At 36.4% G+C, this 72,089-nt stretch overlaps 2 protein-coding genes and 1 long non-coding RNA gene across 10 annotated transcripts; all 3 read left to right on the top strand.

Moving 5' to 3' along the window:
* The first annotated feature begins 2,448 nt into the window (after window positions 1–2,448).
* On the top strand, window positions 2,449–4,885 carry LOC137012733 (ly6/PLAUR domain-containing protein 8-like). Of its 2 annotated transcripts, none has more exons than XM_067376149.1 (5): window positions 2,449–2,528; window positions 2,611–2,730; window positions 3,021–3,152; window positions 3,348–3,419; window positions 4,246–4,885. In XM_067376149.1, exons 1-5 carry the CDS (start codon window positions 2,480–2,482, stop codon window positions 4,434–4,436), a joined length of 564 nt encoding a protein of 187 aa, XP_067232250.1. In that variant the 5' UTR covers window positions 2,449–2,479; the 3' UTR covers window positions 4,437–4,885. The 2 variants fall into 2 exon arrangements, with proteins under 2 accessions (XP_067232250.1, XP_067232249.1); XM_067376148.1 differs by having other exon boundaries at window positions 3,348–3,449; window positions 4,246–4,883.
* A 22,072-nt stretch (window positions 4,886–26,957) lies between these two features.
* On the top strand, window positions 26,958–35,329 carry LOC137013061 (CD59 glycoprotein-like). Of its 6 annotated transcripts, none has more exons than XM_067376647.1 (7): window positions 26,958–27,724; window positions 30,620–30,695; window positions 30,819–30,940; window positions 31,031–31,138; window positions 31,421–31,534; window positions 33,741–33,842; window positions 34,802–35,329. In XM_067376647.1, exons 3-7 carry the CDS (start codon window positions 30,892–30,894, stop codon window positions 34,936–34,938), a joined length of 510 nt encoding a protein of 169 aa, XP_067232748.1. In that variant the 5' UTR covers window positions 26,958–27,724; window positions 30,620–30,695; window positions 30,819–30,891; the 3' UTR covers window positions 34,939–35,329. The 6 variants fall into 6 exon arrangements, with proteins under 6 accessions (XP_067232748.1, XP_067232744.1, XP_067232745.1 ...); XM_067376643.1 differs by having other exon boundaries at window positions 26,958–27,840; XM_067376646.1 differs by lacking the exon at window positions 26,958–27,724 and adding an exon at window positions 29,537–29,836.
* A 12,779-nt stretch (window positions 35,330–48,108) lies between these two features.
* Window positions 48,109–53,208, top strand: LOC137012619 (uncharacterized). Of its 2 annotated transcripts, XR_010893585.1 has the most exons (6): window positions 48,109–48,184; window positions 48,263–48,382; window positions 48,641–48,772; window positions 48,974–49,081; window positions 49,182–49,735; window positions 50,745–53,208. It is a non-coding gene; the product is annotated as an uncharacterized lncRNA (long non-coding RNA). The 2 variants fall into 2 exon arrangements; XR_010893584.1 differs by having other exon boundaries at window positions 49,182–53,208.
* Window positions 53,209–72,089: the final 18,881 nt, after the last annotated feature.

The following is a 72,089-nucleotide window of genomic DNA, read 5'->3' as shown; positions in this document are numbered from 1 at the left end:
ATAAAAAACTTTCCTATGAGTTTTCTTTTAATTCCAGACAGCAAGACATGACACACTCCTCTTGAACAGTGGATCTTCCAAGTGCATGAGTTACAGTAGTATCAACAACTGGTAAGTCCAGCAGTGGGAATATATATATATAGAATATATTAAAATGAATGAGATTTTATGATTGCAAGCATAGAATTTTCTATACAGATTTCTGATACTTTTTCTCTCAGATTTTTATGTAAATAAAATAATGTGTAATGAAAAATGTTTAAAATGTATTCAATTTACTCAATTTCAAGCATTTTCACAAGTGGCTTTCAGCCTTAAGTGATAATTTGATATGGCAAATTTTGTCTTTTCTTATGTTTTGCCACTGTGATTAGAAAGACAAACTCTTTTTGTTTTAAATAAATTCACGCAGTCATCAATCTTGTATCATTCATGTTTTTTAGGAGACAATACTACTGAACAGAAGATTAAAAGTTGTGTTCCATCAAATTCCTGTCTATATACCATCAAAACTTCAGGCATCTCTGTTTTCTGCTGTAACACTGACCTTTGTAATGCCAAAGATGCAGATATTGTTATTAAAGTATATTTTTAATAGAATTCTTTTTCACCTGGGTGTACCAGAAGTCCAGAGTTTTGTGATCTTAAAGAGCTTGAAGGATTGTACGGCAATAGAAGATCGGTTAAGTACACAGGAGCTAAACCATTTAGAGCCTTATGGATCAGTAGCAATACTTTATAATCAATACAGAACTTAATAGGTAACCAGTGTAGAGGTGTTGTGATCATATTTTCTTGACCTAGTAAGAACTAGCAGCTGCATTTTGTACTAATTGTAGCTTGTTTGTTGAGGATGCAGGACAAGCAGCTAGTAATGCATTACAGTAATCTAGTCTAGACATCATGATTGCATGAACACATTTTTTTGCATCAGAAATAGATAACATTCCGTAGCTTACTGAATGTTCTCTTGAATTTGGAAGCTTTCTCTTCTAAAATGAATACATAAAACAGTTTAGATGACGAGTTTTTCAATTGGCTCTACTGTGTATGACTGACTAACATTCCCCGCTAGAAATTTTACTTTCCCAGAATGTTATCAAAACGTCCCCACTGGTGTTAAGAACATTGTCTAGTAACGTTCCCAGTATGTAACGAGACGGTCACAATGTGGAGTTCTTTTAAGGGTTGGGGGACATTATTTGGCAGACCTTCAGGGAACATTCAGGACGTTCTTGGAATGTTTAGGGGACTATTACTATAGGACAGGGGTGTCCAATCCTGCTCCTGGAGGGCCACTGTCCTGGAGAGTTTAGCTCCAACCCCAATTAAACACACCTGAAGCAGCTAATCAAGGTTTTTAGGCATACTGGAAACTTCCAGGCAGGTGAGTTGTGGTTAGTTGGAGCTAAACTCTGCAGGACAGTGGCCCTCCAGGACCGAGTTTGGACACCCCTGCTATAGGACGTTCTGTTAACTTCCCAAATGTCCTCTTTGTAATGTTCTTGCAAGACAATAAAATACCCATAATAGAACGTCCCCCTAAAGTCATTTTGGGAACGTTATTAAATGACCAACAAAGTACCATGTGGGAACGTTCTTTTAACATCCCAAATATCCTCTTTGTAACACTCTTATGTGACCATGAAATAACCAAAATGGAACATCCCCCTAAAGTCATATAAGGAACCTTGAACTGCAGCACTTTCATTGCCAAAAGAGGATGTTTTAGGAACGTCCCGAATGATCTGTAAAGGTTCAGAATTTTCGTCACCTTTAGAAAAGTTTTAGGGAACATTGCACAAGGTCACAAGAATGACGCCTTCTACGTGGGAATATAGAGCTGAAAACATTCAACTGTCAAAAGGATTTTTTTCTCATGCAAAACAAGTAGCAATAAAAAAGGAACCATCACAACACTTCCTTTATGTCAGTTTGTCTATTGATTTATTTCTGGTTAATTAATTATATTTTCTATGGCCTATAACCCAAGCCCTACCACTAAGCATGAACTTCACAGAAATGTGCAAAACACTAGACTTAAATAAAATAAAATAAAATAAATAAATAAAAACATGTTTTGGTCAATTTATAAGTCTTTTTTTTAACACATTTGGTCCTCACAAATATACCAAAACCTGTACACAAAAACACACAGACACATTTTTCAAAAAACCTTCTTTTGTGTTTAAAAGAAGAAAGAATTTCATACTGCTTTTGAATGACATGAGGGTGAATAAAAGATTTTTTGGACAACTATCACTTTTAGAAGGTTGGTTTAAGATGATGTACAGTATTCATTCTTTATAGTTTCCTTATTAAACCTTCATTTATCATTAACTGGCAAGTAAACTAAGCTGAAGGTTCTGTTTCAATAAATGTCTACTTCTGTTAAACTTTAATTTTCTCATAAAGACCCTCCCCTTTTGATAAGATATAAAGAAACAGACACTTTATTTCATTCTCCTCCTGTTCAAAGATGGATCTGCAAATTTCAGTTTTTCTTCTCTTCATTCTTTTCACTGCAGGTACAAAGACAAATAATGTTTGTGATGTTACTGAGAATAATAATAGATCACTGATGCCTTTTTCTCTGTTTTATTACTAAAGGACACTCTCTCAGATGTTATGAGTGTATGAGTCTGACAGGTTCTTGTGCAGATCAGAAGTTAAAAACATGTCCTAGTGGATCTTCTCAGTGCATGAGTTTAACAACTGTGGCACAATTTGGTAAGTCCAATATGATTGAAATTGACTGTTTTGACTGATTGGAGATGCTGCTATTATTGCCAGAACAGCTTCTTGTTTTTCTGGCAAAATGTACAATTTCAATCACAGAATATTGTACATTTATGTCTGATATTTACATTTGTTTTCCCTCAGATTGTTATGATTTTATATTTAAAAAATTGTTTAAAATGAGAAAAATGCAAAATTTCATAAATTAATATTTATAAATACATTTTCCATCAAAATATTGTGCAGCTGAACTGGTGTTTCCTCTATTATTATTGTTTTAGGTGACAATAGTGTAAAAGTGAAAATTAAAGATTGTGTTCCTGCCTGTCTAAGTGGGTCCATGAACTTCGGCATTATAAAGGTGACTATTTCCTGCTGTAACTCAGACCAGTGTAACCTCCAAGATGCTCCAGGTATTGTACTTCAATAATCATGTGCAAATTACCTTCGATCTTCTTTAAAGTCAACACTCATTTTATTTACAAATAACATTCAATCAGAAAATAAAACAAGGTGCATCTTGTCTGTCATGAACTGATTGAAACGAGCCTCTAAAGGAGTTTTATTTGTACAGAAAATAAAATAAAATACTTGTTTTCCCTCTGTAGATCCCAACCCCAATGGAAAGAAATGTTACTATTGCGATGGGAAGAGCTGCTCAAAAACAGTGAGCTGTTCAGGTAACGAAGACCACTGTATTAAAGCAACAGGTGAGAAACTGAAAAAGGAAGAAGATTAAAGTCATTGGGCCCTATTTTAATCTAAGCTCATGGTCTAAAGCGCATGGCGCAAGTGCACTTAGGGCGTGTCTGAATCCACTTTTGCTAGTTTAACAACAGGAAAAATGGTCTGTGCACCCGGCACATGGTCTAAAAGGGTTGTCTCTATTCTCTTAATAAGTAACGGGTGTGTTTTGGGCATAACGTGCAATAAACCAATCAGAGTGTCATCTCCCATTCCCTTTAAAAGCCAGTTGCGCTCGCGCCATGTTGGATTCGCTATTTACATGGCGGAATTTGCAAGCAGAAACTGAACGCTGCGGAAACGGATCTGCTCATGTGCGAGGTTAAAGTGCGCGTGCTGCTACTCTGTTTGTGTAATAAGCAGAGTGTACACGCCTTGTGCACCCGCATATAGGCGCGTATTACTAACGTGCTTTTTAAATAACAAAAAAAATATTGTGCCATTAACTTTAGACCAGGTTTCAGTTGGTCAAAGGCGCAGTTGTTTTCAGTTGTCTCAAAATAGTAACACGCCAACAATGTGACTAAACACACCTCGTTTTCAGACAAGCACGCCTATGGGCACACAAATGGGTGCAAATTCATTTGCTATTTAAACAACGTGGTGCAGGACAAGAAAATAATAGCCTGGCGCCGCATTGCACTGGGTGTATGATGGGGCCCATTATCTTTTAAACTCACTTAGGTTTATACATATAACACCGATCATATACCAAAGTCAAGCTTATACTGAATCAACCTTTGTTCACTTTCTTCTCATCAGAGACTTCTGGAGGCCAGTCAGCGGTGGGAAAAGGCTGTGCCTCTAAATCCATGTGTGATGCCACAGCATCGGTTCCTGGTGTTGCGAGAATCTCATGTTGTGAGGGGAACCTGTGTAACGGTGCTCAGAGTGTCTCCCAGAGCTTCCTGTTCCTCTGCTGTTCTCTGCTCTCCTACTTCCTGCTGCACTGAATCCAGCAGCTCTTCACATCCTACAATCAGACACACTGTACACTGTCAGAAATAGGGGTACAGTAGGAGTCCATTTCTGTCCCCCAAGGTACAATCTACACTAACGTACCCCATAGGGCTTATTATTGGACCTCAAGGTACATGTTTGTATACATATATGTTCCCAAGCATTAAAAGGTACATATATGTACCGTTTCTTTTAAAGATTAAGGTACAATATCAAGAGACAGCCTCTGCTAAGCCTTTTTTTTTTTTTGTAAAAGTTGTTTTTTAAAGACTTTAATGATATATAAATGATATATATCATTAAAGATTTTAATGATATATAAAGTTGTTGTTTAAAGATTTTAATGATATATCATTAAAATCTTCAAACAACAACTTTTACAAAAAAAAAAAAAATGGCTTAGCAGAGGCTGTCCATCTTACCGGGTGTTAAAAATGAACACTGGAGCAGTGCTAAAGTTAATGAGATAATTGATTGATGATTGAGTGATGATTGACAATTAGTGGAGACACCTGATGATAATAAGCAGAATCACTGAAGGAAAGAGAGAAAAAAGGATTTAATTAATGTTTTATGGAATGTTTCATTTCAAGTCACCATGAAAGAGGGCAGCGTTTGCTTTAGTTGGGCTCTTGACTCTTTACCTTTTATTATTAATTTTTCTCTGGCTGCTCCAACTTTGTGTTTGTAAAGCACATTTGTTATGGTCAGAGAAAATAGGATCTGGTAACAATATACTTTGATGATGATATAATCATCATGTGATGGCCTGATGTTGTTTAGAGTCTAAATCTCTGAGCCTGTGTTTGATGTGTAGCTTTAGTATTAATGATTGTAGTCCTGTGATTTTACAGCTTGAGATCCAACAGCAGTATGACTTTTTTTTTTTAAATAATAGATTGTGAATTGAAGCTTCAGTGTTTAAACACACACAGACATCAAGAATCAGCATCTGATTCTCAAGAACGGTGACGATAAATAAATACAAAATACTGACAAACAGATCAACTCTGAACATCACAAAACAAGCTAATGTCACAACAAAACAACAGAAAAATAAAAGCATGAACAATCTACGAAAATTACAGGACAATTCAGCTGATCATAGTTTCTCTGGCCATAACAAATGTACTTTACAAACACAAAGTTGAAACAGCCAGAGATAAATTAATGTTAATAGAGTCAAGAGCCCAACTAAAGGAAATGCTTTTCACCATCATGGTGACTTCAAACTAAACTTTCATTAAAACATTAACATCTAAACATCTGTTAATTCTCAGTAAGAACTTTTGTTGATGTATGACAGAAATCAAATCAAACTGGTTAATAATAAGTGTAATAATGTTTAATAGCTGGAAGTCAGTTAGTTGTTGTGTCTCTCTCTTTTTCTCTTGTTGTTCCTTCAGTGATTCTGCTTATTATCATCAGGTGTCTCCACTAATTGTCAATCATCACTCAATCGTCAATCAATTATCTCATTAACTTTAACACTGCTTCAGTGTTAATTTTTAACACCCAGCAAGATGGACTCTTATGGAATGTTTAAAAATGTGTTTCAAATGAAATGTTGTAAAATGTGAAAATGAAAAGGATTTAATAAATTCTGATTTTAATTCAGCGTGTGTGTGTAAAATATATACATCTCATTATAGTCAACGATTGTACGCTGTCAAAGCCAATTTTGTAAAAATTTTGTTAAATAAAGGTACAAAATTGTCACCAAAGGTACAAAACTGGTCTCTTAAGGTACAAATCATAAGGGTACAAAAGTGTACCCTTGAGGGTACAGCCCCAGTGACAAGCCATTGTACCCGTTAAGGTACAATTATGTACTTTATTTTCTGAGAGTGTTAATTAAAATAAAAACCGCATGCATGATAAGTCTAAAACAAGTAGACAAATGTTAAGTAGATTAAACAGAGCATGTGACTGACTCTGAAGGTGATTGACCCCTAATGTATTTCTACAGATTTTGATATTATAATAATAATAATTATTATTATTAACAGTTAAGTTCTTTTTGAGAATTAACAGAGGTTTGATTGAAAATATGTGGTTGCCATTATGGTGATCAGTGCTTCCTTTAGTTGGGCAGTTGCTCTTGGTCTCTATGTTAAGTTTATGTTAAGATTATGTTAAACACTTTGTAACTGTATTTACAAAAACATATACATTTATGCAAATAAGACATCAGATAAGAGCAGTCTGGTGATAGAGTTTATACCATAAATAATAAAATCTAATCCCATCACTGACTGAAAGTGGTTGTTCGTTCATTATTAAGTTATTTTAACAACAGTACTTTCATGCAACAGATCAGGCATTTTGAATTAAAATCTTAAACACACGGAGAAAAGAAACATTTTGCCAATTTTGTCCCCTTTTTGAAGGGTAAATTTTTGTACTGTTAAATAAAGGTACAAAATTGTCACCACAGGTACAAAACTGGTCTCTTAAGGTACAAATCACAAGGGTACAAATTTGTACCCTATGCTAAGGGTACAAAAACTGTACCCTTGAGGGTACAGCCCCAGTGACAAGCCATTGTACCCCTAAAGGTACAATTATGTACTTTATTTTCTGAGAGTGTACTGAATATAAAGCTTGTATTTTCTCTGAACTATCTTTGGTGGTCTTATGTGATGAACTGAAAAGTATACTGGAAATCGCAGGAAACGGTACATCATCAGCTTGTTTCTGGTTTATATTTAATAAAGCTTGTCAAGTTGTAAAGATATCTGATATACTGCAATAAAAATAAATATTATATTAGAACATTATTTAATTCTGCACTTGCAACATCCTTTTTTTCCTTTTGGAACTGTTAAAAAATGTAACAGTTATTTCAATAAAGTGTCAAACTGCATTTAGCATCATTTATCAGCAGGTGGCAGCAGATGATATTTTGGACCAAAATAACACTCTTGCATTCAGCTCAATGCATTTTTTTAATTGTGCTGTATTGATATGCTGTCATTGTATTAATAATGTAATAACTATATTTTTATGTAAAAAGAGTGTTTTAAAAGTGTACTTAAAAGTCGGCATGAAATGAAAGTTATGATAGTCTTTTCTTCATTATTGTGACATATATCCATGTGAAACGTCTTCTGGAACAAGAAAAAAAAGTAGGGTGGGACTTGATTTTGTCCATGGGGAATTGATTGGATGGATGTGGATTGCTATTGGTGGATCTAAAGTGAGTGACAGGTTGTTCACAAAAGTAAACAGGTCATCAGAGAAGAGATGTTGCTGCAAAAGAGAAATTATTTTGACTAAAGATTATGAGATTATTTCATTTCATGGTGACTTTTAAGTGTTAATAAACAGAGTTTTATGAAGCTTAGTATCTTCAATGCATGAATTAGTGATGGATTTATTTTTTGTCATGGTTGTTCACAGGATGCTGGGACCTCAAATGATCCAGAATGCAGCAGCACAATCAGTTTTCAATGAGCAAAGAGAGTGTACTTCTGCTTCTGTTGTCTGTCTTGTTACTGTTTTTGAACTACAAATGCACCAAATCCTCAATGCATGAAAGTGCCCTTGTGAAAAACAAGTGTACTTAAATGTATTCAACGTGTACTTATAGTTTACTTCAAATCAACTGTAGGCTACTTGCAGATAATGATAATATAATATTAATTAAATAAAAGGCAACTTAAGTGTAATAATTTAATATTAGTGAGAATAAACATTATGACTGTTTCTTAAAAGATTAGTTCACTTCAGAATTAAAATGTCCTGATAATTTGTCACTTTCTACATAACATTCAATGCTTTTAAAATCAAGATGCTCTAGGTCACCTAAGCACACGTTTGGGAGACATGCTGTGCATTACTGCTTACTAAGCAAAATCTGATTGAAAATGTGACTGTCGGATATGAAAGTAAATCAGTAGCAAAACTCGAGAGGTTTTGCTGATTTGAATGTGAGAGCTTGTCGTATTAATATTTGTATTTGTAAATTGAAATTTACACTCACAGCCCTGATGTGAAAAGCTGAATGTTTCGATTTGCACACGCAGACAACAATCAAAACACCCGTGTTACGAAGTTGTAGTTGCAGATGCAGATTAATAAGTCGGCGCTTATAACCTCTCAGATCTGGCAGTACAAGTTCAATTCCTGGCGCTTTGACTTTTGCTACTCTTTTTGCGATATTCTTGCCTGGCAAGGCCAGACTGATATATCTTCTACAAGATATATCAGTCTGGTCAGTCCGCCCTCCGTCGCGATTCGAGTCAACTCCAAACCGTACCGACGAATCAGATTTGTTTATTTCAGTGATGCAAACAGCGTCACTCTAGTGCGGCGAAAGTCCCTTCAATATCAACAAAGATTGCGCACGGGAGAACCGAGAGTTTGTTCTATTCAGCCGTGAATTCAGTTTTAAATGACCAAAAACACATTAATTATTTACTTTTCGCTGTTGACTCTCTTGCCGCTTTGCTAACGTCATATCCGCCCTTCTCTGATTGGTTTACTCCACTTCCTGTTTGCTCGGATTTGCTCCGCCCTAGAAATCGAATTGATTCAGTGGCCGACCAGACTCATCCGCTGGTACAGTGGTGAGGCTGGATTTTCCAGGCAAGCGATATTCCTGGTGCAAAACTGACTTGAGCACTTGAAAGCAGACGTGAGAGAGCAGAACGGGGATGGGGGGGTGAAGCCGTTTTATTGGTCGATGCCTGACCAATGAACAACACCAGTGTACACACTGTTCGTATACCATGAGAGGGCGCTTTATCAGCACATACCCATCAGCACTCAATGTTTTTTTTTTCTCCACATTTGTTTCTGCTATAACAAATGCTAGCAAAAATAGTTTAAGTAGCCAAAGAAAAAACAAAAACTAATGTATAAAAAGTCATGGGTCAAGAGTTCAACTAAAGCAAACACTGATCTCCTCAGTGGTGACATCAAACCAAACATTTTTGATAAAACATCAACATATAAACTTCTGTTAATTCTCAATAAGATCTTGTGTAGAAATAAAGTTAAACTGGTCAGTAATAAGTATATTAATGTGTAATGGCTGGAAGACAGTTGTAGTTCTTGTGTTTATGTTCTTTTTTCCATTCTTGTTCCTCTTTTCAGTGGTTCTGCTTGTTAACAGCAGGTGTTCATCATTAATGCTCAATCATCACTTACATATTAACTTAATTATCTCACTGCAACACAGCATCAATGTTAATTTTACTCTGTAGTGTGGACACTCGAGGATGTTCCTGTGGGGTTGAAAGAGTTAAAGGTGTAAGATAAAAAGACACACCCACAAAATGTATTTTTAACAGTTACAAACTGCAAGTTAAAAAACAGTTATATACTGGCAACAATGTTGCCAGTAGTTTGCTGTAAAATTGAGTTTTGCGGGTCACCATTGTGCTGAAGAGTAGAGCCTGTGCTTAGGTTCAGGAGAAGATCCAGAGACGTTGGTGATATGCTGCCTGATGTTTTATTAAACAGTTGGTGATTGTGTAGCTGCTGATGCAGTTAAAGTCTCTTTATTTGTTACGTTTTTAGTGGATTAATAAAAAAAAAAGTTTATAGTAATAATATGTTCACATTATTATCATATAATAATTATTAGTTTGTAAATTTAAATGGCAGTTGGTCAATTTGAGGCAGTCAGTTCCTGCAAATGAAATGAGGTAACACGAGTTTGAATTTAGTGCATGGTATCTTTACTACGGAAGAGGATTAGGACCAAGCAATAATAAAAAAATAAAACCATCTCGAGATTAAAGTTGTTAAATTTCGAGAAAAAACTCATTAAATTTAGAGAAAAAAGTTGAGATAAAATGTTGAGAATAAAGTCATTAAATTACAAGAAAAAAGTCGTTAAATTATGAGGACAAATTCGTAACGAATTTGTTCTTGTAATTTAACTGCTTTTTTCTCGTAATTTAATGACTTTATTCTCAACATTTTATCTCAACTCAGAATTGTTCATTTTGATTGTATGCTGACTTTAAATGTTCAGAACCATGAGTGGTAATAGGGAGTTGATCTTTGTTGTTATAACAGCTTCCGCTCTTCTAAGGTTTTCCCATAGATGTTATAGAGCTGACGTCACTGAGGTTCAGGTCTGGGTTTGGTCAGTCAGTCAAGTTCTTCCTCAAAAGTCTGTATGATGTAACATTATGAACTGCTTTCATGCCAAATCCATCAGTGAGAAGGAGGTTTCCACATACTTTTGGCCATTCCAGGCACGACTGCATCAAACAGCCAGCTGTTAATTTCTATTTCCTGAAATACCTACTTTTTTATTTCAGTCTAATGTTTTAAACCTTGTGTTTTTGTACATTTCAGTAATAAGATGTTGGTAATCAATAATAATAGTAAAAAGGTTATTATAAATATTTTTGTATAAGCAAAGTTTCAAGGAGCCGATAAAAGAGCATCAGACTAAAGAGAAATTTGGAAGATTTTTGAAACATAAATAATGTGACAAACTGTGATATGTATATACATAGAAAGCAGAACATAAAAACGTATAAAACAATCTATTACTGAACAAGAACAGGACAATCATGCAAGTAACATCCATGACAAATTAATTTAACATTAAAACAAAGAATGCTGGGAAACGTCGTCACTCCTGCCTTGAATTTTCCTGAAGATTCTCAATCAAGCCAATTTAATGCTACTTCCTGTTTCTGTTTTTATATAGATCTCTGTTTAATTTTTTTTATAATTAAATAATAATTTAATTTAATAATTAAATAAATAATTAAAATAATGCGAACTCACTGGCCCATATTTCCTCAAAAGCATCATGTTGAGAAAAAAGTCATCAGAATGATATTTGGTAAAAATAAAAAATCACTGTGCTTGACATGCACAATAAGTCTAAAAGTTGGCATAAAAAACTTTCCCATGAGCTTTCTTTTAATTCCAGACAGCAAGATATGACACGCTCCTCTTGAACATACAAAAATAATGCACAAGTTCAAGTAAAAGGAGTGGCTCATCTTACCCCACCCTCCCTACAGTACACACTTGCATACTGATTTCAGGGTGAGGAAACTTCCTTCTATCCCTAATCCGAAGGGAAGCTGTGGTGTTGCACAGCTGTAAATTTTCGAGAAGTACACGTTTCCATATCCATTTCATGTTGTTCCCCCAAGTGTTTGCTAACATATGCACTTAATATCCAGATACAGCCTCCCAAATTAACTTGCATCTGATCTGGACTGGATGGACACTTTCTAAAGCATTTTATGACCCTCCCTGCATCCCAATGTGCATACTATCCACCCCATCCGCCCTAAATAGTATTGAATATTACTAGTGTCACATACTATTTAGGATGGATATGCACATTAAGACGCAAGCTTTGTGTTATTTCATTGCTTGAGAACTACAGCAAACTACGGCGACTCAAATAGCTCAAAATACACAGTTTTGAAACCATGATTTGCACTGACACACTGAGTAAGATCTAATGTCTGTGTTTTTTTCTCCTGCCAGCTTTAATTTTACATTTTTGACATTCAAAATGGACATTTAAAAGATTTTTGAAATGAAAGGTATCTTATTTTTGTGAGTGCGAGACATGTTTTCATATACAAAGTAATTCAATAGATTTACACTCAAAAACAAAGTAGCTAGCGACAAAAGAGCACGATACAAACAGATTTATGGATTTGATTTTCTCATTGCTTTAGCAATGCAGAAATGTTTTCTGAAAACACATGTAATTGCTGATAAAGAAGCAACTCTACAATAGTCAGGGGTCAAGCGCTCAACTAAAGCAACCACCAACCTCCATGATAACCTCAAACGAAACATCTAAACTTCTGTTAATTCTCAGTAAGAGCTTCTGTAGACGTGTGACAGAAATAAAGTCAGTCTGGTTAGTAATAAGTGAAGCTGGTAATGCTGTTTGTGGAGTTGTTTAATCAGAAATTCAGAGATTTTATGTCTTTTATCTTCAGTTCATCTAAGGCTGTGGCTGAAGAAAGTTAGTTTGTGTTTTTATTTCTCTTTCTTTCAGTGTTTGTTCACAGCAGGTGTTTGAATGATTAAAAGAATGTTTCAGGAACATTATACAAACCTTTAAATAACATTCTACTAACATTAAGGAAACTGGACATTTTATGTTCTTGGAATGTTACAAATCAACATTCCTACAATGTTGAATTTTAAATAAAAATTAAGTTGAAAAAACATTTGAGGAACATTATACTGTACCTTATAAAAACTTTCTTGTGACGTCAAGAAAACTGGACGTTTTTAATATTCCCAGAACCAACAATGAATTTTTAGAGAACATTCTTATAACAAAATTCTGTTAGCTGGGTATAACTACAGTTTCCATCATGTCATTTATTGAGTAATGGACTACAATATAAGTAATCTACCCAGCACTGACTCATATAGTTACTGTTGTATTAATGTGGAATGAGAATTCTGTACAGTGTGTGTATTGCAGAGGTGTCCAATCCGTCCAGCCCAAACACACCTGCCTGGAAGCTTCCAGTAATCCTGAAGACCTTGACTAGCTGGTTCAGGTGTGTTAAATTAGGGTTGGAGCTCAACTCTGTGGGACAGTGGCCTTCAGGAGCAGGAGTGAACACCCCTAGTATATTGCATGTTACAGATGTATGTGTGGCTTTTATTCATAAATAAAAGTGGTTTTAGGAAACTCTACAGAAAGAGGAAGTACCTCTAAGTTTTAGTGTGTCTGGTCCTTTTGTAATTCATCACATTTAAAGAGCAGACTCAGTGTGATAAATTCTGTCATTTCTAATGTCTTGTCATTATTGTTAACAGACTGACACTGTTAGTAGACATCTTGTACATATTACTTAAAATATTAATTTCCTGATTCCTAATTTCTATTTCCTGAAATACCTACTTTTTTATTTCCTTCTGCTAACCTGTCATTATCTCATGAAGGTCCACCCCCTTCTCTAGGATATAAAATGGGCACTGAAACATTAATTCATTCACCTCCTGGTCAAAGATGGATCGTCAACTCTCAGTTTTTCTTCTGTTCATTCTATTCACTGGAGGTACAAAGACAAATTATGTTTTTTTTTTTATTATTGCATACAAATGCAGATCATTGAATCTCTCTCACTGTCTCTGTTTTATTACTACAGGACACTCTCTCAGCTGTTATGAGTGCATCAGTGTGACGGGTTCTTGTGCAGATAAAACAGTAAAAACATGTCCCAGTGGATATTCTCATTGCATGAGTTCAACAGTAGTATCACCAATTGGTAAGTCCAGCAGTGGAGTATATTTAAATGTATTTACAAGATTTATGATTGCAAGCATAGAATTTTATATACAGATATATACTATTTAATTAATTTTTCACTCAAATTTTTATGTAAATAATATAATTTGTAATGAAAAATGTTTAAAATTAGAAAAATGCTCAGTTTTAAGCATTTTCACAAGTGGTCTTAGACTTTCAGCCCGATCATTTTATATGGCAAATTTTGTCTTTTCTTATGTTTTGCCGCTGAGATTAGAAAGACTTAGAAACACTTTCTGTTTTAAATAAATTCACCGCGTGCAGTCATTCCTTTATCATTCATGTTTTTAGGAGACAATATTACTGAAGCAAAGGTTAAAGGTTGTGCTCCATCATTTTCCTGTCTATACCCAAGCTTCAGCAGTGCAGACGTCTCTGTTTTCTGCTGTAATACAGACCTTTGTAATGCCAAAGATGCAGGTATTGTACTTTACTGAACAAATGCAAAGAACTATCTTCTATAAAGTCAACACTCATTTTACATCCATAGGACATTCAGTCAGGGGAAAATGATTGAATAGAGTGGTTTAAGCGTTGTTGTTTCATAGATGTTTTATTTTGTACAGAGCTTTCTGGAGATTCCAGTTCTAATGATGTCAATGTCCCCAATATCCCTAATTTCCCCAATTTCCCCAACTTCCCCAATGTCCCCAACTTCCCCAATGTCCCCAATGTCTCCAATGTCCCAAATGGAAAGAAATGTTACTATTGTTCTGGGAACAGCTGCTCAAACATAATGGACTGTTCAGGGATTGAAGACCGCTGCTTTACAGCAACAGGTAAGAATCTGGAAAAAGAAAATGATTAAAGTCATTATTTTTGTCTCTTCATCATTGGTGGGTCTTATTTTTGAGCACTTGATACAGATCACATATACCAATGTCCAGCTTAGACTGACTCAACTTCTGTTCTCTTTCTTTTCATCAGTGGCTTATGGAGGCCAGTCAGTTGTTGCAAAAAGCTGTCTCTCTAAAGCAGTTTGTGATGCCGCAACATCGAATCCTAATGTTGCGAGCGTCTCATGTTGTGAGGGGAACCTGTGTAACGGTGCTCAGAGTGTCTCCCAGAGCTTCCTGTTCCTCTGCTGTTCTCTGCTCTCCTACTTCCTGCTGCACTGAATCCAGCAGCTCTTCATCCTACAATCAGACACACTGTACTGAATATAAAGCTTGTATTTTCTCTGAACTATCTTTGGTGTTCTGATGTGATGAACTGAAAAGTATACTGGAAATCACAGGAAACGGTACATCATCAGCTTGTTTCTCGTTTATATTTAATAAAGCTTGTCAAGTTGTAAAGATATCTGATATACTGCAATAAAAGTAAATATTATTTTAGAACATTATTTAATTCTGCACTATCAACATCCTTTTTTCCTTTTGGAACTGTTAAAAAATTTAACAGTTATTTCAATAAAGTGTCGAACTGCATTTAGCATCATTTATCAGCAGGTGGCAGCAGATGATATTTTGGACCAAAATAACACCCTTTCTTTCAGCTCACTGCATTTTTTTTTAGATTGTGCTGTATTGATATGCTGTCATATGAAATGAAAGTTATGATAGTCTTTTCTTCATTATTGTGACATATATCCATGTGAAACGTCTTCTGGAATAAGAAAAAAAGTAGGGTGGGACTTGATTTTGTCCATGGGGAATTGATTGGATGGTTGTGGATTGCTATTGGTGGATCTAAAGTGAGTGACAGGTTGTTCACAAAAGTAAACAGGCCATCAGAGAAGAGATGTTGCTGCAAAAGAGAAATTATTTTCACTAAAGATTATGAGTACACATTAATTGAAAAAAAAAAAAATAATGATGTGCACAAATAAATCAGTTAAACACTGCAAATTTCTATTAAAAAAAAGAATGGCCAATTTTCATTTCATGGTGACTTTTAAGTGTTAATAAACAGAGTTTTATGAAGCTTAGTATCTTCAATGCATGAATTAGTGATGGATTTATTTTTTGTCATGGCTGTTCACAGGATGCTGGGACCTCAAATGATCCAGAATGCAGCAGAACAATCAGTTTTCAATGAGCAAAGAGAGTGTACTTCTGCTTCTGTTGTCTGTCTTGTTACGGTTTTTGAACTACAAATGCACCAAATCCTCAATGCATGAAAGTGCTTAAATGTATTCAACGTGTACTTATAGTTTACTTCAAATATGTTGTGTTAGGATGGCTATTTTATTGTTATTGTGTGCTGAAGTAAGCCAGGTCTAAACCGACGTCGTGTGATACCTTTTTATTTTTCTCCCCTCACTCCTCCACTAGGGGGCGATATTCAACCATATCACTACATCCCCCTTTCTGAGATTTGTGCTTTACATCACATCAGACATATATGAGAATGTAAATATAGAATCCTTTTACAATTTACTACAATATCACAAAATCTGTTATCTCTATAACCATTATTTATAACAATTTAACAAATTCTCTCTTTTCCTGTTCCCCCCCACAAGTTCCATACATAACAAATTTGCAGAAATAGAACACAGATTATTACTTCTTTTTTTTTATTCTTTTTTTTTTTCTCTAAGAAGGGTGGGGTAGACTGCCCACACCTTCTACTGAGTGTGGGGGTTTATTCTGCCCCGTAGCAAATCACTCAGTTCTCCCAATAGTACCTGCTAACAATGCACAAAGTCCTCCAGGTACTTTGGAGGTCTCCTGTCTCTGGAAGGATATCTTTTCTCAGGAGTGCTGAGAAGCACTGGAGCATTTGCTGAATCCACAGTGTCTGGCACAACACTAGAATATTTGTTTACCAGTACCGGTGTTCTATTAGGACTCAATGTTTCTACTGGCAGTGCTACTGGGGTTGACACTAGGTGACTTCGATTCCGACGAAGAATACCTTTAGGTGAATCCACCAGGTAGGATCTTGGAGTCTCCGCTTTCATAATCACAGTCCCTTCATCTTTAGTGTCACTAATCCACACTGGCTCACCTGGATGTAACTGTGGTAAGTCATGTGCTCTGTGTCTATTATTAAACTGTTTAACTTGTTTATTTCTCTTTACATTTTCCTCTGCTTTCAGGCGATCCAAGTCCATCCAGCCAGGATTCAACATTGATGGAACAACTGGTATTGTTGTGCGAAGCTTTCGGCCCATCAGCAGTTCTGCTGGACTATATCCATTAGCTAATGGTGTTGCCCGATATTCCATAAGAGCAAGATATGGATCTGCTGCTTTAGCAAGTAAATCTTTCACCGTTCTTACTGCCCTTTCAGCTTCCCCATTGGCTTGTGGATATCTGGGACTGGATGTCGTATGAGAGAAACCCCACTCCTTAGCGAATTTCTTGAAACATTCTGCACTGAATTGTGGTCCATTGTCTGACATCACCTCAGTAGGAATTCCGTGACGAGCAAACATACTTTTGAGATGGGTTACCACACTTGCAGCAGTTGTTGAAGACAGTTTTGCTATTTCCACAAACCGGGAAAAATAGTCGATAACCAGCAAGTATTGATCCTCTTTCCACTGAAACAGATCTGCACCGACTTTTGTCCAAGGCCTTTCAGGGAATTCAGTGGGAATCAATGTCTCTTTAAAATGTTTTCTTTGGCTTGCACATACGTCACACTTTTCCACCTTTGATTGCAGCTGTGCGCTCAGACCTGGCCACCAAACCGATTGCTTAGCACGTTCTCTGCATTTAGCAATGCCCTGGTGTGCACCATGCAGTTTCTCCAGGATATCACTCTGTAGTGACTTTGGAATTACCAGACGACAGCCTTTTAGCAACAGTCCATTCTCTACTGTTATCTCCCCAGCAAACTGGAAATACGGCTGCACCATGGCTTCCACTCTGTTTTTAGACGGCCAACCTTCACGAGAGTACTCCTTCACCAGCTGTAAAACTGGATCAGCTTCCTGATGTTGCTGAATTTCGTGAAGTCTCTTTTCAGTAGCAGGTAAGCTGGTGACAACTGAGGTCACATACAGGTTCATCTCTTCTTCATTTTGCTGTCTGTCATGTTCTCCTTCTTCACTAGGTGCTCTAGAGAGGACATCAGCAGTCGCAATGCTTTTCCCTGGGACATGCGAAATAGTGTAAGTGAATTTCATGAGTCTCATGCGCAATCTTTGGATACGCGGTGGTAGTTCGTCTAGGTTCTTTGAACTCAAAAGGGGTACCAAAGGTTTGTGGTCTGTTTCTACATGAAAAGAAAGACCCACGAGAAAGTCTGAGAAGCGCTCACAAGCCCAGGTGACAGCTAAGGCCTCCTTTTCAATTTGCGCATATCTCCTTTCCGTGTTTGTGAGTGCTCTTGATGCGTAGGCTACAGGTTTAAGCTGCTTGTCCCCTTGCATCTGTAGCAATACAGCTCCAATCCCGTAAGATGATGCATCAGCTGAAACAACTGTGGTCGCTTTTGGATCATAAAGAGTCAGTCCAGGTGGTGTGCTTAGATCTCTTTTAATGTTCTCAAAAGCTCTCTTTTGTTGCTCTCCCCATACCCACATATTCTTTTTCTGCAGTAGATCCCTTAAAGGCTGCGTTTTCTCTGCTAGGTTAGGTAAAAACTTCCCTAGGTGATTTATCATGCCCATGAATCTCCTCACTTCACTTACATTTGTTGGCTCACTCATATGAGTGACTGCACGCACCTTTTCAGGATCTGCGTGAACTCCTGACTCATCCAATATCTGCCCCAGGAATTTCAAACTCTTCTTTGAGAATTCACATTTATCATTGAGAGTCACACCTTCCTTTTGCAGTTTTTGCAGCACAGCAAAGAGACGTTGATCATGTTCAGTCTGGGATGCTCCGAACACTAAAATATCGTCCATGTGGCACAAAACGCCCTCTAGACCTTCCAGCATCTGTGACATCCTTTTTTGAAAATGTTCTGGAGCAGAAGATATCCCAAAACAAAGTCGGTTGAAGCAAAACCTTCCAAAAGGAGTAATAAAGGTGGTGAGGAGGGCTGAATTCTCTGACAAAGGAATCTGCCAAAATCCTGAGTTGGCATCGAGTTTTGAGAAGACCTTGGCTCCTTCAAGTTGACCCAGAGAATGTTCTACAGAAGGAAGAATGTATCTTTCCCTGTTTACTGCGCTGTTGAGCTTTGTAAGGTCCACACATATGCGCACTGCACCATTTGGTTTCGGAACAAAGACCATGCCTGCGCACCAATCAGTCAGTTGTTCAACTCTGGAAATCACACCTTGATTCTCCATGCGTTCCAATTCCTGTTTCACTTTTGTCATGAGGGGCAATGGAATACGACGGGGTGTTGACAGCGAAAAGGGCTTGGCGTCAGGCTTCAGAGATATCTCATACTCTCCCTGCAGTTTTCCCAGACCCTCGAATAATCCAGGAAACTGTCTTTTCACTGACTCCATACTATCAAGATTCACTGTATCGATTCTCGCTACGATACCTAAAGCATGGATTGCTGGCCGCCCGAGTAGCGCCATTTTCAATCCCGAAATCACATATATGTCTTGGGTTGTGGTTTTATTTTTCGTGCTAAGTTTAGCTGTGCACCTACCCTTGACCTGCAGAGAATCTTGGCCTGGTCCCAGCAGTAACTTTGAGGTTTTCTGCAGTTTACCGAAGTTTTCCTGCTTAAACAAATCTTCGGAAACCACTGTGACGTCTGCTCCCGTGTCCACTTTAAACAGCACCTCAGAATCATTCACTTTTAGTTTTATCAGCCAGGGGGCATCATTCTGCTCTGTACTGACAGTACCTAAGAAAGCCATGTCATCCTCTTGTTCATCACCAGTCATGTTTACTTCACTAATTCCTTTGGACCTGCAAACCTTTGCATAATGACCTTTTTTCTTACAAAGGTTGCAGTAAGCCTGTCTTGCTGGGCACTGAAATTTGCTGTGAGAAGGAATTTTCCCACACCTCTTACATGGGATGGACTTTTCCAACACAGTTTGCTTCTCTGCCATCCTAGCAGGCTTCTTACTCTGCATCATGCTTCGTCCTTTATTGTAAGGCCGTTGCTTTGCTTGAACGATATCAACATTGGTTGCTAAATCACTTTTAAAGTTGGCTTTCAGCTCTTCTTGCTGTTTCTTTACCAGCTCACTTTGGCGTACACGTGTGACAGCCTTCTCTAAAGTGAGTTCAGGATCCATCTGAAGTTGCTCTGACAATCTTTTATCTCTCAGTCCAACCACTAATCTGTCCCGAATCATTTCCCTACATAATTCTCCATAGCCGCAATGCTCAGCTAGGCAATGTAGTGCTGTGATGAAATTATCTGCAGACTCTCCTGCTTCTTGTTGTCTCATATTAAATTTTGCACGTTCAAATATTACATTTCTTCGTACTACAAAATGTTCATTCAGACGCTCCATGACAGTATTATACTCACTGAGCTGTTCTGAAGTGAGACGCAATGATGTGAGACCGATATAAAGTTGGTTTGACGTTGGATGTTAGATATTCGATAGATATTCGGTCACGAAAATTTTCAATAGATTCTTTGTGAATAATTATAAATATAAAAAAGGGCCTTATTTGAAAGGTATTATAACAGAACTAAACACACATCGCAGTTTATGAGTTTTAATCCTCTTTAATGTGTAGCAACATATTTTATCTCTAGCAGTGATGCGCTAGCGCTTAGGCCAGATAGGGACCGTCTACAAAGTACATGTGGAAGAAAAAACGATCTTTTTTTTTTTCCAATTAAAAGCAATTTAGTGAACACACACACAACGCTCACTCACAGAATAAACAATTTCAAAGACCTTATGTAGCTCCGCCCCTTTTCAGCGCTGCGCTCGCTCGTTATATTAAATATTCTTGTAAAGTAAATATTCTTTGACAGCGATGCCATTGAAATGTACAGATCTACCGCAAAATGTAATTTCAAAGACAATTTTATAAAGATGGCGGTGCGCTTGTATACTGTACACAAAATATGTAATTGGTTATGTTATTAGTGCTACCAATACAATCTTTTCATAATTCCCACTAAGCAAAGTTATGTCCAGAAGACGTCTCTTCCCAAAAGTCGTACATTGAAAAGATGTCCACTGAGGAGCCAGAATAAAAGTTATGACGTCTTCTGAACGTCCAATATAGACGTTCGTTGAAACTCTGTACAAGGTTAAAAAATGAGCATAGACAGTAAAACACATGTTCACACCTTTAGACAACTTGGCATCTGTAATTCACACATCTTTGGATTATCAAGTCAAGTCACCTTTATTTATATATCCCTTTTTACAATGCAGATTGTGTCAAAGCAGCTTTACATTGATAACTGGTAGGCTATATAATTTTGGCTATACAGCAGCTCTTAAAGAATGGTGTTAAAGCAGGCAGATCAAAGCACTGTTGAATATCAAATGTCAAGTGTCCCCAACTAAGCAAGCCAAAGGCGACAGCGGCAAGGAACCCAAACTCCAACAGGTGACATCAGGTGTTAAAATGGAGAAAAAAAACCTTGGGAGAAACCAGGCTGAGTCGGGGGGCCAGTTCTCCTCTGGCGAACAGTGCTTTGTTACGACTCGGGTTGCTATCATAAGTCGGATAGGATCGCAACATTCAAAGTATTTATTTCAGTTCCATCCAGTTGAGGATCGTATTCATCAGGCCGGTATGGACGGTTGTTGAGGAACTGTGGCACTGGCTGTCGTGTCGATGAGGCCTTCACAATGGATGATCTAGTCGACTCGATCTCTGATGATACTTCAGGGCTGCGTTGTGGTCGTGTCAATGTGCAGGTCATCGATCTCACCTGGATATGGCCCGGATCCGGCTGACTATGATAAGCCTCGGGATAAACAGAGAGACTAATATTAGCGTAGATGCCATTCTTCTTCTGATGTAACGAGTACATCTGGTGAAGTGTTCCCGGTTCGGGCTGACCTAATTTATGCAGCCTAATAATCCTTTAACGGATTTGAAAATATAAATTCGAGAGAAACCAGATCTGAACAAAGACTTTCTAGCTCAGCTGGGATTCGAACCAGGAACCTTCTTGTTGTGAGGAGACAGTGTTTTCCACTGAGCCGCTTGTGCTGCCCTTAGGCACAGACATACATACAAACATACATACACATATATCATACTATTTTTCATGTTTATATGTAAAATAAAATAAAATTAAATTAAAAACATTTACAGGAACAAAACTCTGTGTAGATATAAACACAGATCAGTGTTCACTGAGGATTTTACTGTGAATGTTGTACATTTCAGCATCTATCCAAACAATGTTAAAAGAAACACTGAGACAATGTTTTTGAAGCAGTTAATGAGATAATTAAAGGGATAGTTTACCCAAAAATGAAAATTCTACAATTTACTCACCCTCAAGTTGTTCAAAATCTGTATAATGTTCTTTGTTCTGCTGAACACAAAAGAAGATATTTTGAAGAATGTGTTAAACTGAACAGTTTTGGGGCACCATTGACTTCCATAGTAGTTTTTTTTTTTTCCTACTATGGAAGTCAATGGTGCCCCAAAGTGGCCTGGTAACAAACTTTCTTCAAAATATCTTCCTTGGTGTTCAACAGAACAAAGAAAATTATACAGATTTTGAACAACTTGAGGGTGAGTAAATGATGATAGAATTTTCATTTTTGGGTAAACTATCCCTTTAAGTGATCAAATAATAGATGATTGAACATTTGCTAAAATCAAGCAGAGGATGATTAAACAAACAGCATTACCAGCTTTACTTATTACTAACCAGAATGACTTTATTTCTGTCACACATCTACAGAAGTTATTATTGAGAATTAACAGAAGTTTAGATGTTGATGTTTGTTTCATTTGAAGTCACCATCAAGGTGGAGAGTGTTGCTAGTTGGGATCTTGGTCCTCATTCTTCTTCTGTTAGCTTTTATTTGGCTGTTATAACTGTGTTTGTAAAACACATTTGTTGTGGCAAAAAAAAAACCCTAGCTGAAGCAGGATAAGTTGTTATCAACACCTTGTTATAGAAAAATGGTAAAATGAGCATCTAATGGTATGTTTTTAATTAAACTGATCTGAAGGTGGGTAAAAAGCATGCACAAGATTTGATTGAGTATATCATGAAGTCACACACATAGACATCATTATTTTGGATATGATTCACAATAATGGTGACAATCAAAACTAAAAAACTCATCCTTGTTTTGATTGTCACCATTGTTGTGAATCACATGCAAAATCTTGATGTCTGTGTGTGACGACATGATTACTCCCGCTCAAATATCTTGTGCACATGCTTTTTATCTAGCTTCAGGATAAGTGATAATTTAATGCTATTGGTGCAATACTGCAGTTTCACAAGGTTGGTGGACGTAAATGCCAAATATAAACAGAAAATTTAAAACCGAAAAGTAGATTTTGGCTCTGTGATGATTTTGTTATCAACAAGAAGTTGATTTGGCTTCATCTGGACTTTCTTCGCCAAAACAAATGTGTATTGTCACAACACATTGTGACAAATGTGTCCCGCAGCTACAGCAGCCAATAAAAAGTTAACAGATGAAGTACAAGGACCAAGATCCCAACTAAAGCAAACACTCTCCACCACGATGGTGACTTCAAATGAAACAAACACCGACAAATAAATATGTTAATTCTCAATAATTTCTGTATACGTGTGACAGTAATAAAGTCAGTCTGGTTACTAATAAGTGAAGCTGGTAATGCTGTTTGTGGAGTTTAATCAGATTTTGAGAGGTTCAGCGTCTTTTACTTGCAGTTGATTTTATCAAATGCTGAATCATCAGTTATTTGATCAGTTAATTATCTCATAAACTTCAACATTGTTTCAGTGTTTCTTTTAACATTGTGTAGATTGGACTTATATAAACACAGATCAGTGTTCACTGAGGATTTTACTGTGTATGTTGTACATTTGAGCATCTATCCAAACAGAGTTTTGTACCTGTAAATGTTTTTTATTTTATTTTATATACAAACATGAAAAAAGTCTGAAATATATATAGTTTAAATATATATAGTATAATTTTTAAGTAATTATTCTACAAGTATGTGAATTTTATGAACGTGTCTAAGGGCAGAACAAGTGTCTCAGTGGAAAACACTGTCTCCTCACAACAAGAAGGTTCCTGCGGTTCGAGTCCCAGCAGATCCAGAAAGTCTTTCCTTCAGATCTGGTTTCCCTCACAATCCAAAGATGTGTGAATTACAGATGCTAAGTTGTCTAAAGGTGTGAACATGTGTTTTACTGTCTACGGATGGATCCATGGCTCTTTTTTTTTTAAACCTTGTACAGAGGTCCAACGAACGTCTATATTGGACATTCAGAAGACGTCAAAAAAAGACGTCATAAAAATTCTCATTCTGGCTCCTCAGTGGACATCTTTTCATTGTACAACTTTTGTGACAAAGACATTGAAAAGAAATCTTTTGGACATAACTTTGCTTAAGCTCAAGTTAATTCAGTTCAGTTCAATATCAAGATTGATGTAGCATGTAGTTTATCAATTATGAAAGAAAATTTGAAAAAGCTATTATGCAACTTTACTGATATCACTAAGCTAAATATAAGAATTTAGCTCCAGCCAAGCAAGCCCAATGTTACAGTGGCATTGAAAAATATGTTTTTCTGATGGTTTTACCGTCAAAAGTGATGCTGAAGACGTGTTAATGAAACGCAACAACTGCGAAAAATCTCGCAAAGCCTCCTAAAGACTGAGCAGTATTACTGCCCCCTAGAGGAACATGATGCAGTTGTTTTGACTGAGATTGACATTCAAAATGTAAATAAATTAATTCAAATTTATACAGTGTTTTTTGTCAACTTCACAGGGTGTGTCCTGTTACCTGGACCTAAAAGAACATTTCCATGCAGGTTTTTCTCTCATTTGTAAATCAGGGTAAATGCTATTGAATTAAATTCAAATCTGATAATAAATTCATTTAAAATACATACAGTTTTCTATCTCAACTTCAAATTTTGTGTGTTGTTGCTGGCTCCTAGAAGAACATTTTAAGGTTGGTTTCATTCACAGAACTGTAGCACAAGGCAAGCTATTGATATTCAAAGAAAGACATAAGCTCAATGAAAATAAATAAAGTGTTCTAACTCAACTTTAAATGCTGTGTGTCATTATTGGTTCCTAGAAGAACATTTTAAGGTTGGTTTCATCCAGGAAACAATAGCATAACGTGTTATTGAAAGCAACAATTGAGAAAAATCTCGCAAAGCCTCCTAAAGACTGAGCGTTATTACTGCCCCCTAGAGGAACATGAGGCAATTGTTCTAACTGAGTTTGATATTCAAACGTTTAATACATTTATTTCAAAATCATACAGTGTTCAATCTCTGCTTCACATGTTGTGTCTTGTTACTTGGACCTAAAATAACATTTTCATTCATATATTTATGTCATTTGTAATTCAGGATAAATGGTATTGAATTAAATTCAAGCCTGTTGAGAAATTAATTTAAAATACAGTTTTCCATCTAAATTCCAAAGGGTGTGTGTTGTTGCTGGCTCAAAAAAAAATAAGAAAAAGAAAAGGTTTTAGTCACAGAATTATAGCAGAAAATTTTGTTTGTTTATTTTTTTAAAAAAAACAATGTTATTATCCAATTAAATAATCGCATATTTCCCCACATGCAATGTTCACACACAAACACACATAACTCACACAGCAAAAAAATAATGTGTTTACATCTTATGTGGTTACATCTAAAATTAATTTATTGTACTGAAGTAAAAGTGTTATTTAACATTTAGAAAGCATTAAGTTACACCAACAAAATTAAACCTACGCTTGGGATGAGGTAAACAGCTCTTTCACCAATTGCAGTATGGGTGACCACCTGGTTATTACTCTGTCACAGGGCATAGATGTGAGTTGTAAGAGATATATTTTTACTACTGTTATACCATGTAAATATTGATTTAAATTATTTGTAAAGCATGTTTGCTTTGTTGGATTAAAACGGGTTTTAAATAGCTAATAAGCTTTGTTAATTTTAGTTAAAATGAATTAAACAGGCTTGAATTTAATTCAATAGTATTTAACCTGAATTACAAATGACATAAATATATGAATAGAAATGTTGTTATGGGTCTAAGTAACAAGACACAACCTGTGAAGCAGAGATTGAACACTGTATGATCTTGAAATAAATTTATTAATCGTTTGAATATCAAACTCAGTCAGAACAACTGCATCATGCTCCTCTAGGGGGCAGTAATAACGCTCAGTCTTTAGGAGGCTTTGTGAGATTTTTCGCAATTATTGTGTTTCAATAGCATGCCTTCAGCATCACTTTTGACAGTAAAACCAACATCAAATTATTCTTCTAGGAACCAGAGACAAGACACGCCCTTTGAAGTTGAAACAGAGCATTGTATTTATTTTTAATTCATTTATGTATTATCTTTATTTTCAATAACATGTTTTCTGCTGCAGTTCCGTGGATAAAACCAAAACCAAAATGTTCTTTTAGGTCCAAGTAACAGGACACACCCTGGGAAGCAGAGATTAAACACTGTATGAATTTAAATGAATTTATTTACATTTTGAATGTCAAACTCAGTTAGAACAATTGCCTCATGTTCCTCTAGGGGGCAGTAATACCGCTCAGTCTTTAGGAGGGTTTGTGAGATTTTTCGCAATTATTGTGTTTCAATAGCATGCCTTCAGCATCACTTTTGACAGTAAAACCAACATCAAATTATTCTTCTAGGAACCAGAGACAAGACACGCCCTTTGAAGTTGAAACAGAGCATTGTATTTATTTTTAATTCATTTATGTATTATCTTTATTTTCAATAACATGCTTTCTGCTGCAGTTCCGTGGATAAAACCAAAACCAAAATGTTCTTCTTGGATCCAGTAACAGGACACACCCTGTGAAGTTGAGATTGAACACTGTATGAATTTACATGAATTTATTTAAATTTTGAATGTCAAACTCAGTCAGAACAACTTCATCATGCTCCTCTAGGGGGCAGTAATAACGCTCAGTCTGTAGGAGGCTTTGCGAGATTTTTCACAATTGTTGCTTTCAATAACACGTTATGCTATTGTTTCCTGGATGAAACCAACCTTAAAATGTTCTTCTAGGATCCAGCAACAACACACAACATCTATATTTGAAAAATTAGTCTACATGTATTTTATACAAATGTATTATCACATCTGAATCTCAATAGCATTGCTTTTGCATCACTTATGATAGTAAAACCAACTGAAAGCAGTTCTTTTAGGACATATTAATAGATCACATTATTTGAATTTGGGATTGAATATTATGGTTTTTCCTCAAAATGTAAAACTTCTTTTTCTTAATAACATTGCTATTACCACTACTTTTATTCTTTCCAATATGTAACATTTACAGTCTTTTACCAGGTGAGACTGAGTGTGTGTATGTTTCAAAGTTTTGTGTACACAGTTTGATCGCCTTTTTCCCAAGAGTAAAGTATATGGATGGAAAAATTGAGCGTATTTCCTCTTCGTTTTGTACTTTGTAGACGGTCCCTATCTGCTATTTTACATTACAAAATGAATAGGTTTCTAATACAGCAAAGCAGATTAAACACATAAACTACATTGTGTGTCCTCTTCTACTTTTTCAAACAATTCGAACACAACTTGTTTTTTGTTCTTATACTGAATCGTTATTGATCTATTGAAGTATTTTCGAAGTTGAATCTCTGACGAATGTCAAACGTCCAACGTCAAACCAACTTTATATCGGTTTTGTAGTGAGGAAGCGAGCGTGTTTGCGTGCGTGTGTGTGTGTGTGTGTGTGTGTTGCTATGGTTGCTGGCTGCGTAACGGCCACACTACTGGACGGAGAGCCCTGGAAATAGTTTGGGGATTTCAATGCGAATACCTGGGCAGGCGAGACAAACTTGGGTTACGTTGCACCCGGCAGATGAACCATTCCGGAGATCAATTCCGCCGTCACTCTGCGATCACGTCCGGTTGCCAAGGAACAGGTTAGGCGATTTCCCGTGAGGTTAGAAGATGTCGGAGTCAACCAATGCGAATACCTGGGCAGGCGAGTCAAACTGGGAGGTAGCTGGAGGTATGTTGCACCAGGAAGGCAAACAGTGCAGAGCTCAGTTCCTGACGTCACTTTAGGATTGCACCCGGTCAGCACACAGAAAATCCAGCAACAACAATGGCAGGCCTTCGGTTCAGGTAGCATGTGTCCCACTTCAGTAACCAACACGTTTCTTTCTCTTTTTTTTTTTTTTTCTCTTTTTACCTGTCTTCCTTCCGTTTCCCCTTCCTTTTATACCATTTCCTCTTTACTTGATTTACTGATTGATCATTTCCGCCCACTTTGGAAAAGTAATTTGTATGCATTTTTTTTTTCCTGTTTTCTTTTCAGTTCGCCACAGTGAACATGCTCAAAAACTCTTGAAACTTTGTACACTCGTAGAAATCGTCGGCCATCAGGGCCACAAGCTGTGGCACAGCCTTTTATATGGTTGTAGTTGATGGGCTTTGTAGCGCATCCCTTTTCACCTACAGAACCAAACTTCATACAGTTACAGATCTCATGGGGCCAAACAAATTTCACACGCCAAAAGTCATAAGCCAACCCAACAGGAAGTCAGCTATTTAGGGTTGTTTAAAAAAGGAAACAGAAAGTCTGTTATAATTCTGCTTACATTAATTGATTTGGATGAAACTTCAGCTGTGTGTTAATTGTAGGAGCCTAATCACATGGACATGGCTATTGTGAGTCAAAGTCATAGTGCCACCAACTGGCAGCAGGAAGTGTGTCACTTTCAAAATGCATTGAAATCCCACTCTTACTTTTACCCAATTTGCTTCAGTCTTCATCAGAATGCTATTAAGACAAGGCAGATATAGACCTGTCAAAAGATTCTTGATATCTTAAATACTGTTGCCATGGCAACATGTCAAACTTTTATAATATTATTTTGGGTTTGTAATATGTGTGGGTTTTCTGCCAATAAGCTTTTTTTTTTAGTTTCATCTGACTATTGAAGCCGGTCCCTTTTGAATTTCCAGTTTTGTCTGACAGCTGAATATGTTGGAGTTTGTTTTTGGATGATTTTTCTTGAAACCCTCTCAAACAACTTGTGGGTGCTGTTTGGTAATTTTTTTAGGCTTTCTGAGACTCGATACTCAACTAATCTCTGCAATTCTCCAGCTGTGATCCTTAGAGAGTCTTTGTCCACTCAAACTTTCCTCCTTTCTGTGCATTTGGACAATATAGACACACATCCTCTTCCAGGCAGATTTGTAACATCTTTAATTGACTGGAATGCTAAAAAATGTAAATATGAATGGGATGTTACTTCAGAGATATTTTACTCATAATAGTTTCTGGGGGTGACAATAATTGTAGCCAACATGTGTTGGAGAAAAACATTTATTTAATAAAGGTATTTCCCCCACTTTCAATGGTTTTACTTCAATGAATGGTTAGATTTTTTAGAATTTTTTTTTAAATGAAAGATCAAAAGGATAAATAATGTAGATTTATTTTCACAGCCGTCTTTTATCATATTTACCAAGTGTGCCAATATTTGTGGATGGCACTGTATGAATTAATCATGAGCCAATGAAGAGCTATCCTTAACTATATATATATTTTTTCAAATCTGTTAAACTTATGTTCAAGAAAATAACATAATAATAATAATAATAAAACTGAAGACAACAATTTGCTATGTTTCTACAGTAATACCAAATTGAAATACACAACCTTTGTTTCTGTTATGGAAGAATGACTTGGTTTGAGACATGTTTTTGTTAGTTTTAGTGTATTGTGAGTGTGACATTTGCTGCTGTGCCAAGATGAAAGTTGGTTAGAAATTCCACTAGCTTTAAGTAGGCTAACTTTGCAATTTCATGTCAACTGACTCTCATTCATTTGAAACTACAGTACATGCTAATAATTTGCAACTACTGTTAGGTTAGTAGAATAGTGACGTGTACTTGCAAAGTTACTTATAGTCAGTAGAATGTCTTGGGGAGCATCAAATATACTCTAAAGACTGCTAGATTACATGCAGTTGCAAAGTTAGTAGAATGTCTAAAGTGGACTATTGGAATAAAGTGTTATTTAATGTTTGTGCTCCCTTTACAGGTAAAGGAGAGTAAAGGTGATAAATATGTAAAAGCAACTCAAGGCCACAAGAGGGCGCTGCGAGTTCAGGTGCTGCAGCATGGACTTTTTCTCTTGTGTTCTACTCCCGTATTACGGAGCCCTGGACATGACATGCAGGAAAAAATAGGATAAATCGTGCGCACGATTTACTATTTCGTTCCCTCGATTTATAAAGCATGATTTATACAACGAGGGAACGAATTAGTAAATCGTGCGCACGATTTATTTTATTTTTTTCTTGCATGTCATATGCGGGGCTCCAAACAGAGCAGCTCTAACAGTAGGACTCAATAAAAAATTCATCGTTTTGTCACTACTATGTTTGAATATCACTATTGCACAAGTGTGATAAAGGTCCCTCTAGCTGCCTTGTATTTTATTTTTAATCTCAATTTTAAAGGACAACATCCTTACACACAAATGATCTAATATAACATTTAAGGAAGAGAAAAATATTTTTGCAGCATATGATCCTTGCAAATAATAATAATACTCTTCAAAATTTCTATGCTTTGTTTATGTTAGCCCACTTTTCAGTTCCTTAATGTGTTTATTTATTTTGATGTTATCTTTGCTATTATTTTTGATTAGATTAAAAAGATTAGAATAGAATACAATTATTGTAGATTAGATCAACAATAAAGTATATTTAAATATATTATATTCATACTCACCACCATATGAAGTATGTGTGATTTTTTTTTTTTTTTTCTTCTGCAAAACACAAGAATATATTTTAAAGTATGTTTGGGTCCAAACAACATTGAACCTCACTGGCTTTCATTTTATGGACATGCACACACATTTATCAAAACATCTACTTTTCTGCAGAAGAAAGACAATCAGGTTTTGAATGACATGATGATGACAGAATCTTCATTTTTGGGTCAATTATCACTATATGAAGGTTGGTTTAAGTAAACCTAGTATATATTGTAGTTTCCATATTAAACCATAATGTATCATTAACTGACAAGTAAATTAAATCAGCTTAAGTTTCTGTTTCATTTTCTTACATTTTCTCATGAAGATCCTCCCCTTTTGAGAATCTATAAAATGAGCACTGAAAGAGGTGCAGTATTTCATTCTCCTCCTGATCAAAGATGGATCTGCAAATCTCAGTTTTTCTTCTCTTCATTCTTTTCACTGCAGGTACAAAGACAAATAATGTTTATGATGTTTTTGATTACTAATACAGATCATTAGATGTTCTCTCTCACTGTTTCTGTTTTATTTCTAAAGGACACTCTCTGAGATGTTATGAGTGTACGGATATGACAGGTCCTTGTGATCAAAAGGTAAAAACATGTCCCAGTGGATCTTCTCAGTGCATGACAGCAACACAAATCTGTAAGTCCAATATGATTTAAAATTTACTGTTATATTTGACTGGTGGAGATGCTGCTATAATTTACTTGTTTTTATGGTAGAATTTACCATTTTAATCACAAAATATTCTACATAGATTTTAATTTAATTTAAATTCTATGTTAAAATCTATTCTAATTTGTTTTTTTATTATGACTATTATTTATATTTAAAAAAAAAATTTTAAATAAAAGCTACATTTGGACATATTTATAAATCAGTTTTCCAGTTTAACTGGTGTTTCCTGTTTCATTACTTCTAAAGGGACAATTAAAAATTGTGCTGCTGCCTGTCAAAGTATGTCCATGAATTTTGGCATTGGAAAGACGACTACTTCCTGCTGTAGCTCAGACTTGTGTAACGCCCAAGATCCTCCAGGTATTGTATTTCAATAATCATGTGCAAATAAGTTCTGTAAAGTCAGCATTCATTTTACTTCTAAATGACATTCAATCATTCAATTAAAGGATTAGTTCACTTTCAAATTAAAATTTCCTGATAATTTACTCACCCCCATGTCATCCAAGATGTTCATGTCTTTCTTTCTTTAGTCGAAAAGAAATTAAAGTTTTTGATGAAAACATTCCAGGATTTTTCTCCAAAAAGTGGACTTCAATGGTCAAAATGACAGTTTCAGTGCAGCTTTAAAACATTCTACGCGATCCCAGACGAGGAATAAGGGTCTTATCTAGAGAAACCATCGCTCATTTAAAAAAAAAAAAAAAAAAAGAAAAAAAGAAAAAAATTATATAAAAAAAGTGTTAACAATAAATGAACTAGCTCTCTTCTTCTTCTCTATTAGAATTCCAGCAGTGTAGAAACTGCTAAGTGTATTACTGCCCTCCACAGGTTAAAGTTTGAACTAATTCTTGCACTAGCATATTGTATATGACAATTTAGACAAATCAAACTTTGACCTTGTTACGGTGTATGGTGGCAGAGATGAAGCATACACGGATATCCACAATTCAGGGTAGTTTAATCACACGAAGGAGAGAATACACACAATACACACTTAGTTTAACAATAGGACCGACAAGGAGTGAAGGGAGTGAGTCCATATATATAGGGAGTGCTGATGATAAAGTCCAGGTGCAGGTGATGAGTGCTGATGGGAAGAAGACAAGGGAAGTGAGTGCAGGTGTGGAGACAGGAGGATCATGGGAAATGGAGTCCGGGAGACAAGGGATCTGTGACAGACCTGTGGAGGGCAGTAATACACTTAGTAGTGTCTACACTGCTGGAATTCAAATAGAGAACAAGAGCTAGTTCAAGATGAGCATTTATTATTAAAGGTGCCCTAGATTGCTTTTTCACAAGATGTAATATGTACTAAGGTGTCTCCTGGATGTGTCTGTGAAGTTTCAGCTCAAAATACCCCATAGATTTTTTTTAATTAATTTTTTTAACTGCCTATTTTGGGGCCTCATTAAATACACACTGATTTTTGCAGCGCGCCGCCCCTTTAAGAGATACGCTCAATCCTGCCACACGAGCTCTCGAAAGCATTTACAAAGTTCACACAGCTAATATAACCCTCAAATGGATCTTTACAAGATGTTCGTCACTCATGCTGTATGCATGCTTCGAATTATGTGAGTATAGTATTTATTTGGGTGTTAACGTTTGATTCTGTATGAGTTTGAGGCTGTGCTCTGTGGCTAACGGCTAATGCTACACTGTTGGAGAGATTTATAAAGAATGAAGTTGTGTTTATGAATTATACAGACTGCAAGTGTTTAAAAATGAAAATAGCGACGGCTCTTGTCTCTGTGAATACAGTAAGAAACGATGGTAACTTTAACCACATTTAACAGTACATTAGCAACATGCTAACGAAACATTTAGAAAGACAATTTACAAATATCACTAAAAATATCATGATATCATGGATCATGTCAGTTATTATTGCTCCATCTGCCATTTTTCGCTGTAGTTCTTGCTTGCTTACCTAGTCTGTGCACAGATCCAGACGTTAATACTGCCTTTCCTTGTCTAATGCGTCGAACATGGGCTGGCATATATGCAAATATTGGGGTCATACATATTAATGATCCTGTTTTAAACAAATGAGATTTACATAAGAAGGAGGAAACAATGGTGTTTGAGACTCAATGTATGTCTTTTCCATGTACTGAACTCTTGTTATTCAACTATGCCGAGGTAAATTCAATTTTTGATTCTAGGGCACCTTTAAAACGTATTAAAAAAATATTTTTTTTTTTAGAAAATGAGTGATGGTTTCTTTAGATAAGACCCTTATTTCTGGTCTGGGATCGCTGTAAACTGTGATTTTTGACCTTCAACTGTTTGGGCTCCATTGAAGTCCGCTATATGGAGAAAAATCCTGAATGTTTTAATCAAAAACTTTAATTTCTTTTCGACTGAAGGAAGAAAGACATGAACATCTTGGATGACATTGGGTGAGTAAATTATCAGGAAATTTTAATTGGAAGTGAACTAATCCTTTAAAAAGGTGTGTTTGTCTGTCATGAATTGATTGAATGAAGTCACTAAAGGAGTGTTGTTTCATTAGGTTTTTGTACAGAAAATAAAATAAAAGAATACTTGTTTCCCTCTGTAGAGCCTGTCCCGAATGGAAAGAAATGTTACTATTGTGATGGGAAGAGCTGCTCAAACACAGTGAGCTGTTCAGGAACTGAAGACCACTGCTTTAAAGCAATAGGTGAGAATCTGGAAAAAAAAGAAGATTAAAGTCATGGGGCCCTATTTTAATGATCTAAGCGCATGGTCTGAATCGTATGGTGCTGGTCAGAATCCTCTTTTGCTAGTTTTACAACAGAAAAAATTGTCAGCGCATGACAAGGGTCTAGTCTCTTAATCAGTCATGGGTGTGTTTTGGGCGTAACGTGCAATAAACCAATCAGAGCCAGTTCTTTAAAAGCCAGTTGCACTTGCATCATCACGGATTCGCAATTTACATGGCAGAATTTGCAAGTGAAAAGACTGAACACTTCTCCAGAGAGGAATCTTTTTATTGTTAATATTAAAAATGCTTGTGTGTGTAACATATATAGCATGTAGTCGCATATTACAAAAAGTCCCTTTCAAGGATAGTCTGCTGCGGCCATATTTGCAACACCTAAATAGGCAGCTATTTCAGGCATTCAAGACCAAGTCCTATCTATTTGAATGGGGGAATCCTAAAATCTCAAAAACTGCTTGGCAAACTTCCAATTAAATAACATATTTCAAATCAACATCAAAATCTGACATGAACTGTGCCATAAATGTTGTTTCTTATGCACAAACAGCATTAAAAAGTTTATTTTCAGGCTAGTCAATCCGATGTGCATGTGCAGTCCTTTTAAGTTGCCTCAAAATAGCAACACACCAACAATGCGCCTGAACACTCATTTTCAGACCAGCACGCCCATGGGTGAACAGATGGGTGCTAATGTATTTGCTATTTAAACAATGTGGACGCTGGATGTGAAAATGATAACTGCGTTGGGCTGTAATTAGCAAAAAACACTTGCGTCGCACCTGGCGTCGCATTGCGCCAAGTGTATGATAGGGCCCATGATCTTTTAAACTCTCTTAGGTTTAATCATTTGATACAGATCACATATACAAATGTCCAGCTTAGACTGAATCAACCTTTGTTTTCTTTCTTTTCATCAGACAAAGGCGGTTTAACTAATTTGAATGGCTGTGTCTCTAAATCAGTTTGTGATGTTGCAACATCAGGTACGGATTTTGTGAGCTTCATATGTTGTGAGGGGAATCTGTGTAACGGTCTCCCAGAGCTCCACATATAACGGTGCTCAGAGTGTCTCCCAGAGCTTCCTGTTCCTCTGCTGTTCTCTGCTCTCCTACTTCCTGCTGCACTGAATCCAGCAGCTCTTCATCCTACAATCAGATACACTGTACTGAATATAGAGCTTGTATTTTGTCTGAATCTTTGGTGTTCTGATGTGATTTTCTTGCAGTAAAAGTAAAAGTAACATTTTATGAAATAAAATATTATCACCTTGTTCCTGGGGTCATATTTAATAAAGCTTGTCATGTAATAACAATAAACTTTGTTAAGAAGATAAATGTATAATAATTATTTAATTACGTAAAGAAGGAAAAATCTGGTTTCATCCCATAGTTTCTCTTTTCGTTCCCTTATTTTGCACTGTCTTTTCCTTTTATCATTATCATAATATTCACAATGCATATGACAGTACAAAAATAAATAAATAAATAAATAAAACAGACTTTTGCATGCATCTTCTTGCAGGTGTGTTGGCTCATGCGCAGAGAGAAACTGAATGACTCAAAAGGACAAATAAAAGTTTTACTTCTGATTAAGATCAAGCAACTAAAATATTTTTTAGTTATAAATAGTATGGAAAATAGTCAAAACTTGTCATCACCATCATGTCATGTGAGCTGTTCACACTATAAATGTGTACAAAAAAAAAGTAAAAAAAGAAAGAAAGCTCAAGTCTGATGGATTCTTGTGTAGAAGAACAGGTTCTGTGTCTCAGAGGTGTCAAGTGCATGAGTTCAGCAGTGACAGTGTGATGGATTGAAATTTAGAATTTTAATTTACTAATGGTGATGCTGCAACAGTGGAAATGTAACAAGTGCAATAACACAATTTGTTATATATCTGATTGTAATGGGCAACGCTTTACAATAAAGGTATAAATAATCACGTAATAATACCTGAATTAACAGTCTATTTACTTCAACATGAACTCATGATTAGTGAAGATATGAACTAATCATGAGCCATCCTTAACTAGCTACTACATATTCTTTTCAAAGCTGTTACACTTAGATTCAAAACAACGTAATAAAAAAAAAGAAGACAACAATTTGCTACATTTCTACAGTAATACCATATGGACAAATGGCTTGGTTTGAGGCATATTTTAGTGTATTTTGAATGTGAAATTTGCTGCTGTTCTAAGCTGAATGTTGTTTAGGAGAACTGTGTGAAGAGTTTTGAAAAAGTGACCTAAGAGAAATGTGCCCTAATGTTCAAAATCGTGTTAGCAGACAGCTTACTAATACTCTAATGACTGCTATTTGACATGTAGTTGCAAAGTTAGTAGAAAGTCTGAAATGGACTATTGGAATAGTGTTCCCTTTATGTTTGTGCTCCCTCTACAGGTAAACGAGAGTACAGCTGATAAAAGCTGAAGGCCAGAAGAGGGCGCTGCGAGTGCAGGTGAATACAGGCTTTGACTGCAGCATGGACTTCATCTCCTTGTGCTCTACAATCATATTTTCATTTGTTTAAACTAAACAGTGTTACTTTCGTTAATTAAAACTATGAAAAATGTTCGTTGACGAGACGATGAGAGACAAAACGAATTTCATATGATGATAACGTGACTAAAACTACACGTGCAATATCTTTGACGAAAAAAGACGAGACTGAAATGTGGCTAAAAGACAAAACGCTTTACCAAAATCACTCTTTTGCAATCGCTTTTTGTTTTTGTCGAATAAAGGAGACAAAACATTGCAGACTTTTTAACAAGCTTTCATGCTTACAGCTGCCAGATGTCCAGAATTTATCCAGAATGTCCAGAATGATATACAGCAGTGGTTCTCAAACTGATGTAACATTACGCGAAAAGTGCCTTTCATTTTATTCTACTTCACCTTTAAAAACAACATGAAAACTCAACTGAACATGTATTTCTTGTAGGTAAAATGTCGTATATACACGACATTCAATCAAACGGCCTCATCTTTCAAGGTCAAAACTGACTGCACCCACACAAGCCAGCATCGCGCTACATTAGTGCTGTTCTCGACAATATAACGTTACCTTTGTGAAAGTGGGGATTTAGCACTACTAGCATAATGAACAAATATAGACATAGACTGCATGTCGATTTAAGTTTAAAACTCTCTTTGATATAAAAACAGCCTTCTGCGAGTTACTGTTTTTAATGTTGATCATATTATACCAGCAAAAATATTGCCTGAATATAATATAATATAATATAATATAATATAATATATATCATTTCCCAAGCCTAATTTTTGCTCTGTTTTACAACGAAAGCCACAGCAGGGCTGCGTTCAGCCCCGACAAAACGTTGCAAAACGTTTTTTAAACGGAAACGGTGGTGCGTTGAACACCCTGTTCTGATGACGCAAGTGTTGACACTATGGCAGCTGAGAAGGCCATTCATTGTGTTCTTTTTGAAGAATTTTCGGAGCCTGATGAAATCGGTATAAATACATGTTTAATACTGCAAAATACGCTCAATATTACAGTCACTGCCCTTGCCGTCCAGAATAAAAGAGAACATCCCAATCGAGTGAAGGGATTTGTGGAAACTTCTAATTATTGTGATACAACATTTGCCTCGCATTTCAGGATGAAAAGATAAACATTTCAGGTCAAGGATAATCCACTTCTTTATCTATATATTCTTTATCACTGTGTTATGATCTATATTATTTTTATTGTGAGTATTAGGCTTATCATTATTGCTGGTCACTATTGTTGTGCTATGGTATTGTAATATTTACCATTATATAATCAGAGGAGGATAGAAAAGTTTATTAAAGTGTCACTTCACAATACAATAGCAAAATATATAAGTATAGTATTTTTATGTTACATTAATATCCATTGTGCGAGCTGTCTCTTTAATACCGCCTGGTTTATATACATGTTGCCGCTGATTGGGCTGACATTTCTGACACACCCACCAAACAAGAGAAAACGCATCTCAAACCTGTTGCACACCGTTGCACACCGTTTCCAGGAAACATGTCGTTCAACCCGGAAAACGTAGCAAAACGTTGCGCACCGGTTTGAGCTTGAACGTGCCCCAGAATTGCAACACAAGCTGTTTCGTGAACGAATCTGCGGCTTTGAATGAATCGTCAATGATTCAATGATCCAATGATCCATTCATAAATTGAGGGTATGCATCGACGTCACTTTCCCGCCGAAAACGTGCTCCCTCAGCTGGACTGAGTGGCAAAAGAAACTGCTGCTTGACTGGATTTAAAGGGATAGTTCACCCAAAAATGAAAATTTGATGTTTATCTGCTTACCCCCTGCGCATCCAAGATGTAGGAGACTTGTTTCTTCAGTAACACAAATGATGATTTTTAACTGCAACCGCTGCCATCTGTCAGTCAAATAATGGGAGTGGATGGGAACTTCTGCTATAAGAGTAAATAAAACTTGCTTAGACAAATCCAAATTAAACCCTGCGGCTCATGACGACACATTGATGTCCTAAGACACGAAACGATCGGTTTGTGCGAGAAACTGAACAGTATTTTTATCACTTTTTACCTCTAATACACCACTATGTCCAACTGCGTTCAGCATTCGCTTAGTGAGGTCTAATCGCGCTCTGACAGCAGCAGTGATGTCTAGCACTCATTGAAGTGAAGTTCCTAAACGTAATTTAGGGAGGAGCGAGCCCATCTAATCTTCCAATCAACAGCCAGAGTATATAAGCAGCTGCTTACCTCTCTTCAGTCTCAGCTGTTTCAGCATCCCTCCACCTCCCCAAACTCCACCTTCATCTCAGGTACCTTGCCCTATATAATCACATTATATATTTATTCACTGGGGGGTGTATCAGAGCTCAAGTTGAAGATGCTTCATCGAGCCCCTCCTCAGTGGACAGCAAGCCAAATTAGCTAACCTAATACCCTAAAGATTATATGGGCAAACAAACTCGTTAACTATATGATGTCTATGCAGAGGATCTTTTCGTCGACTGAGAAACCAAATGAGCGCATGCGTAAGAACAACCCCCCTCCTTCACAGCTCATTTTGAGGGAACGCCTCCCAAAACTCGTGTACGAGTATTGGAACACGAGTGTTTGTTTACCACCGGAATTCGCTGTGTCGTGTTAGTGGATTCATTATGTTGGACTCACCGCAGGTAACTCATAATCTGCAGTTGTTACTCCTGTCTCCTGACAAAAACATTGCATGCGGTGCCTGTGGAGTTTGGAAAGTTACTGGAGTGCGCAGCCACACGTCTCTCAGTGATTGACGTCATGGCAGTGATTGACAACCCAGAGGGCCAATCGTTTACGCGATGATCGTGTAAACGAAAGTCTGACTGGTTCTTATGTGGGGCAAACAGAACAAACATGTCTCAGTGGATATTGTCAGTGCGAGAGTTCAACAGGGATAACAAAAGTTGGTAATTCCAATATGATTTAAATTTACTGTTATATTTGACTAATGGAGATGTAATCGAGACATCACTTCCGTCATCAGAACGCGTTTTTTGACCTCACTAACTGGATGCGCAAGGCAGTTGGACATAGTGGTGTTTTAGAGGTAAAAAATGATTCTGTTCTGATACTGTTCGGTTTCTCGCACAAACCGATCGTTTTGTGTCTTAGAACATTAATGTGTTGTCACGAGCCGCAGGGTTTAATTTGGATTTGTCTGTTGTGTTTTTTTGACTATTATAGATGGAATTCCCATTGACATGCATTATATGACTGACAGACCGCAACGGTTGGAGTTCAAAATCATCATTTGTGTTCTACTGGGAAAAAAGTCACCTACATCTTGGATGCCCTGGGGGGTAAGCAGTTAAACATCAAATTTTCTTTTTTGGGTGAACTATCCCTTTAATGGAGAAGGGTGTGGCTGCAGATCACGGACGAGTGGAGTTCCACTCTCGAACAGGAAATACATCACCTCCACTTGTGTTTTACTAACGCCTACACCTACCCCAACCTTAAACCTACCCTTTACAGTAATGCAAATACTTGTTTTACTAACGTCTACACCTACCCCAACCCTAAACCTATACTTACCATAATGCAAATACAGTAATTAAACTAGTGGAGGTGACATATTTCCTGTTTGAGAGTGGAGCTCCACTGGCCCCCTCAGGCTGCAGCCAGACCCCATTGGAGAAATGCGCCGCAGAAGCATGCAGTGTAAACTTTAGACTGCCATTCCAGTGCACTTTCATGGGTAGACAGTTGGAAAAACACGGGTTACAGGTTGCCTGGAATGCGGCATTACTGGAGCACGTTCACACATGTACACACTTCAAAAACGGTGCTTTAAATCTCTTGACAAACTGAAAGTCGTGGCTAAATGACATTTGTGTATGCAAAGTAAAATATAAAGATTATAGTGCAAGTCAGCTTGCTTATTTTGGTCAAGTTAAGGATTTATTAAGTCTAGAGGTCTCCCAGGTAGCCAAAAAGATGTGGGCCAATAATGGCCCAGATCCGGCAAGCCAGAAGAAATAACTCGGCCCAGATGCGGTTGCCGGACTCTTGTGAAACACGGGAATGAATGACGCGCCAGAATCGGCCCGAGTACACAGGCCCGAGTCCGGGTGCCGAAACTGAGCCGACACTGCCGGCATAGGGCCACAATCATGCCAGCATAAATTGTACAAATTAAGTTAAATTAAGTAGACCTAGGCCTATATGTTCGTATAAGTATTAAGACAAGTAGTTCATGTAATTAATTGGTTATCAAAAACTACTCAAATATATTTTTAAAGACTTAAAGAATAAGAATAAGAAAAAAAAAAAGAAAAAAAAAAAAATATATATATATATATATATATGTCTCACTTTTGTACTGTAGGTGTATTGCTTTACAGTGATTGGCTCTAAACTATTTGTGACAGTCACAAATCCTCTTTGCAGGTGCTTCAACTCATATTTTAGATGAGCTCAGACAAACCTGTATGTTACACCCCATGTACACCTGTAACTTCATGTGAAACCCATGTAAAATCATTGAGCAATATACCACAGAAAACAGTACCATGTTCTTCCGTAGGGCCTATAGCCATGTTTCCCAAAATGAAAACAATTAACTAATTCAAATTGAGCTTTTATTTCATTTCAAAATATGCATTGAAAATTTAGTGTTTAAAACATACAAAAGCAAATATTAAAATTACACATGAAGAAAAAAAAAAACCTCAGATGTATAGGGTGTGTATTTGTGTTCAAGTGCATGTGTTGTCTCAGTCCTCTGTCTTCTTCAGCAGGCTTCCTGTTTTGGAAAAACAAAATCAAAGATGAGGGCAGTACAAACACAAGTCTATTCTTTTTATTTATTTTCTTTCAGGATTTTAGGATTGGATCTGTTATTTTCACGTGATGACTGGTCTATGTATATTGGCAGTACTCAAAAATATAAACAAGCAGATACTGTGAAGATCTGCAGCATGCCCTCTAGAAGCCATCCAAAACTGAGTTCTAAGGATTACACAATCATTGGTATCTTTGTTGGTCAGTTGGGTTTTTAATGGTATGCCCGCCAAGGTTCCTTGGCATGTAACAACGTAAAAACTTATACAAGGACTTTAAAGTTCACTTTGGATAAAAACTTTAAAATTGATTTAGTGTCATCGATATCTTAGCATTACAGCTATACTGATGCATATAAACAAATAATCACGTTAGAGGGTGGCAAAATTTGGTAGAGTTACTGTGGACTACTTATAAGCACACAAGGCAACTTACACTCATTGGTGGGCACATACTGCAGGCTGTTGTCGACAGATGTAGGCGCTGACAAATGCTCAGGGGCTCCAGTGCATCATCAAGCCCCCCGTTTTAGCTCTGCCCAAAAAATCCTGAAAAAAATATAAAATGCTCTAACTTCACAATTCAGTTCTACATAGTTCACAGTCTTTGTAATGTGTTTCAGCAATACATTTGTAACATTTATAATGTGTTTAGAAACAATTCTCAGAATTGACTTTACAGGGACTTTAAGGCTTTTTAAGACCTGAATTTTAAAATTGTAATTTCACAATATTATTTTTACTGTATTTTAATTTAAATAAATGCAGCAGTGGTGGGCATAAAAGCTTTCTTTCAAACACATTACAAATCTGACCCTAAACTTTTGAATGGTAGTGTATGTTTGAGGTATCACTTACCAGTCACATGGTTCACAATGTCTAAAGATGTCCAACTGCACTGCCATCAGCATGGAAAAATCTGGGAACATAAACAATTTGTCACAGAGCCAACAATATTTAGTAAACAATGGCATGCTCATTATAAATAAACTATAGCAGAGGTGAAATGCAGGAAAGAATAATATACAGAATATACACACAAAAAAATCTTAAGATAACAGAGTTTACATTTTTAGGTTTAATATTACTTATTCAGTAATGTTCATACTGTCACTTATGTTTGGACGTAAAAGCTATTTTACCATGAAAGATCAAAACGTGTTTGAAATAGTTTCAGACCATTTACACTCTCCATGTACGTGACGTCACCGATTAACGGTACAGTGCATACTTTTAGGTTAAATTAATTAGCTTACCAGCAAAACCTTTACAAATCTATCAAAATCTCTCATATACACATAAGATATATGATTAAAAGCCCAAACTTACATAAACGAGTTCATGTCTATAGTTAGTCTATAGTTAACCTCTATAGTTAACGTTAGCCTAACGGCTGAGATGCTAACGGACTTTTTCGAAGACACTAAACCATTTCTATAAAGAAAATATTCAACGAAAGCCAGTCATTTACATTAAAGAAAGAGTCAGGAATATTTGTATGTACTATTTGTGTAATTTTATGGACTAAACTTACCTGAAAGTAGTAAAAACAACAATGAGAGATGGTGTTCGCTGCTTGTCAGTTGAGAGGTGCTGCGTCGTTTCCATGGTAACTTTCTCCGCTCCAGTTCAAATGCGACTCGAATGATCACGCGCACGCACGCATTAAAACACGTAAAAGTCACGCAGCATTTACATGTATATTACATACTGATTATGGAGTGAATTAATTGATAATTTTGGGTGCCGTCCCTAAAAAACATTGTCAGCTGGGACAGTCACTGATTGTATGATTTTATGAATAAAATAATTACCAAATTCAGTTAATTTCAATAGATTAAACAAAAAAGAGAATGTGGCAAAACGTTATACAGCTTTAAAAACTATATATTAACTTTGGTGATTTCTTCATTCTTTTTTGTTTGTATATTTTGATTGTTTAATCCATTAAAATTAATTTTAATCCATTACTGAATTTGGTAATTATTTAATTATATAAAATTAAAATACTAATGGAATAAAATAACAAACATTAATAGGGAGAGGCCAGAGCATAATATATATTTTTAAAACAATAAATAAGTTGTAATTATGTATTATGTTATATTAAAATATATTGCATTTAAGTAATTTCATGACAAATGCAGATCAGTTTGCTACATAGTTAAATGACCCACTTTGAAAAGTTCTTAGACCCCATGTCCCAGGCCCTGAACTATCCACTCTCAATACACAACCTAACCTTCTCCAGGTTTGTAATGGCAATATCGTACGCAAAATGAGGCCAGCACTTATGGCCCATAGTGGGCCGAATGTGCCTAATGTGCCATTTGTCAACCACAATCGGGCCAGATCCACACAACCAAAGCCTGGCCAAATCTGGCAACCATTACTGGGCCAGAGCTGGCTCACTTCTGGCATGCCGGTGCCAGTACACAGCCGAGTGAGCCGACACTCAGCCGCAATTGGCCCGATTCCGCTGGCTACCTGGGCTGCGCGGGACTGTTTTTTTCGTCCTGCTCCCGCAATGGTTCTAATCCGCACGAACCCGCTCCCGCCTAAAATTCACTCTGTGTTCACCTGCTATCCGCATATAGTGATTTTCTTCCCGACATGATGGGTCCCGCTAAAAATCGTTTCCAGAATCTTGTGTTTAAACTTCCCCTAAAGAAAGAGAGTGATTGGGGATAACAAATATAAAATGCATACAAAATGTGTTATTTGTCTATGATGCTTTTGTGGCGAGGGAGCGGTACAGGTTAACACACACAAGCCCAAGTTTATCTACTTGTAGAAAATTCGACTACGCCACCTGGGAGGGTTTCACCCAGGAAATAGAAATAAACCCCAGAGTTTGTTATTTGGTCACACAGGTTCGATTCTCTTAAAAATAAGTGTAGGCAGGAAACGTGGGCATCATATAAAAATACAAAATTTATTCACAATTTGAATCCAAGATAGAAAAATCACTTAAAATAGGCTCAATGATAGGTACCATTAATAGCAGCTCTCTCTCAGTGATGATGCAAAATAAATTTACACAAAACGAAAATTCAAAAAGACAAAAACAGCACACAAAAATAAACTTAAATTATACCAAATTACAAAAACAAACTTAACAAAAGAAAATGTCCTCACTGGTAAAAAGGTCCAGTGACAGACAATTACACAAATAACAAAAACAAACAACCAGAAGGAAGAAACGTTAAACAAAACCAATTTACACAACTTCCAAATAAACAAAACAATATAATATAATTACAGGGCTGGGGTTACCCACCGGAGTTATCCAAAAGCACACTTCCACACACACACCCCACCGTGAACTCAGATCACACACTCGTACACTTCAAAAGTGTCACACGGCAAACGTTGAAGCAGCACCACCACCACAAAAAGGTCTTTCACCCGTGGGACCCCAGCTCCTGAAAGAAAGCAAAAACAAAATAAATAAATCTCAAACAGGAATGAATGAAAAGCAAATTGCAGTCACAATTCCACCGTAACACGATGGGCAACAGTCACCACAGCACAGTACAAGTCACCACACTGTAAACCCTAATGCTCAAAATACTTAATTCGTTTGAGTAGGACAAACTTAAATTAAACAAATTAGTTCAGTTAAATTAACAGTTATGAGTATTTAAAACTTTCTTTTACTTTTGAGTTCACAGCACTGACATATTTCAAGTAAACTAAACTGTTTTAGTTGCAGCAGATTTCTAATTCCCAGCATGCTTTGCATCAGACTGTCTAAATGTTGAAATAAAGTGTTATTTTGTGTGTTTTTGCATAAGATTAACATAGGGAGACATAAGTTAGTGTTTAATGTTGTGTTATGTTGGGATTGACAGGGGGTTCTGTTATGTTAGTTTTGTAGGGTTACCATTCTGGTGAAGAGTAGACCGTGTGGTTAGGTTGAGCAAAACTTTTAAGACCACATATACTGTATGTTGTTTGATTATATACATGCAAGTATATATTGACAGTCTCTTTGATAATTATAATAGCATGTGTTTTTTGCTAACTAACATTTAACCAAGATTTGAATGTGATGTTTATGTAAATTAACTATATGTACTTGAGTAGGGCGAGGTTGAGAACTGTGGGAGCGAAGGAATGCCAGTGATGTGATTGTTAATGAGAGACACCTGTGCACCACACTAGCATTGCTCCACTTCCATGGCTCTCGGCCCCGCCCCACTTGTCACAAAAAAATTAAGTTCTACTAACTTAAAAAAAATAAGTTAGTTAACTTAAATGTTTTGAGGTAATAAGTTTCCTCAAATGTTTTGAGTATTCTGAACTTATTGAGTTTTACAGTGCATATACACATCTGCAAAAGAAACAAAATAAACGAAAAACTGTTAAAAGTTTGAGGAAAACAGGACTCGAAGCGGCCACGTCGTCTTAGGCCAGCCCCAATAAATGTACGATCGTCCACCCCAAAGTAAACCAAAAAAAAAGTCAGTTAAAACAAATCACAGAAACCAGACGGCAGCAGCAGAAGTCCCTTTAAATAGTTGTAATCCGATATCGTTCGCTCGGCGCGTTGCGGAGACAGAACCGAGCTGCAATAATAATCGCCCAGGACGAAAGGGAGAATCCTATAGCATGCGTGAATGATACGAACACAAAACAGGGTTACCATTAATTGCACAATCACACGCCGAAATGCGCGGATGTCAAATCATCTCGGGAGCGACCGGGTTATTATCAGACCGCCCGCTCCCGCCTAAAGCCGGGCACACATTTAACGACTAGCTAAAACATTCTAAGACTGTGCTCAACATACAGCGATTGTTTCCTGCGACTGAAGCAGATTTATATACTTACACATGGAATTTGAACACCGACTGTAATCGCAGACTGAACGCAACTGGCTCTGACTGGACGCGTTTGAGCATTACTTTGATAAGTATCAATTTACATTCATAATCGGCCTTACAATCGTTAAGTGTGTGCTTGGCTTAATGCACACTATAGTTACCGACCGCAATAGAGTGCCCCAGGGATGACGCGTTTTTGTAGGCAAAACCCGGAAGCGAGTTAGCATTTTAGGACTTCCGGTTCCAACGCCATAAAGCCTATGGGTTTTTTGAATGGGTTTTTGCTAAATCGCCTGAAATAAGGTCTGTGGTAAACAAAGCCTCTAAATACTTTCACGTTTTGATCTATGACATAAAACACACCATAACCCACTTGTGATTTTTTAAACTTTTACTGCGTCTTCAAATCGGCGGTTGCTAACAAATTGCTAAAAGGGACTACTTCCTTTGGCGGGGACTTTAGACGTCATCATTAAAAACGGGACATTTGGACAGCATTTCTCATGAAAAAGTGGATAAGTATTCATACACAGCGCAGATCATAATCAGTGAGCATGTTTTTAAATAGAGTTGTTTTCTAAATAAAGTTTGAGGACGCTTGGTGGTGACGACGTTGATCCGCGACCATGGTGTGCTGTAGTCCGTTTATAGCCTACTGTTAGCCTTTTATATCTGACGACTTTATTTAGGCTTCAAAATCTATAAATGTTGTGTTAACTTGTAAAGATTATCTTGATAGACTAAACGTGTAAGTGTCATAACCCTTTGTTAAACACAGAGCTTATTTTCTGCGATTTTCCAAAAGTCTATGGGAAAAATGAATAGGCTTTCAGTCGAGGGAACCCGCGCGCCGCTAACTTCCGGGTTAGCCTACAAAAACACGTCATCCCTGGGGTACTCTATAGAGTATATCTATAGATATAAAAAGCTAACAGTAGGCTATAAACGGACTACAGCACACCATGGTCGCGGATCAACGTCGTCACCACCAAACTTCCTCACACTTCATTTAGAAAACAACTTTATTTAAAAACATGCTCGCTGATTAAGATCTGCGCTGTGTATGAATACTTATCCACTTTTTATGAGAAATGCTGTTCAAATGTCCCATTTGTCATGATGACGTCTAAAGTCCCCGCCAAAGGAAGTAGTCCCTTTTAGCAATTTGTTAGCAACCGCCGATTTTAAGACACAGTAAAAGTTTAAAAAATCCCAAGTGGGTTATAACTGGTGTGTTTTATGTCATAGATCAAAACGTGAAAGTATTTAGAGGCTTTGTTAACCACAGTCCTTATTTCAGACGATTTAGCAAAAACCCATTCAAAAAACCCATAGACTTTACGGCGTTGGAACCGGAAGTCCTAAAATGCTAACTTGCTTCCAGATTTTGCTTACTAAAACACGTCATCCCTGGGGTACTCTATCCGCCTTTCATTCAAAATTTAATCCCGCGCAGCAAGAAATCTTATCGGGTCCCGCGGTTCCCGCGAGACAGCCGCGGGAATGCAGACCTCTAATTAAGTCCACATGTCATGCAAACAAGAAACTAACCATGGCTCGAGAGCTGTCCTTTTAACCACACAAGTTTGCGATGCTGTTTGCGAATGTTTATTAGAACTATGGTTTCGTGAATCACTGACTCGTTGAACTGTGCTGATAACAACGGTATTGCAACCATATTTGGCTAATGACGCACTCCAAACTCGTCTGGCACTCTCAAGCTTGTTTCCCCACCCTGTTCCTGGAAGCATACCAACAGTGGGCCTCCAGGAACAGGGTTGGGAAACACTGACTTAAAGCATCAGATATCTGAGTCATTGTGCTCTCGTCTGGTCTTCACCAAAACAATCTGCTGGTGCCGCCACTTCCTCTCCAGTTCTCCAGCATGTTGTCACCTGGGGTTGGTTAATAATGAATTAATGCTTAGGTGGTTATTTTCAGTATGTCTGTACTGACGTATTGCTCACAATATCTTGACAGCAAAAGAGTGCACCCTAGACCCATTTTATGGCGCACATACTCACACACACATTTTCTCGTGAAGATCCTCCCCTTTTGGTAAGATATAAAAATGAGCACTGAAACGGATGTTATTTCATTCTCCTCCTGATCAAAGATGGATCTGCAAATCTCAGTTTTTCTTCTCTTCATTCTTTTCACTGCAGGTACAAAGACAAATAATGATTGTAATGTAAATGAGAATTATAACAGATCACTGATGCATGTCTGTTTCATTACTACAGGACACTCTCTCAGCTGTTATGAGTGCATGGGTCGGAACGGTTCTTGTGCGGGACAAACGGTAAAAACATGTCCCAGTGTATCTTCTCAGTGCGCGAGTTTAACAATGGTTATGCAAATCGGTAAGTCCAATATGATGGATTGAAATTTACTATTTCAGTTATATTTGACTGATGGAGATGCTGCTATAATTTACTTGTTTTTCTGGCAGAATTTACAATTTAAATCACAACATCTTCTGCATAGATTTCTGATATTTAATTTGTTTTCTCTTATAGATTATGTTCTGTATTTTAAAAAAAAGTTTGAAGTGAAAAAAAAGCTACATTTTGACAATTTTCCAGTTTAATTGGTCTTTCCTGTATTATTCGTGTTTTTAGGTAACATTAGTCGTTAAGTGAAGGTTAAAGATTGTTATCCTGCCTGTCAAAATGGGTCCCTGAACTTAGGCAGTTCAAAGTCAACTTATTCCTGCTGTGACACGGACCTGTGTAACGTCCAAGATACTCCAGGTATTGTTCTTCAGTGATCATGTGCAACTAATATCTTCTTTAAAATCAACACTCATTTTACTTCCAAATGAAATTTAATCAGGAAATAAAACAGAGTTTGGCTTTCTGTCATGAACAGATCGAATGGAGCTGCTAAAGGAGTGTTTCATCAGACATTTTACAGAAAATAGAGAAAATAAAATAATACTTTTCCTCCTGTAGATCATCCCAGTATTTTCCCTAATGGAAAGAAATGTTTCTCCTGTGATGGACAGAGCTGCTCAACAGTGAGCTGTTCAGGGACTGAAGACCGCTGCATTAAAGCAACAGGTAAAAAAAACATGGAAAAGGATGAAAATTGATGTTAATTTTTGTATCTCCATGCATCAACAATTTTAAACATTTGATTTGTTTTCTTTCTTTTCATCAGCGATTTATGGTGACCTGTCAGTGCTTCTAAAAGGCTGCATTTCTAAATCCATCTGTGATGCTGCTGTTACAGCATTTAATAATTTTAACCTCGGGAGCGTCTCATGTTGTGAGGGGAACCTGTGTAACGGTGCTCAGAGTGTCTCCCAGAGCTTCCTGTTCCTCTGCTGTTCTCTGCTCTCCTACTTCCTGCTGCACTGAATCCAGCAGCTCTTCACATCCTACAATGAGGCACAAGCTATATATTCAGTACTGGGTATTTTCTGTTAAAGGGATAGTTCACCCAAAAATGAAAATTTAATTTTTATCTGCTTACCCCCAATACTGTTCGGTTTCTCGCTCAAACCGATCGTTTCGTGTCTTAGGACATCAATGTGTCGTCACGAGCCGCAGGGTTTAATTTGGATTTGTCTAAGCAAGTTTTATTTACTCTTATAATCGAAGTTCCCATCCACTCCCATTATACAGCTGACAGACGGCAACGGTTGGAGTTAATAATCATCATTTGTGTTCTACTGAAGAAAAAAAGTCACCTACATCTTGGATGCTCTGGGGGTAAGCAGATAAACATTACATTTTCATTTTTGGGTGAACTATCCCTTTAACTATCCTTATTCAATTGATGAAAAATCTCTCAATATATTTTAGTTTATTTATTTATTTATTTATTTATTTGAAAAGGGACCATGTATAATTTTTGTTACATAAATGTTTCCATTTCATGCATTGTAGCTCATTTTCATACGCAGTCATCCAGCAAGTCATTGCTTACATAAATAATAAAATAACACAAACAGTTCCAAAATTCATACATACACACACATCCTACTGTATCAGGAGCAAAAATAAATAAATAAAATAAATTTAAAAAATATGAATGAGTCAATTAAACTGCAACCATGTAAATGTTTACAGAGTTGGATAGACTTTAAAAAAGATTTAAGCTTGAATTTACAATAGTACATCCTTTTACAGTATATCCTAATGTATTCCAAGAGTAGCACCTTTCACTGAGAAAGACGATAGTCCAAAAGCAGAATGATGAAAAGAAACAGCACAATCACTTATGAATGATAATCTAGATCTCAGAGTTTTTAGAACGGAAAAAAAGAAAGCCAAACCATTTCAAATGTTATATACCATACACAATTGTGAAAAATCTAAAATGGTAAAAACCCCAAAATGTATGTTTCTCCAAGATCCTACAATGATGATAGTGATTTGTTTTTTATCTAAAATTTTTAAAGTAGGCTATGTTTATATTGGGATTTAAGGATTTAATCAGTTTCATTGTCTAATTTGTCCAAAATTTGCCAAGTTATATTTAATAGTCCTCACCATTTTCTTTACATGTTTTTAAAACTAAGATTTGAGGCTGAGATAATTGAACTTCAACAAAGTTATATCAACATTGGGAGAATGTACATTTGTTTTAGAGAAGATCATTCCTTTTGTTTTCCAGTGTTCAGTGCTACATCCTGTTGACATAATTGTGTATGTTTTGGATGTTCACATTGGATGTTCATGTTTTGGTTGTTCTCTTCTCCCTCTCTCTGCCAAGCAGCACTTTAAATCATCTGCAGCTGATTCCAATTAGCAGCAGCATGGTTTACTTGTTACACAATGGCCGTTTCTCAAAACCAAGTTCGCAAACTTCGGACTCGCGTTCTGGTAGTTGGGACTTGGCAAGTCCGCCTCAGGAGAACGAACTCCCGTGGACGGGAGAACACAAGTCCGCTGATTCTGCAAATGGAACAGCAGCGTACTTAACGTCACTCAGCTCGCTCTGGCTTCTCCGGTTATCTCTTTATGTATGTTTTAGCCAACGATAAAACGAAATTTGTTATAAAACACCACTCTGACACTTTTCGTTTTATTTAAAAAACAAACAAAAACATATTAATAGTCTCAGGCAACGAGTGATTGATTATCTGCAATGTCTGCATATATTTATAACAAAACGAAATATTAAACAACCCTAGCCTCTTTTCGTATATATCTATTTCAAAAATATTAAATGTAATACTATTTGTGCATACTCTGATTAACTTCACTGTAATAAAATGAAATAACAAAACCATGTCTCTATTTGTTTTATGTCAGTTTTAATGGTCAATAATAGGCTAGCCATTATAAAAGGTAAGAATATACAATAAGAAATAAAGCAAACTCAGTCAAGGGTACAAAATCAGCACTTTAGTAGGATACAAAAGTTAAATAGCCATATATAAAGTTATGAAACGTCACGTTGCCCTCAGCCAAAACAGAGCCAGCGGCAAACGTCAGAAGGACTAGGTAAGGCTGCTCTCAAATCAAATTGTCAGAAAGGCGCTATTTTTATCAATAAACCACAAATTTGAGCTTTAAACCAGCACATTCTTGCCTGAAAAACTCTTACATATCATGACATAATAACAGTAATATGTTTAAATTATGCGGGTTTTCTCCTTTACTATTGATGCTTGCTGGTTAGTGCGAGATGCATTCTGGGATACCTGGCTGTCTCAAGTCTGCACGGGGCTGCGTTCCAGTTCGGTTTTTAAATGCCCTTCCCTCGCTAACTTCACTCGGTCTCGTTGACTCGGATGTACGTCATTGCTTACGTTGCACGAGTGCCCACTTCTGGCGGAACCTTTGTATGGGCTGAACTGGAACGTCCTAAGCCCTTGATCACTTGGAATCCGCAATGGAGCTGATTTATTATTTATTTTTTCCCCTTACAAAATTGTTTAATACAGCATTCTATATGTATATATGTGTGTTTTAAATGTTTAACAAATAATTAATATATCATAGAGTTGTTTGTGGTGGGGTAAATTAAACGCGATATGCGGTGACGTCACAATCGTGTTGCATTGTGGGTTATGGAGCTGCCTGAAGTGTACATATGAAGTAGACTCGCTCCCTCGGTCTAATCGAGGGAGCGAGGGTCTGTCCATATAAACTTCCCTCGTCCACTTCACGAAGTGGAACGCACTTCAAAATGGCGGCATGGATTCCCCCGAGGGGAAGTGTTTAGGGAAGTTCGCGAGTGCGTGTCTAAAACCGAACTGGAACGCAGCCCAAGTCACCTCTCGATGCATCCTCGATAAAAGAGGCGGATCAAGAACACATCCGGGGATTTGAACTGAACTTGGCTAGATGCGAACTTTGAATTGGAACAGTACTTGAACAGCGACTGATGACGTTTCACAAGTCCACAAGTACAGACAAGTACGCATATTGAGAAACGGCCAATGGCTGCGTCCGAAAACCTAGCTGACTTGTTGCCTTATCAAGCAATGACTTGTAAGGCAGCGTTTGTACATGAAGGCACCTCATGAAACAGATTTTGGACAGACTTCTGAGGCAGTGTAACAGTTTAATGATCTACAGCAATATAGCCAGAGGTGGGTAATCCAGGGGTCAGAGAGTAAAAGTCCTGCCATATTTTTATTCCACCCACTGAAGCATTAATGAGATAAATAAGTGATTAATTGAGTGATGATTGACCATTATTGACACCTGATGATAACAAGCAGAATCACCAAAGGAGAAAAGTTTGAATTGCTTTAAAACCATCCAGACAAGCAAAGTTAAAAGATGATGGAGTTGGTTATGTTTTCACATAATCATTATTTGATCTGAATCACTCATTTAGAGCCCAATCTCTGAGTTAGATTTACGTTATTGATTACAGCAGCACTGTGATTCTACAGCAGAAGATCAGCTTTTACAATACAGATTTTTTTTTTTAAAAAGTTGTTCTTATCACCATAATGGTGAATAGTTGTTCCATTAGTTGGTCTCAACTCTTATTATACTACTGTCTTTTCTGGCTGCTGTGACGGTGTGTTTGTAAAACACGTTCGCAGTAGTAAAGAAAGCTAAAACAAAATGACATCAGGTGATGATGGTTATCTGTTGATTGTTTTGTGGGCTTTATGAAATGGACTGACATCATTTGAATCAAACAACTGTGTTGTGCTATTGATACATTTACATTATAAATCCTGCGTTACTTCAGCATGAGTTCTTTTAAATGAAAAAAAAATCCCGTAAAAAACGGTCATATTCTGGCACCAGGGGCGCCCGAAAAATACCGTAAAATAACGGAAAATAAATGTATTATTAAATGTCTTAAAATAACGGTTATTTTACATATTTTTTCTGGCGCCCCTGCTGCCAGAAAATTACCGTCTTTTTACGGGATTTTTTTTTTTACAGTTTATCCATGTTTTTTTTTCTGACAGTATTTTTTCTGTTTTTAAACGGACATTTTCTGGCGCCCCTGCTGCCAGAAAATTACCGTTTTTTAACGGGATTTTTTTTTACAGTGCAAAAGACACAGTTCATTACAGCCATTATTTCATACAGTAATAGAGTTTTCACAAGCACTGATTATATAATTTGTATTTTTGTTCTCTTGTATTTATGTGTGCTATTTCTTGTAATTTGTTTATTTGTTTCTATTTTATATTGACTGTTTACTTGTCTTTAATGTTTGAATTTTATATTAGTTAGGCCAGTATTAGTTTTTGCTGTGATCTTAAAACAGAATTGAGAATTGTGAAATGTCACTGTTGTCTAAAATGATGGTTTTGCAAGGTTACATAGGTCATCAACAACGAAATCATTAACTTTATTTATTTAGGCAGGGACAGTGAATGTTTTGGCAGGGACTATAAATAAAAATCCTTATGTCAATGTGACTTCATGAGCATGTACTTTTATTTAAAGTGTGGTTCTACCACACGTACATTTACTTACGTTTCCATAGACATGGAATTCCATAGAAACATACAATTTTGACAGCACTAAAATCTAAATTATTTACATGCTTTACATGTTTAAATTATGTTTTACATTATTTACTTGTTATTTACAATTATTTACAGCTTTATAGTAGAAAAAAATGTCTATGAATACTTATTTATGAATATTAAAATTGTATTATTTTGATTCTATATTCAGTCGTCTTATCAATGCCATTATGTTTTCAGTTCCATTTATTAAATGCAGTTTACTCATCTACTTACAGTGAAATTAATTAAATGAAATGAGTTTGTTTACAGTACTCATACTTATTGGTTTTAAAACTTAAATGGTTTAAGGCAATCGATGTCCTTAAATAGCTTGAGTAACCATAACTTATTATATATAACTTATGTGGCTTCTGCTGCAAACTCATTTCGAAGGACTGCATAATGTTGATTACATAAGAAGATTGATGTATAGGAGTGATTTGTTTTTAACCCTATAAGCAAAGAACGAAATAGAACTTCACCATGAGTATATCGGGCCTTAAAAATGTCAAAATCCAGCTGGTAGCCAAAGCTACAATAAAGGACTAGTAGGACTGACATGGAAGGAAGTGAGAAAGAGCCTCGATAATCAGTCATGCCAAGAAACATGGGTTGGCTAATGATAATAATGATAATCCTTTTACAATGGAATGCTTGATATATAAACAGATACAAACGGTAAGATAACTGATGGATGAAAGGGAATTGGTCAGTTTGAATGATGGTAGAGGAACTAGGATCAATTTACAACCGAGCTTTGAATCAGCATTAGACTTCACTTTAGTATCTAAAACACTGTCTGGAAATAGTAAATGGGAAGTTTGAACAGTCACTACAGTGGGGAGTGATTCATGCACAGTGTGGGAGACTGTGAAGTAAGTGTTAGAGGATTAGAGGCTCATTAATATCTATAAAATTGCATTTTGTAACTCAAATTATTTTTACTGTACATTTTTCTGCCTGTTAATTTTTTATTTTTGTTGAAAGGTGCTTATGTTTAGGTTTGGGGACACAGTTAAGGAATCTGAAAATGGTAAAAGAAAATGTATAAATGTATTTATTAGGATTTGAAAGGATTTGAAAATATTTTATGTTTTTTAGTTTTAAATACGTAATAATGTTAGAAGTATGAAACATTCTTTCAGCCGGGGATAAAAGAGTGAGGTTTAGAATGATGATGACCCGGGGTTACAGGATTAGTTCACTTTCAGATAAAAATTTCCTGATAATTTACTCACACCCATGTCATCCAAGATGTTCATGTCCTTCTTTCTTCAGTCGAAAAGAAATTAAGGTTTTTGATGAAAACATTCCAGGATTATTCTCCTTATAAAGGACTTCAATGGACTTCAAACGGTTGAAGGTCAAAATTACAGTTTCAGTGCAGCTTCAAAGGGCTTTAAACGATACCAGACAGGGAATAAGGGTCTTATCTAGAGAAACGATCAGTCATTCTCTAAAAAAAATTATATATGTTTTAACCATAGACGCTCATCTTGAACTAGCTCTCTTCAACTTCTCTATTAGAATTCTGGCAGTGTAGATGCTGATAAGTGTATTACTGCCCTCCACAGGTCAAAGTTTGAACTAACTGTTATGTACCCCAGGGAGAAAAAAAAGTACATTTCTATAATGTACTTAAAGTGCTCTAATTTTGTGCACTAATTATGTACTTAATATACTAAAAACTCTTCTTTAGTACTTCTTAAGATAATCTTAAAAACATCTAAGTGTACTCAACTGTGCTATTTTGAGACACCATGAAATATGAATTAAAATATGCTTTTAATATACTATCTCTGTATTTAAAAAAATGTATTTATATACTACTTATAGTACACTTGAACCCATAGTGTACGACAAGTGGTAACTAAATATATATTTTTAAATATAGAGATAGTATATTAAAATCACATTTTAATTCATATTTCATGGTGTCTCAAAATAGCAGTTGAGTACACTTAGATGTTCTTAAGATTATCTTAAGAAGTACTAAAAAAAGTTTTTAGTATATTAAGTACAAAATTAGTGCATGAAAATAGAGCACTTTAAGAACTGAAATGTCCTTTTTTCAGCTGGGACTTGCACTAGCATATTGTATATGACAATTTAGTTCACAGGTCCACAGGTCAAAGTTTTATTTGAAAGTAAACTAATCCTTTAAGTGCAGTGTGAAAAGCCCTAAAAAAAGTGTGCCATTTTTGTGGAATGTGCAAGGTGAATCATGTGTTGTTTTGATTTGATTTGAAGCTGATGTAGTTTTGAGCTAAACTAGGTTGACTGAATAGTATCTGTTTTAAATATTTTGTATGTAGCAGGTGTGATGGCAAGTAGCCTATTTGACTACTAGCAATTTGAATGAGTTTTGTGAATTTTATTCTTTATGTGGAAATTTTAACTTATTTTCATGTGTAAACTGTAAAGATGAATCACTGATATTGTTGATTCAAAATGTTTTACAGATCTACTATCTCATTCTAAAGATCCAAATATGTCTTTTAAAGATAATATATCACAATGTATAGGTATTTGCATGACAGGGTTTCAGGACACATCCCATATATTAAAGTGCAAGTTTCCTCCCATGAACACATCAAGTCCATGTATAAGTGACTATAACTAGGTCTTTGTTTGCTATTTTAGATGTATTATTTATTTGTTTGTTTTTTCCCTAAATTGTATGAAGAACTCAGTCTTTAAATGGAAAAAAGGTAAAGAGATCAAAAAATTTCAAATGTGTGATTCTGTGTGATTTAAAATAGAATGTATTGGATTCTGATTTAAACTGGGAACAGAACTGTTCTCTTTTACTAATGTGTGTTATTTAAAGTAGTTTTGATCAGGTTTACTCTGCACAATTCCAGAATGTTCTGGTGGACTAACACTTGTATCTCTCATTCATAGATCACAATGGTGTTTTTGACTGCAAACAGAGAAGAGATGAACATCTCCAGTGAGATCTTCCCTACAGATGGATCAAACTCTTCCAATGTTTTATATTACAACTACACTGAGGTGGAAAATAATTTCAGTACGATCCCAGTACTTTTCTTCAGTGTGCTCTTGGTTTTTCCAATTAACTCCTATGTGATATGGCTTATAGCAACAGGAACAGGCAATGGACTTGCAGCAGAGTTCTTCAGTCTCAACCTCGCTGTCTGTGAGATCCTCTTATGTGTGGAATCTGTTTTTATTTTTCTCTCTCATGAATTAAAAATTCTCCGGATAGTTGTGAGTGATTTGGATGGACTAGCCAATGGTCGTCCTGTGTTTCAGTGTCTGATCTGTGTTGAGCGTTACCTGGCAGTGGTTCATCCTGTAACTTTTCTGAAGTACAAACCTCTCAGATACAGAGTGATCTGTTCTGTTATTGCCTGTTATTTTCTCTGCCATCTTTGTAGTCCTTTTGTAGTTTTCTTGTTGATTTCCTCTTGTTTGTCTCCCCCAGGTGTGTCTTTTTACCCCATTATCTTGTTAAGCGTGTTTTTCCCTGTTGTTTAGAGTCACTGCCGTGATTTTGCCTTAAAACATCAGCATGTTTTGTTGATCCCCAAACAACATTCCTGTCAGAAAATCTAGTTCTAACCCTGTCCCTACCCAGAGGTGGAAAGTCCAGGGGTCAGAAAGTAAAAGTCCTGCCATATTTTTGTGTTGTTTTATGTTAAAGTTAATGAGATAAATAAGTGTTTAATTGAGTGATGATTGACCATTATTGAAGACACCTGATGATAACAAGCAGAATCACCAAAGGAGAAAATCACAATTTTTAAGACACCATCACAGAGATCAGGGTTTGCTTTAGTTGGGCTCTTGACCCTTCACTTTTTTATTTTGGTGTTTATTTGTGCTGCTGTAACTGAGTTATAACAGCCAGACAAGCAAAGAGAAAAGATGATCAGGTGGTGTTGGTTATGTTTTTACATGATCATTATTTGTTCTGAATCACTGAACTCATTTAGAGCCCAATCTCTGAGTTAGATTTACATTATTGATTACAGCAGCACTGTGATTCAGAATATCAGCTTTTTCAATATAATGCAAAGGATTTCTTAATAGTTGTTCTGATCAAAAAAAAAAAAAAAAAAATTTCTTTAAGGCACACACAGACAACAAGAATCAGCGTATGAATCTCAACGACGGTGACAAGCAACATATTCTGATAAACAGATCAACTCTGAACATTAGAAAACAAGCTACTAAAAAGTCACAGAAAAACAGCAAAAAATAAAATAGTGAGAATAAAGAAAATTACTAAAACAATTAAGCTCATAATTTATTCATGCAGCTATGCATGATGGGAGCCGTGGATGAATTTTGATTGGTGGCACCCAGAATGCATTGCATCATTCTTTTTGACAGTCACCACTGTTGAGATTCACAGGCTGATTCTTGATCTCTGTGTGTCTAAATTACTAATGGGAAGTTCGGTTCTTTTCCGCGAACCGGTTCTTTCGGACAGTTCGATTCAATAAACCGGTTGAATAAACCGGTTCACCGGTTCTTTTACGCTCCGACGTAATGACGTCATCCGCGATGAGGTCGTCTATCGCGGGCCGGGTTGAAAAAACAAGTGATTCAAATATATAAAGTTAGTAATCATAACATCAGTCAACTAAAACATTATAATCTGAAGCGTTTCTTACAATTTAGTTTTGCATCTAAAGCATCCAAACACATATACAGGCAGTGATGTGCAAACAAAGTTTTACAGTTATAAAGTGAATAAATTAGTCTTTATCATGATCCTCTTACATTATGATTAAATAAACTTACGTTTCGCCAGATTGGCCCCTCATTCGAGTCCACTCATAGCATCAGTTGTCCTAGTTAACCGGTGCTGTGATGTTATACTGTTCGGTAGCTTCAGATCACAAGCTGAATCACGCATGCGCAGTATCATCAGCTCACCGGTTCTCAAATCGGACACGTCCGAAAGAAGCGGTTCTTCGGTTGTGTACTGATGATCCGAAAACCGTTGCAACCGATTCTACCCGAGAACGAGATTGAGATTCGAGAACCGCGAGAGCGATTCAAAAGGAGTCGCTTGTTTGCTCTCGCTGTAGTTTGATTACGTCATTTTTTATCTTTATATCACCTTGTTTAGAAATTAAAGCTGTCCATGGATTATTTATGAAACAAATAAATGTTTTGATAAATCGATTTGTTTTCACTCTTTAAAAAAAAATAACTTGAAAGCACAACTGCACAATTTTAACTATATTGCTTTTTAAATATTAATATAGAAAAATGAATTTGTAGAACTATTTCTGAACATTAGTTTGATCTGTGTACAAAATATTATGTTCATGTGGGCATGTAGTTTATTATGTACAGTATTATGTACAGTATTTTATGCTATTAATCTGCTATGGTGTATTTGGAAAAGCACAATAAACGTTATATTTTCAGTATGTTTTATATTATCACACTGTCCGATGTTCAACAACTTGACTAACGTGCTTTTCGTTCACTTGAAAAGTTAGACGCATGCGCAGTATCATCAGCTCACCGGTTCTCAAATCGGACATGTCCGAAAGAAGCGGTTCTCGGTTGTGTACTGATGATCCGAGAACCGTTGCAACCGGTTCTTGGCTCGAGAACGAGAACCGTGACAGGCCGTGTATGTTCGTTCGTGTGCGCCACGCATGCGCACTCATATCAGCTGCTCTGAGTCTGCAGCTCGTGCCCATCATCATCAGTTGTCTCTTTACAGCAGGTTAAGTCACTGTACTGTTGGAGTAACTGAATAACTCAGGGATGTTGGTTTATTTCGAGAGGTAGTGTCAGGCACGTCAAAAAGTGAGTAACTTTAGTAATTTGTGGATTCGTGTTTGCTAACTGGAGATGCGAACTGTTTGGAACGATTCAGACCGATTTGGTGAGCTGGTTCAACCGGTTCACTGAAAAGAACCGGTTAAAAAGAACGATTCGTTCGCGAACCGGACATCACTAGTCTAAATGAGAGCATTTTTTTTTTTTTTAAACAACTTTTGATACAACCCTGGATTATTTTGAAAAAACTGGATCTTCTGCTGTACAATCACAGTGCTGCTGTAATCAATAATGTCAATCTAACTCAGAGATTGGGCTCTAAATGAGTTCAGTGATTCAGATCAAATAATGATTATGTGAAAACATAACCAACGTTACCTGACCATCTTTTCTCTTTGCTTGTCTGGATGTTATAATTCAGTTACAGCAGCCCAAATAAATTCTAACATTAAAAAGTGAAGGGTCAAGAGCCCAACTAAAGCAAACCCTGATCTCTGTGATGGTGTCTTAAAAATTGTGATTTTTCTCCTTTGGTGATTCTGCTTGTTATCATCAGGTGTCTTCAATAATGGTCAATCATCACTCAATTAAACACTTAATTATCTCATTAACTTTAACACTGCTTCAGTGGGTGGAAAAAAATATGGCAGGACTTTCACTTTCTGAGCCCTGGACTTTCCACCTCTGCACGATACCTCTGCCACGGAGTCCTTTTGCTGTGTGGGGAGTGTCTCCCAGAGCTTCCTGTTCCTCTGCTGTTCTCTGCTCTCCTACTTCCTGCTGCACTGAATCCAGCAGCTCTTCATCCTACAATCAGACACACTGTACTGAATATAGAGCTTGTATTTTCTCTGAACTATCTTTGGTGTTCTGATGTGATGAACTGAAAAGTATACTGGAAATCGCAGGAAACGGTACATCATCAGCTTGTTTCTCGTTTATATTTAATAAAGCTTGTCAAGTTGTAAAGATATCTTATATACTCCAATAAAAGTAAATATTATATTAGAACATTATTCAATTCTGCACTTGCAACATCCTTTTTTCCTTCTGGAACTGTTAAAAAATATAACAGTTATTTCAATAAAGTGTCAAACTGCATTTAGCATCATTTATCAGCAGGTGGCAGCAGATGATATTTTGGACCAAAATAACACCCTTGCTTTCAGCTCAATGCATTTTTTTTTAAATTGTGCTGTATTGATATGCTGTCATATGAAATGAAAGTTATGATAGTCTTTTCTTCATTATTATGACATATATCCATGTGAAACGTCTTCTGGAATAAGAAAAAAAGTAGGGTGGGACTTGATTTTGTCCATGGGGAATTGATTGGATGGATGTGGATTGCTATTGGTGGATCTAAAGTGAGTGACAGGTTGTTCACAAAAGTAAACAGGCCATCAGAGAAGAGATGTTGCTGCAAAAGAGAAATTATTTTCACTAAAGATTATGAGTACACATTAATTTTTTTAAAAATAATGATGTGCACAAATAAATCAGTTAAACTGCAAATTTCTATTAAAAAAAGAATGGCCAATTTTCATTTCATGGTGACTTTTAAGTGTTAATAAACAGAGTTTTATGAAGCTTAGTATCTTCAATGCATGAATTAGTGATGGATTTATTTTTTGTCATGGCTGTTCACAGGATGCTGGGACCTCAAATGATCCAGAATGCAGCAGAACAATCAGTTTTCAATGAGCAAAGAGAGTGTACTTCTGCTTCTGTTGTCTGTCTTGTTACTGTTTTTGAACTACAAATGCACCAAATCCTCAATGCATGAAAGTGCCCTTGTGAAAAACAAGTGTACTCAGCGTGCACTTATAGTTTACTTCAAATCAACTGTAGGCTACTTGCAGATAATGATAATATAATATTAATGAAATAAAAGGCAACTTAAGTGTAATAATTTAATATTAGTGAGAATAAACATTATGACTTGTTTCTTAAAAGATTAGTTCACTTCAGAATGAAAATTTCCTGATAATTTACTCACCCCCATGTCATCCAAGATGTTTATGTCTTTCTTCAGTCAAAAAGAAATTAAGGTTTTTGAGGAAAACATGCCAGGATTTTTCTCCATATAGTGGACTTCACTAGGGTTCAATATGCTGAAGGTCCAAACGTCAGTTTCAGTGCAGCTTCAAAGAGCTCTACACGATCCCAGACGAGGAATAAGAGTCTAATCTAGAGAAACGATCAGTCATTTTATAAAAAAAATAAATAAAAATGTATATAGTTTTTAGCCACAAATGCTCATCTTGCTCTGCTCTATGATCCGCACACATGAGGTAATCACGTTACAAAGGTCATGCTTGATAGGAAAAGTACAGATCTAGTGTCTACAAAGCAAACGTACAAAGATTCAGCTAAACACCAAAAGATAAAAACAATGATATCGGACGATTTTGAAGTTGGAGGAGAAAATTAGATGAAGTTTTTCCCCCTAATGCGGCACTTCCACCTACGTCATGCGTGACCTTTCAACGTAACGCATGGTGCATCGTAGAGCAGTGTAAGACAAGCATTTGTGGTTAAAAAGTTTATACATTTTTACTTTTTTTTTTTTTTTTAAATGACCGATCGTTTTGCTAGATAAGAGCTTTATTCCTCGTCTGGGATCATGTAGACATTTGGTCTGACATTTGGTCCTTCAACCTGTTGAACCCCAGTGAAGTCCACTATATGGAGAAAAATCCTGGAATATTTTCCTCAAAATCCTTAATTTCTTTTCGACTGAAGAAAGAAAGACATGAACATCTTGGATGGAAGTGAGTAAATTATCAGGAAATTTTAATTCAGAAGTGAACTAATCCTTTAACACACTTAAGTGTCACTTAATAAACTTTTGCCTTGCTTTAAAGTACTTATTTGACATGAGGGTGAGTAATTAATGACAGAATTTTTACTTTTGGGTGAACTAACCCTTTAAGCTATATAACCTGTCCTCAATTCACACTATTGTTGAGATTTTCATCAGCAACACCTGTTCTTTGAGCTGATCAGCAAGAATGTCACTTTTTCACATAACATTTAATGCTTTTAAAATCAAGATGCACTAGGTTCTTTGGTCTTATGTCAGATTTTATCTGAGTTTGCGTGTGGATTATCATGTAAGAAAACTGGTTTCTCAAATACAGTACATTACATCTGAATGTTAGTCACACCTTAACATTCTTTATGTAGAACTCTAACAATAAAGATTGAGCAAACATACAATTAAATTAACCTCAGACTAAACTAAATGAGTTTGACCTGTATGAACAACAATTTAATGTATGGAATGGAGAATCACATGACATGAGGGTGAGAAAATGAGAGTATTTTCAATTTTGGGTCAAATATCCCTTTAAATACATCTTTTAAATTTTGAATAAAGAGGAACATTTTTGATAAATTTTCATTTTCACAAAAAACACTATATTTAAAGCATTTTCACTTTACACTTTGCAATAAGGTTCCATTTGTTAAAGGGGTCCTTGATTATGATTTTTTTTAACTTTAGTTAGTGTGTAATGTTGCTGTTTGAGCATAAACAACATCTGCAAAGTTACGAAGCTCAAACTTAAATGCAAATTTTTTTTTTACAGAAATTGCTTTTTAAGGTCAAGGTCAAGTTTATTTATATAGCTATTTATATAGTAATATGTTCTCTTTTTTGTCCCTGTCAGCATTCTGTACCAGTTGCAATCGCGAGAGCGAGGACTGATTTATTTTCCAGCGTAGAGCGTTACAATAGTCCAGCCTGGTTGAGATAAACACATGAATAATGGTCTCCAAATCACTAAAACTAATATTTTAGTTATAATATTTAAACTAATATTTAAACTGGCTCTAACTACAGAGTTGATTTGTTTATCAAATTTTAACTCAGGGTCAAGGGTTACTCCCAGATTTTTAACTTTATCATGAATGTTATCTTGAAGGGGTCCCAGGGTAGAACTTATATTATTTAAAAGGTGTGAAGGGCCAAACAACATAACATCAGCCTTCTTCTGATTTAACTGAAGGAAATTATTGTCCATCCAAACCTTAATGTCCTCTAAACAAGCTAGCAGAGAGGACACTGAATCAGTACCTGATTTTAAAGGTGCCCTAGATTCAAAAATTGAATTTATCTTGGCATAGTTGAATAACAAGAGTTCAGTACATGGAAATGACATACAGTGAGTCTCAAACTCCATTGTTTCCTCCTTCTTATATAAATCTAATTTGTTTAAAAGACCTCCGAAGAACAGGCGAATCTCAACATAACACCGACTGTTACGTAACAGTCGGGATCATTAATATTTACGCCCCCAATATTTGCATATGCCAGCCCATGTTCCCAACATTATGAAAGGCATTAGACAAGGGCAGGCAGTATTAACGTCTGGATGTGCACAGCCGAATCATCAGACTAGGTAAGCAAGCAAGAACAACAGCGAAAAATGGCAGATAGAGTGATAATAACTGACATGATCCATGATAACATGATATTTTTAGTGATATTTGTAAATTGTCTTTCTAAATGTTTCGTTAGCATGTTGCTAATGTACCGTTAAATGTGGTTAAAGTTACCATCGTTTCTTACTGTAATCACGGAGACAAGAGCCGTCGCTATTTTCATTATTAAACACTTGCAGTCTGTATAATTCATAAACACAACTTCATTCCTAGCATTAGCCGTTAGCCACGGAGCACCATCAAACTCATTCAGAATCAATGTAAACATCCAAATAAACACTGTACTTACGCGATTAGACATGCTGCATGACAAACACTTTGTAAAGATTCATTTTGAGGGTTATATTAGCTGTTTGAACTTTTTTTTTATGTTGTTTAAGGCAAGCGCAAGCTCTTGGGGCATGGAGCACCAGATTTAAAGGGCCACACACCCTGAATCGGTTCATTTCTAATTATGCCCCAAAATAGGCAGTTAAAAAAATGAATTAAAAAAAAATCTATGGGGTATTTTGAGCTGAAACTTCACAGACACATTCAGGGGACACCTTAGACTTATATTACATCTTTTAAAAAAAAGTTCTAGGGCACCTTTAATGGAAAATAGATCTGAGTGTCATCAGCATAAATGTGACTTGAAACTCAAAAATTAAACAAAGAAGGAGTAAATATAGAGAAAATAAGATTGGACCCAGAATTGGGCCCTGGGGCACCCCACAAGTGACGGGAACTGAGCTTGATGAAAATTCTAAAATTCCTGTTTATGAGATATGATGCAAACCAATCTAATGCAACATCACGAATGCCAACTTCAAGGTCTAATTTCTTTAACAGGATACGATGATCCACAGTATCAACGGTGTACAGTAGAGGTTATTCAAAAGTGCAGATTCAGTACTGTGTTTAGCTCTGAAGCCAGACTGAAAAGGACCCAGAATGTTGTTAGAGATTAAGTAGGGGGAAATTTGATTTAAGGACTACAACAATCTTTCCAGGTTGGTGACATCACAAACCCCAGAATTTACATAAACCCCGCCCCCGAGAACACACAACAAAGTGGGTGAGGCCATGTTGGGCTGCTTTAGAGAAGAGGAAGTGTGTTGTTACCATGCCGTCATTTTACGCCAGATTGCTTTACAAACGAGGGTCAATTCAACACTGGATTTGGATGAGTTGAATCAACTCCACAGCAACTACATAAATTTATCCATTAACCGTTCAGAAACATCCAGTTTCATTCTAAAAGTGTTGAGTCTCTTCATCAGTGTCGACTCCGGTTTGAACAATGTAAGTGTAAGGTTTTGAAGAATAAACCTGTGCTGCTGAAGTTCGTTCCTGCATCCTCTCTTGCTTGCAACTACCGGTGACAGTAAGGCTGAACACTGTTACTGAAAATCCTCATTTTGGCTGTGTGAGATTCTCCAGCTTTGTTGTTGTTGAGCAACCGAAGCTTGAGCTGTTAAAGCTCCGCCCTCTTCTGGAAAGGGGGCCGGGAGCAGCAGCTCATTTGCATTTAAAGGGAGACACAAGAAAACAACCCAAATAGGGGCAAATTTAACAAGCTATAATAAATGATCTGTGGGGTTTTGACCTGAAACTTCACAGACACATTCTGGAGACACCAGAAACTTCACCACATTACTTCATTACATCTTGTGAAAAGGGCATTATAGGTCCTCTTTAACATTAGTTTATTAGTTAGTATGTAGTTGATGTTCATTTTAACATTTACTAATGCATGATTAAAATCAAAAGTTGTTTTTGTTAATATTATTTAATGAACCTGAGCTACATGAACTAACAAAAATGTTGTATTTTTATTAGCTAATACTTTCACTATATTTGAACCTCACTGTATAAAAGAGGAGATTTTGTTTGTATTTTCTTTTCTCCTTTGCAATTGTTGTTGAGTCCATACATTATTGAAAAGACAAGCATTTTCTACTTTGACATTTATATGAATACATTTTCCATCATAGCAGTTTAACTGGTTATTCCTGTATCTTTTATGTCTTTCAGTCAACAGTATACAGTGAAGAAGAAAACTTGTGCTTTATCAGTTGCGTGACCAAGTGGGACACTCAACCTCTGCATTGAAAAAGTCTTTAGCACAGAACTGTGTAACACCCAAGATGCTCCAGGTACTTTTCTTTACAGTACTTTACACTCAACGCTTTAGATAACATTTAACAAAAAAAAAAAAAAAATGTCTGCTTTAGGCAGGCATATTAAAGGGTTAGTTCTGTCATTAAGTACTTGTCCTCATGTCATCCCAAACCCGTATGACCTTCATTCATCTTCGGAACACAAAGTGAGATATTTTTAAAGAAATCCGAGAGTTTCTGAACTACACATAGGCAGTAATGTCATTGTACCTTTGACATCCAGAAAAGTAATAATGACCGTTAAAATAGTCAACATGACTGCAGTGGTTCAACATTAATGTTATGAAGAGATGAGAATACATTTTGTGTGCACAAACAAAACAAAAATAATGACTTTATTTAACAATTTGAACTTGTCATATGCAGTTGACGCAGTGCAGCGCTTCCGTGTTTATGGCTGAACACAGACTCATTATTGGCCAGCTCCTGTGTCAGCATCACATGCATGTGTCATGCTGCTAAATGTAGTAACAATTATTTAAATAATTTATAAGCAGGTGACATATGATATTTTGATATTTTGTATCACTATAGGGTCTAGCTGCCTTGAACTCAAACTTCTTTTAATGCATTCATCCATTCTTCCACACAAATGATGTTGCTCTATCACTATTTAAAGCTATATATACATATTTTTACATGCATTTATACATTTTACCAGGGGGGACTCACTCAGCAAGCATAATGTCATCAATCATATTTGACTTACTTGACTTATACACCCTTTTAAAAAGCATTATGTGTCCACAAACTTTTGGAACAGAGCTTCTCAAAACAATGTTTTGCTGAAACCTACAAAAGCATATTTCTTAACCTCAGAGCTCATACATGCTATTTTTACTTTCAGAACCTTTATTTCTCAGCTAGGCAATATAACCCAAAAAACTTGAATAATAACGACCTGACCGTGATGCCTTAGAACACCACTGCAAAATGTAACGAGTACTTGTAGTCAAAATAAAATTGTAAGGTGTAAAAAATACTTTTTCCCCCCTTGAAAATGCAATTAAGTAACACAAGTATTCAGTTTAAATTGCACTCAAAGACTCAAGTAAAGTACAAATACCCCAAAATAATTCTCCCATGTTATTTGTCAAACACCCAGCGTTTGTTAGGTAGGTTATATTGTGAATTTGTATCCATTTATTTAACGTGTTTGGCAACAGTTGGCTAGACAAACAGTCTGTTTGAGTGAAATAAGAATGCGAACTATTCATAGACTGGTTCCTCGACAACATTTCATCAGTTGTGCCTTTAGCATTATTTTATGTGTGACAGTCAGTTCCAAAGATTTAGCAAACACAATACCAATGTTTTTGAAAACCAAAACAAGTTTGCTCTGTGATTTTTTTCTTTTTTTCTTTTTTATTCAGGCTGCATGCTTTAGCTGGTTAGCAATTATGGTCTAGCTGGTGGATCAGCTTAGCTTTGCTGTTCATCATCTGATAATAAATATGCTTTTCTTTTATAAGATCTTTCTAAGATCTTAATATAAAACAAAAATATATAAAACATATTCTAATTAAAAACCTTGAAATCAACACCAGCACATGTGCTTGCTGGTACATTTATCATTTTCAAAGGAAATAATCATTTTAAGTTATACATTGTTTTTTGTCACATTGTGAACACATTGTTACTTAGGCCCGTTCACACCAAGAACAATAACTATAAAGACAACTACATTAGTGTCCACACTAGCAAATGTTTATTCTAAGTGCACGCTTATGTCCTGTGCTGTTTTAAATGCTCAAGCTCAATCTTAAAGTAGGATGGATTCTGATTGGCTCAGTGTTTTAATTATTCATTAGCTGGAGAAAAATCAACAATATCATTTCTCTGTGATGTTGTCGTTATAGTTGTGGTGTGTACTTTTCACATTTATATTTAGAAATTTTAAGGACTATATCTTTATAGTTATCTTTATATATAAGGGATAGTTCACTAAAAAAAAAATGTTGTTCTAATCTAAATGCGTATGACTTTCTTTCATCTGCAGAACACAAAAGATATTAGGAATGTAAAAATAACATTAAACCATTGCCAAATATATGAAGGCAAAGATATAAGTTCATAAAACTCAAAACAATGAAACAGTTCAGTTTAAATATATCAGTTCTGTGAACTTGAAAGAAAAAGAAAGTTCTAAATATTCAAAATTTAATTTGACTGAACTAATTTGTTTATGTGGATAACCTAACCTGTGGGAGGATGGTGTGAGTGTAGCCGATACCAACTATAATTAGACCAGTCTGCTAACATTATTATAAACAGCTGAATACTTGCATATTTTTGTAGCTATCGAAATAAAAATGGAGCGGAAGAGTGCACGTTCAGGAATGATGCCATATTTTGTTTTAAAAAAAAAAATGCCACTAGAGGGCGTATGTTTGACATTAAAATATTTTTTCAAGTTTCCTGAACTCTAAACTTTAGCGGAGTTGTAAAACTATTTCTCTGATAGATGTTGAATGAATTCAAAAATAATGGTTAAACTTTTTGGCACATTTTGAGTTTCCATTATAAGTTAGTTATACTGTATGGGTTTACAGTGTAGATGTTATTAAGATTATCTTAAGAAGTATTAACAGAAGAATTTTTAGTATATTAAGTACAAAATAAGTGCATGAAAATAGAGCATAAGTATGGAAGTGTATTTCTTTTCGGTGTTGTTCACCTAAACCATCTAAAATCACTTTTGTTCTGCTGTTCACAACACTGAGAGTGATTCTAGCATACGACAGCTCGGTATTCTTATCTGTCCTTTTCAGAGATAAATTGAAACTGAAACCGTTGATTCACTTGTTCTCTCACATTCTGAGTCTCCCTTGTGCACAGTTTTAAAGAGCAATGTAATGCAACGTTATTAAACAAGACTGCCACTATACAGTGACAGCATTTCTCAGCCCCCCCAGCTCTGTTAAAGACCAGCAAGTTTTTATGGCTGGAGTTGAACTGATCTTTCCGGCCGGAGCCCCCTTTTCTGCAGTGGAAATGCACAGAATGTTTAGAGAATGGACACAGGGAACCTGCACCCTGCACCAGAACTGTGTCAGTGGAAAAGGGGTAGAATGTGAATGCTAAGCGAACCAGAACTAAATGTATCATTTTCTTTTTTTCTGTCCATACCAAAAACACAAGAGAACCAAACAACAAGCATGTAAGACCAGAACAATGTAAAGAATTTTTTTTTTTTTCTGTAGAGCCCTCTAACACCCCGAATGGAAAGAAATGTTACAGTTGTGATGGATTACTATCACAGAACTGCACAAACATTTTGAGCTGTTCAGGGACTGAAGACCGCTGCATTAAAGGTGAGAAGGTTAAAGTGATTTTTTATCTCTTTTTTTTAATCTTATGTATTTGCTACAGTTTTCATACCAATAGCCAGCTTAGACACCTCAGCTTTCATTCATGAATCCACTCATGTTTTCTTTCATCAGCGACTGGTGTAAATCAGACAGTGGTTGCAAAAGGCTGTGCCTCCAAATCTTATTGTGATGGCGCAGCAGCAATTGCTAACCCTAGCCTTGGGAGCATCTCATGTTGTGATGGGAACCTGTGTAACGGTGCTCAGAGTGTCTCCCAGAGCTTCCTGTTCCTCTGCTGTTCTCTGCTCTCCTACTTCCTGCTGCACTGAATCCAGCAGCTCTTCATCCTACAATCAGACACACTGTACTGAATATAGAGCTTGTATTTTTTCTGTACTGGATTTGACCTGGTGTGAGGAATTTAAAACATATACAAAATCTGATTAGTTAAAGGAAACATATATATACAGTTTATGAAATGTTAAATAAAATGTAACGATTACTAAAAAAAAAATGTCATGATCACCTTTGCATTAGTTTCTGGGTTGAATAAAGCTTGCAATGTAAGCATTAAATTGTTGAGCTTGGTAAAGCCTCAGTTTCCTTCTAATCTCCTCCATATCTCTTTAAAATACATCATTCTGTGCAGAAGTCAAATGGGTCTGATGTTTTGTGGTCTGCACCAACTCGAGCATATGATCCGCTCTGTGCTCTCATGTCTCTGGACTGGAGCAGACTGTGGTGCGCTGCGGAGGTTCGCGTGACACTAACGTGAAACCAGACTTCATTCACCTCAATGGAAAGCATATTTACACTGTCTGAATCGTTCCCTATCCCCTATGTAGTGCACTACCCCGCTAGAAATTTTACGTTCCCAGAACATTCTCAGAACGTCCCCACTGGTATTAAGGACGTTGTCTAGTAACGTTCCCAGAACGTTCAGAGACGGTCACGATGTGGAGTTCTTTTAAGGTTTGGGGAACGTTATTTGGTGGACCTTCAGGGAACATTCAGGATGTTCTGGGAATGTTTAGGGGACTATTACTATAGGACTTTCTGTTAACTGCCCAAATGTCCTCTTTGTAACGTTCTCGCGCGACCATAAAATAACCAAAATAGAACATCCCCCTAAACTATCGGGACGTTATTAAATGACCAACAGAGGACCGTGGGAACGTTCAGTTAATGTCCCAAATATCTTGTTTGTAACGTTCTTTTTTGACCATAAAATAACCAAAATGGAACGTCCCCCTAAAATCATAAGGAACCTTGAACTGCAGCACTTTCATTACCAAAAGTTTTAGGAACATCCCAAAAGTTCTATAAAGGTTTGAAATTTTCGTCACCTTTAGAGAACTTAGGCAGTGTTGCGCAAGGTCCTGAGAACGTCGCCTTCTACGTGGGTATTCCGTTCACCATGTAGAAAATAGTAATGTTTGAACAGTGACCAATTTCAGCAGCAGCTTCACCGACTGTAGGGGGCGGGACACTTTAGATTCTAGCCCTTTCGAGCGTGAGTTTAAAATATTCTAACTGACGCCCCAGAGTGAGTTTTTTTAAGGCGACCGTTATTTTATAACGTTTGCCCTTATTGTTTCCATGGCGACGCTTCGTGCGTCACGTACACTGAACGCAGCAACAATAACACTATGACAGATAAATCTCTATTATTTTGTTTTTCCTTTTTTATTTAGAATATTCACAAACTTGCTTACCACGTCATCAACTATCTGATATTCCGATCCTCAAATATGTGTAAGTGAGTGTATTTTGTCGTTTAAAAACTTTTATAAATGATCTTTATCTTGATCTATAGAGGGTATGCATCGACGTCACTTTCCCGCCGGAACGCGCTCCCTCAGCTGGACTGAGTGGCAAAAAAACCTGCTGCGTGACTGGATTTAATAGGGAAACTGCGAAAATGCGAGTAAAACAAACGATTACACTAAAGATTGGACTCGAAAGTGTTTCTTACAACTTGTCAAATAAACCTAATCCATGGATATTGATATGCAGCCAGGAGTCACGTTTCCTGACATTTATATGTGCCTGATTTCGATGGCGGGGAAATACATAAAGCAAATCTGCCTGTGAATATTTTATATAACTACAATATAGGTAGGTTTAAATCCGAGTAATCACTTATATCAATGTTATATATATATCGTCATATTGTCCAGCCCTAAAACATATAATTTTATAGTATAGTTTTTGTCAGTGTTGTTTATAAACACACAATTATGCAGAATATAAGATGGAAAATATTTAATTGATGACTTGTCAACACAATATATAACAATACAATATATACGGTATGATTTTACCTCAAAATCCAACAATTTCCCACTGAGCAAATTACGTCCAGAAGACGTCTTTTTCAGGTCTTGTCTCAGGTTGAAAAGACGTCCACTGAGGGGCCAGAATGAAAGTT

Source organism: Chanodichthys erythropterus, chromosome 22 (assembly GCF_024489055.1).
Source record: "Chanodichthys erythropterus isolate Z2021 chromosome 22, ASM2448905v1, whole genome shotgun sequence".
NCBI lineage: Eukaryota > Metazoa > Chordata > Actinopteri > Cypriniformes > Xenocyprididae > Chanodichthys > Chanodichthys erythropterus.
The sequence above is the reverse complement of the archived record's forward strand: the minus strand, read 5'-3'. Positions and strand labels throughout refer to the sequence as shown.

What these genes read in the sequence shown, in the direction of transcription:
- LOC137013061 (XM_067376647.1), top strand. Translation starts at nt 30,892, where the DNA reads ATGGATCTGCAAATCTCAGTTTTTCTTCTCTTCATTCTTTTCACTGCA. An exon ending in CTTCATTCTTTTCACTGCAG is followed by an intron (nt 30,941 to 31,030) that starts GTACAAAGACAA and finishes TTATTTCTAAAG; the next exon opens with GACACTCTCTGAGATGTTAT. An exon ending in TAACGCCCAAGATCCTCCAG is followed by an intron (nt 31,535 to 33,740) that starts GTATTGTATTTC and finishes TTCCCTCTGTAG; the next exon opens with AGCCTGTCCCGAATGGAAAG.
- LOC137012733 (XM_067376148.1), top strand. Translation starts at nt 2,480, where the DNA reads ATGGATCTGCAAATTTCAGTTTTTCTTCTCTTCATTCTTTTCACTGCA. An exon ending in CTTCATTCTTTTCACTGCAG is followed by an intron (nt 2,529 to 2,610) that starts GTACAAAGACAA and finishes TTATTACTAAAG; the next exon opens with GACACTCTCTCAGATGTTAT. An exon ending in CCACTGTATTAAAGCAACAG is followed by an intron (nt 3,450 to 4,245) that starts GTGAGAAACTGA and finishes TCTTCTCATCAG; the next exon opens with AGACTTCTGGAGGCCAGTCA.